Source organism: Oreochromis aureus, linkage group 6, assembly GCF_013358895.1.
Source record: "Oreochromis aureus strain Israel breed Guangdong linkage group 6, ZZ_aureus, whole genome shotgun sequence".
NCBI lineage: Eukaryota > Metazoa > Chordata > Actinopteri > Cichliformes > Cichlidae > Oreochromis > Oreochromis aureus.
This window is the reverse complement of record NC_052947.1, coordinates 26,733,050-26,804,036: the sequence shown is the minus strand read 5'-3', so window position 1 is coordinate 26,804,036 and position 70,987 is coordinate 26,733,050. Positions and strand designations below refer to the sequence as shown.

General features: G+C 38.8%; 5 protein-coding genes and 1 long non-coding RNA gene across 12 annotated transcripts in view; 2 read left to right on the top strand and 4 right to left on the bottom strand.

Annotated features, from left to right (window-relative positions):
* The first annotated feature begins 16,700 nt into the window (after positions 1-16,700).
* Positions 16,701-20,823, top strand: LOC116311003 (GTP-binding protein Rhes-like). Its single transcript, XM_039613233.1, has one exon. It carries the CDS (start codon positions 16,917-16,919, stop codon positions 17,541-17,543), a length of 627 nt encoding a protein of 208 aa, XP_039469167.1. The 5' UTR covers positions 16,701-16,916; the 3' UTR covers positions 17,544-20,823.
* Positions 20,824-20,956: 133 nt separating this feature from the next.
* Positions 20,957-37,579, bottom strand: LOC116310972 (phosphoribosyl pyrophosphate synthase-associated protein 1-like). 4 transcript variants are annotated; one of them, XM_039613232.1, is made up of 13 exons: positions 37,418-37,563; positions 37,102-37,186; positions 36,900-37,012; positions 34,583-34,635; positions 34,421-34,487; positions 32,896-33,068; positions 31,849-31,964; positions 31,666-31,721; positions 26,424-26,569; positions 25,045-25,086; positions 23,334-23,404; positions 22,848-22,994; positions 20,957-21,457 (listed from the first exon to the last, which is right to left on the bottom strand). In XM_039613232.1, exons 3-13 carry the CDS (start codon positions 36,980-36,982, stop codon positions 21,299-21,301), a joined length of 1,113 nt encoding a protein of 370 aa, XP_039469166.1. In that variant the 5' UTR covers positions 36,983-37,012; positions 37,102-37,186; positions 37,418-37,563; the 3' UTR covers positions 20,957-21,298. The 4 variants fall into 4 exon arrangements, with proteins under 4 accessions (XP_039469166.1, XP_031583815.1, XP_031583807.1 ...); XM_031727955.2 differs by lacking the exon at positions 37,102-37,186 and having other exon boundaries at positions 37,418-37,579; XM_031727947.2 differs by having other exon boundaries at positions 36,900-37,186.
* Positions 37,580-37,752: 173 nt separating this feature from the next.
* Positions 37,753-40,533, top strand: LOC120440549. Of its 2 annotated transcripts, none has more exons than XR_005613333.1 (3): positions 37,753-37,870; positions 40,219-40,312; positions 40,427-40,533. It is a non-coding gene; the product is annotated as an uncharacterized LOC120440549 (long non-coding RNA). The 2 variants fall into 2 exon arrangements; XR_005613332.1 differs by having other exon boundaries at positions 37,765-37,892.
* On the bottom strand, positions 40,306-44,881 carry si:dkey-45d16.4 (vicilin-like seed storage protein At2g18540). The gene is made up of 7 exons (XM_031728122.2): positions 44,751-44,881; positions 43,870-43,992; positions 43,534-43,675; positions 43,322-43,430; positions 42,599-42,689; positions 42,144-42,329; positions 40,306-40,459 (listed from the first exon to the last, which is right to left on the bottom strand). The coding sequence occupies exons 1-7, from the start codon at positions 44,785-44,787 to the stop codon at positions 40,332-40,334; spliced, it is 816 nt and encodes a 271-aa protein (XP_031583982.1). The 5' UTR covers positions 44,788-44,881; the 3' UTR covers positions 40,306-40,331.
* Positions 44,882-50,691: 5,810 nt separating this feature from the next.
* Positions 50,692-64,595, bottom strand: LOC116310719 (bMERB domain-containing protein 1-like). 2 transcript variants are annotated; one of them, XM_031727601.2, is made up of 6 exons: positions 64,335-64,595; positions 58,315-58,435; positions 55,562-55,635; positions 54,748-54,862; positions 53,106-53,176; positions 50,692-52,611 (listed from the first exon to the last, which is right to left on the bottom strand). In XM_031727601.2, the coding sequence occupies exons 1-6, from the start codon at positions 64,399-64,401 to the stop codon at positions 52,499-52,501; spliced, it is 561 nt and encodes a 186-aa protein (XP_031583461.1). In that variant the 5' UTR covers positions 64,402-64,595; the 3' UTR covers positions 50,692-52,498. The 2 variants fall into 2 exon arrangements, with proteins under 2 accessions (XP_031583461.1, XP_031583471.1); XM_031727611.2 differs by lacking the exon at positions 64,335-64,595 and adding an exon at positions 60,310-60,335.
* A 1,249-nt stretch (positions 64,596-65,844) lies between these two features.
* LOC116311027 (phosphoinositide 3-kinase regulatory subunit 6) overlaps positions 65,845-70,987 on the bottom strand; it is a 20,878-nt gene continuing 15,735 nt past the window's right edge. For both annotated transcript variants that reach the window (XM_031728025.2, XM_031728032.2), the window contains exons 12-21: positions 70,969-70,987; positions 70,111-70,210; positions 69,766-69,888; positions 68,981-69,088; positions 68,745-68,847; positions 68,588-68,652; positions 68,285-68,375; positions 68,139-68,200; positions 67,727-67,833; positions 65,845-67,527 (exon numbers count right to left, since the gene is read on the bottom strand). The exon at positions 70,969-70,987 is cut by the window's right edge and continues 272 nt beyond it. In XM_031728025.2, the coding sequence (XP_031583885.1) occupies positions 67,371-67,527; positions 67,727-67,833; positions 68,139-68,200; positions 68,285-68,375; positions 68,588-68,652; positions 68,745-68,847; positions 68,981-69,088; positions 69,766-69,888; positions 70,111-70,210; positions 70,969-70,987 (935 nt within the window). In that variant the 3' untranslated portion in view covers positions 65,845-67,370. The remainder of the gene's footprint in view (positions 67,528-67,726; positions 67,834-68,138; positions 68,201-68,284; positions 68,376-68,587; positions 68,653-68,744; positions 68,848-68,980; positions 69,089-69,765; positions 69,889-70,110; positions 70,211-70,968) is intronic.

Genomic DNA, 70,987 nt, shown 5'->3' with positions numbered 1-70,987 from the left:
AAGAACACTTCTCCACAAGTGAAACAGAAAAGTTTGTGAAAGTATAGGAAAACTAGGTCAAGTACACTCACTGGCCACTTAGTTGAACAGGTACACCTGTTCAACTGCTTGTCATAGCACTTATCTAATCAGCCAGTAACATAGCAAAACTCAGCGCATTTAGGCCCATAGGTGTGGTCTATCTACTTAAACATTCAACGGCGGTCTAGCAAAAATTTCTTACTGATGTCAGAGGACACTAGTTAGATTGCTCTGAGCAGATAGAAAGGCAACTCAATCAGCCATTCATTACAACCAAAACATGCAGTCCACCACAGTCCAGTACTTTGTCTTATCACCCTCACTGATGCAGCCGACCACCGCAGAGTCATCAGAAAACTTGGAACATGGCAGGTCTCTGTGTAGTGGCTGAAGTCTGTGGTGTATAGTGTGAATAGGAAAGAAGAGAGGATGGTCCTTTGTGGTGCCTCAGTGTTGCTGATCACCTTATCAGACACACAATGTTGAAGATCCGCATTTTGTGGTCTTCCTGTCAAGTAATCAACAATCCAGGACATGAGAGAGGAATCCACCTGCATTTCAGTCATCTTATCATCCAGGAGGGTCGGCCTGAATGCACTGGAAAATTAAAAAAGAAAAACCATGAGCCTCGCAGTGCTCGCCAGCTGGTCCAGATGGGCGTAGACACAACTGAGCAGGGAGATGATGGCGTCCTCATTTTTGAGGCGACACCGGTAAAAGAATTGAATGGGGTCCAGGGTCTTCATGACATAGTAAGTGTCATGGTGGGCTGTGTGGCAGGCAGGAAAAAGGACCCAAAATGCAGGACTCTCAAAACGGGACTAGAACTCAAAACGCAGCTTTATTGCTGGCAAAACTTTCTCATAAAATAAAACTCACAAAAAGCAAAAACAAGCCTCAGAACAGAGTCGCTGGAAGCCTGGCCATAAGAAACACAAAACATGTTGAGGGCATAACACAACAGAGCACAGGAAAAAAACAGGGCTTATATACACAGGGGAGTAATCAGGGAATGGGAAACAGGAGGGAGACACGGCTGGGAGAGATTAGGGCTAACGAGACAGGGGCAGGTAAAACTGAATACACTGACATAGGACTGGGACTTTCAAAATAAAACAGGAAATAAGAAACAAATCACAACAACGCAAACTTGACACTGAGAGATAGACTGAAAGAATATAACACATGAAACAGAGAAGACAGTGACTTAAACTAGAGGCCAGTACGTCAAGAGAACAAAACCAAAAATAACCCTTAATACAAAATCAAACCAGCACAACTCAAAAATCTGAACAAATCATAATTCAGAAAAACATTAAAACAGAAACAGAAAATGCTGGGTCAAAATGACCCAGAACTGTGACAGTAAGTCAGTGCCACAGGTCTGTGATCCTGGCATCTTTGGTACAGGAACAAGGCCCGGCACTGAGACCCTCTGCAGACTCAGGCTCTTCATGATGAGTTTATGAAGACTCTACAAAGCGTGGGAGCAGAGACCTTCAGGACATGGAGACTCACCCTTATATCCATTATTTTGCTAAAACTTTTTGATAATTCATATTCTGGGGATAACGAATGAACATAAATAAACCTGCGTCGAGTGTATTCAACAGTTGGTGAGATAACAGACTACGGCTCTACTGGCTACTTCATCCCTGACTCATCTGTTCAGACCGAAACCCTGATTTCTACTGGCAGCTACTCAGCAGATTATCATAGTATTTCGTGCGGTAAGTCATGGCCCATGACAGCCGTTCTGTTTGCCAGCAGTGTTTGACAAAAACTACCAAGCTAAATATCAAGAAAACACATGGAGAAGTGGAACATGGGCAAAAAAGAGTAACAAGACAGTTCTGGAGCCAAAGGACTGTTTTTAAAACGGTCAAAAAGGGCACTGGGTTTGGCTTGTGGATGATTTCAGTAAACTTACCAGCTCAATAGAGGTAAGACTTATGAAGAGGCTAATATGAAGAGGTTTTTCACACAGGCCCTGTTAAGCAGTTAGAGATTAATGTCTGCCAAATAAAAAATTAAAGAAAAACCTGCACATTTAACTCTGACAGCATCTGAAAAGTAACCTATAGTCACACAGGCATGTCTGGTGTATCAGCGTCATGTGACGGACTGATCCAACACACCAACAGCCAACACTGCTTTGTTTAGATTGTGCTGTGAAATAAGTGTAAGTAACAAGTTAACATGTTGGAAAAATAAGTACATACAAATAGGACAAATTATCACACTTGATATGAGGTGATATAACGCTGATTCATTTCATCTCTGCTTAAATGGCTGCAGTGCAACATGACTGCCAGCAATGAAGAGAATTAGCTGAGAGGATGTGAGCGAGAAAAGGACCTTGATGTTCTCCTCTCCCACGTCAGTCCAGATAAATAGGCCACTGATAGAATATTCCGACAGGTGGTGCTGAGGCGGTAGGCCGTAATGCTCATTTTAGATGGACATTTTTAGATGCTGCTTGTGTGACGCGGCCATTGTAGACTTTGACTTTCCCCGATCATAAGGATCATAAATTGCAAGCTGAAGTAAAACGTGATGTTTCGAGAATAATTTGTGTTTACACTCCAAGTATTTTTCAGCACTGTTGTCATATCAAAATTTGAAAATACCAAAACGCACAAAAATCTCAAACAGAAATTTTCCCTGCAGATAAACCAGAACATTACAATTAAAAAGCGATGAGCAGTAAATAAACAAAAATGTCATGTAATAACAAAGCATCACTGTGCCCTAGATACTGGCTTTCCAAAATGACACAAATTTAACAAAATAACAGCAATTACTCTAGCGAGGCACTGGATCGTGGCTTCATAATGGGATGTAAAAAATGAAAGTCTCAACATGACAATCATTTTTTAACTTTCTGGGCCAGAGCTCCAGAACTCCGCATGCGTGGTATTAATTTAAAATCTACTGCAGGGAGAAAATATATGGGTCAGTGATAATATTGTTAGCTTGCCAATGCAAAAGCATAGTCATTGATGTCAGTCTGAAATCTAAATTATGAAAGAAGCAGAAAAGTTTTTTGCATACAAAGTTCACAAAAGCTCACAATTTGAGTTCCCTTTGAAATTAATTTACAGCCAACACATTAGTATCTGCAGTTTGTTTTCTAAACATGTTGCTGAATTAAATTTCAGGGCCAGCAGCAAAATACAGTACGTTTATGGTACTGTAGGCTTTAATTGGTGGTACAGAGCATCAGAGAAATAGGAAGAAAAAAAGATGATGGAAAGTCATCGCATGGCTAACAAGAGCATTAAAAAAAGAACAACAATGGGGTTTATGCCTAATTTTACATGTGTAAGTTAACATTCATGTTTCTCAGTTCGATGTTGCATTTATGACCAGACCATGGTTGAATGCTCAGTACAGTTAGCTCTAATTTTTACATTATGCCAGAAAGCAGCAGTAGGATTTGTTTTGAATGAGTGCTACTTTTGGCCGCTCCCTTATTCACAAGAGGATTTTTAGATTTTCAGACTTTACAAGCTCTTTAAATTCTTTGGTTCAAATCAGAGGATTCTACCAATGTCTGAGTTGAATATTTGATATTTGATCCTGTCGGCTGAACCCAGAATGTGATGAATAGCCTCTCAGCAGTGCCTTAGTGATTGGTTAAAAGCTCCGTCAAAGCACAAGGTAGCTCTGCATGTTTGATTTAGCAAACATTTACACCACTTTCTGACAAAACTCCCACAGCATATGGAAATCACACCGGTGATCTTTTTCTTTGGAAGTGAATGTGTAAACCAGCACAATATCAATTTGAATTCATTTTAAGAGAATTATATTAAAGACACGCCATGCATCCACGAAAGGGTTAGGGTTATCTGTCCAACCTCAGGATCTCATAACAGCATGAAGTATTCTCATCCTCATGTTTTCACAGAAATATGAGATCTGGATTTTACAATTACAGAGAAAGAGATTTTCTTCCAATTAGAATGTAAAAAGGTCACAAAGAAGTCAAAATGATTGCTTTTCTTTGTTAAAATGTAATGTACTTCCATACTGTGTGTCTATATATTGTGTCTATACATTGTGTGTATATAGCATTAACACGGTAGATGCTGTTATCTCTCAGCTCCCTGATGTACTGACCTCAGACCAGGGTTAATGACTTGAGCTTGCTATGTGCTGTAATCTGCTAATATTAGCTGCATGTGTCATTTGAACTCTATCCTCTGTTAGTGGAAGCTTTGTCTAATCTGAATGTATCGCCTTGAATCTTAAGTCATTATCCTGCTATTAATAGAGTATCGACCAGTTAAGGGGTAACGCAGCACCAGCAGACCTGGGATCAGTGTAAGACCAGCCTCTCAAAGGAATGGGCATCAGTGCATAAAGTCATAAGTAATTAAAGAAACATGATAAATATCACTCACTGTATTTGTGCATTAAAATGCACGTGCATCGTTAAACCAAGGGGAAAAAAACATTAACCAGAGGTTTTATTTAAGCCTTAATCAATGTTACTGAGAAAGTAAAACATAAGCTACAGTGCCTGCTATACATATATAGAAACTGGCACATCTACATCCACAGTGCTAAGCTAAGCACAAAATACATGCATACATTAGATTATATTGTTCCTTGCAGCATATTGTAATATTAATAGCGGTTGGACCAAATGACTTATGACTTTCACAATGTGTTAGTCCTGGCCAAAGGGTTTTTGTTTTGGGGGTTTTTGTGGATGTGGATGTGCTTCAATGAGCTAACAGCAAAAGTAACGGTCGAGTTAATTTCCCAGCATCTATACCAGTTTATGATGATGAAAGTAATGATTAAATGAAGTTAAAAGTTCAGCTTGACTGTCCATTCTAAATCAGGGAAAACAGCAAAACATACTTGAAAACTGAGGCAAACACAGCAATGGTGAAGCTGCTGGACAAAAATGCTCCTTTTTGCTTACTACTAATCCATTTATATCTTGATTTGACTTTAAAACATATTTAAGTATTCACCAGAATATAATACAAAATGTAAAATGCATTTCAATGCTGTTATAATCACACTGCTTAGGATTCCTCTGTCTTGACTGATATTAAAAGATGCCCTTCCCAGACATAAGAAACATCCAGGAAAGCTGTAGCGATCAGTACTCACACAGGGTTAATTTGCACAAACAGTTAATTCGTGCACACAAGCATTAAGTGTACTGCATCTGCCAACATAATTTATTTGGCTCAAAGGGAAAAAACTGTAAAATGTTAAACTGCTACACACAGTATTTGAGTACTTTGGAGTTGTTTTGTGATGATGATATTTGACAGTATGTGTCAAATATCATCAACCTCATCAAAAACACATATTTTTAAACATTCGCCAAAGAATTATATAAAAACCAAATTCCACAAATGTTGGGATTCTGTAGAAAATGTAAATGAAACCAGAATAAACAGAGAAAATGTCATTTTAAGAAAAGATTAATGGCTCATTTTGAATTTGATGGCAGCAACATGCCTCAAAGGGTGAGAGATAGGGGAAACAAAAGGCTGGAAAAGTAAGTTAAACAAACAAAATACTGGCAACCGCCATTGCTACCCCTCAGCCTTCTAGTAGACACACCTGTGATATCAATTTCAAAGTCTTACGTTGCCTTGTTCTCAAGTTATCGCATTCACAAGATTTTCAGTAAACTTAACCTTTGACCTTGAAGTCGAGGTCACTGAGATTGGAGCTCATCCAAGATTTTTAGTAGGTGCACCTGTGCCATCAATTTGAAGCTCCTGTGTCTTGAATATTTCATCATCTACAGTACATAATATCATTACAAATCTGGAAAAATCTCTATGTGCAAGTGACAAGGCCAAAAGTCAGTATCATTGCAGGTGATCTTTGGGCCCTGAGATGAGCGCTGCATTAAAGTTTGGCGTAATGCTGTCAAGGAATTCATTGCATGGGCTCAGGAACACTTCCAGAAATCACTATCTGTGAACACAGTTCACTGTGCCATCCATAAATACAGGTCAAAGGTATACTATGTGAAGATTAAGTCATAGGTGAACATGACCCAGAAACACTGCTGTCTTCTCTGTCTGGGCCAAAGCTAATTTAAAATGGACTGAGGCAAAATGAGCTAATATTTTTCTACAATTGTTACATTTTCCCATTTTAAACATCTGATATGTTTCCTGTTTATTGTGAATAAAAAACAGGTTTAGGAGATTTGCAAATCATTGTATTAAAAAATTAGAGTAAACAGAATTACATGAATGCAAACCCGTCATTTGCAAAAACCCGAATTGTAAATTGGTACTTAGGTTTTGTGAAACAGATTTGTCAAGTCAAGCATAAGGGTTGGAAACATGCCTTGAAGTAAAGTCACACAACCTAACTCATTTTACCATTTAAACCCTGAAAGCAATGAAAAGAAATAATAGAAAAAATACCAAAATATGCCACCCTTTGAGTCTCATTAGCTGTATGCCTGTGGCCAACAGCTTCTCTCTTCCACATTCAATATGGCCCATTTCATAATAAATATGCATGGGAATTCCCAGTAAGCACAAACCAAAAAAAAGAAAAAAGAAAAGATTGAGGAGCATCTGTTCCACATATTGAATGGTCTGCACTGCTAGTTAGAAACAGTATAAAAGTTTTTAATTACTAAGATTTTTAAAGACTTATGTAATTTTAGTTAGGCTATCTAGTTAAGCTAGAAACACAACCCACTCTTTTTTCTCTGTGAAAATAACAATAACTTCTTCTTGCTTGCACACATAGCTGTTAATTAATAATCAGTGTGTCTTATTGCTTGTTCATCCAGTGATATGGCTAAGAGAGGTAGTGGCATTGTCCTTTTCAGCGACATTAAGTCAAAATTAGGTCAAATATCAATAAAAAAAATAATTTTGAAATGAGTAATTCAGTTCTCTCTTCTGTTCAAGTCTATGAGTCTCAGTGAGTTTGGCCAATAAATATTACTTACAGTTAATATGATTCTTCTCTATCTAAAAACCAGCTCTGTGTGACTTAGCTGTCCTTCTCTGTGTGTCATATGAGCCTGATGGGAGGATCTGGCATTGGCTGCCTCTCCTTCATTAAATCATGAAAGCATGACAGACTTTGAGATTAACAGACAGATTTAAGATTTAATCATCACCAGCAATATAGGCGCCATGACTAAGTTTGCACTTGTAGATGGGAATACAGAACCATTTAAGGATATAAATGCACCCATAAACATACATATACAATATATAACCATATCAGTTTATTAATGCATCAGTAACAAATGAATTAATGCATGGAAATTTTCATAATGCATCTTTTTTTCCTACATTTTCATCACGTGAAATTTTTGGACTCTTGGAATTGTTGTTGTGTTGAATCTGACAGGATGTGGCATTACTGATTACCCAACTGTCACATTGTTGAGCCAAGTGCAAACTGACAAGCCATCTGACAGCTGCTGACTCACATGTGCGCACATGCATGTAGATTCATACACGAAAAAAAAAACTAAAAAAGAGAGAAATAAACTGAAAGCTAGGGCAATTTAAAAACTGTAGAGTTCCACTAATAAAAGGAATTTATTTGGATCAGAAAGTTTTTGTTTTTGTTACACAAAACTGTGGTAAATATGGATCACAATTCACAACGACGGATTTATAAAATGTAAGCATATGTCAAAAACATTCACCATAGACTGCAGGTAGACGATAAGGAAATAGAGATATACCTGGAGTAAGAGAGGTTTGAAGAGTCTTCAAAAGTGAAAAGCTGCAGTTCTTTACTGCTATTCTAAACTACTTCAAATATATAGAGCATAAACTTTGAAATACTGTACCTGTACAACTTTGCAATCCTATAACATTGTCAAAAAAAATAGGAGCCATACTGTCTGCCCAAAAAGGCTCACAGAGGCATATTAATGGACAGATGGTCTCCCTCCCTTTAAAGTGTTTAGTATTTTAGATTTTTGAGCGATGCAAACCCCACTCTAACTATACATTTAGGTGCATAGTGCAACACTGAGTGGAGTAATTTAGACTGCTTGTTGTGTTCTGTTAAACTCCCTAAGAGACTAAAATGTGATGCATTTTAGGTTTGGCCCTAATGCTGCTCAATGAGTATGCATGTGTTGTTCGAAATAAGTCTCATTTCACAACAAAGTATCAGTTCACTATTTTACCCATAATGCTTCCCATAATGAACCGAGCGTTTCTGCTTCACTTATTTTTTTAAGTGTTTATATAGCACTACTATATTTAGTCATTAGTAATTTTTAAAGTCTGGCTCATTCTCCCAAACTTTGCCCTTTTCTCAGGGGTGACTGCCCCTCCCTGATCCTGGTTCTGCTGGAGGTTTCTTCCTGTTAAATGGGTGTTTTTCCTTCCCACTGTCCCCAGCTGCTTGCTCATAGGGGGTCGTGTGATTGTAGTTTTTACTTTACAATATAAAATGCCTTGAGGTAATTGTTGTTACATAAATAAAACAGAACAAATTAAACTAAAATGACTTTTCTATTGTTTTGATATATGCACACGATTTTCTGGAAATACCTAGACTGAACTTCCCATGAACTACCTTTTTCCTCTTTCACTGACGCACAAAAACATTCACACAGCAAGTGTTTGCAGAAGGTATCAGGGTTCTGCTAGTCAGAAACATCCTGGTGCTGAGTCACTGCTATAACAACCAACTGATTATAGAACAGGATACATTAACCCACACTTTTGGAGGTGAGTCATTGACTGAGCTGCCGGCTCAATTGGTTTCACTCGTTTCCTGTGGACTGCATTCAGCATGCCCACATTTATGAGGATGAGAGATAACATGTTGAAATATTTGATTACGGACCGCTATTTGAGCTATTTATATTTTGGAATGAGATATGACACGCTGATCACTTTACTGATCGGTTTACTGAAATTCAGTTAAACCCTTCAGCAGGAAGCTCTTGGTAATAACAAGAACAGATAGTGGTTGCTTTGTAACATGAAAGTGCAGATGGTTGCAGCTCTCCCCTAATCCTCATTTGAAAAAAATAATCAAATGACAATCAACAATCTGGACAAATGACTATAATTAAATAAATAAAGGAATATTTAATCAATATATTAAGTATAATTCATCTTTTTCTGATGTGTTGTGCTGTCATTGCACTGTAATCCATTCATTCCAGTTAAAAATAATTTAACTCAAACAGTTTATTTTCTGCAGAAATATTTACCTGTGGTGCCTTAATGAATACTGTTAATACCATTACGGACACATCAGAAAAGCAACAGTGTCCAATGAAATTATTACTGTGTATAATATGATGGGATAAATAATTCTGGGGTGGTGATCTGTGCAGAGTCAATTTATAAGCTCCAGCCCTTCTTGTAATCATCAACTGGATAATTAGATGAACAGAAATGTGTTTCAGTATCTTAGGTTATCCTGTAACCTAGGTTTAATCCCCACACTTTAAGACACAGAAATCTGCTGTCCTCTCTGTTAGAAAATACAATCCTCTTGGTGGTTTAAATAATAACAAAAATTTTAATAGTAATAGCTCAACTTTAATTTTCTGGATTTTTGATCCTCTGTGGTTCACTATAACCCTCCACATCTATTTATCACCTGAACACATTTTAATAGAGAATCAGTATTCTGAATCAGTAGCTTGGGACAAATGAGATATTAACATCATTTGTATGAAGTATTTTTTTCTCCCCCAGGCACAGAGACTCGCATACAATATCACTACGCGTGCTTCCCACATGCAATAGCCATGTGCATAATTGGTTTGAAGATTTTCTTGTTGATTGAGAGGATGCTGTTGCTGTGAGGTAGTGGATTGTGTTAGTTATTATACTCAATAGATATAGTATGGTAGTATGTATGTATGTTGTTTAGAAGCTGTCATGTTTGCAGACCACTGTGATGCGTGTCTAATAAAACTCTAGTGATTTGTGACAGCCTTCCTAACACTCTTACTGAGGTGCTAATCAAGAAGGAGCTGTTAATTATGCTGTTGCGAGTGGTTCTGCTTGGCTTGGGTAGATTATGCAGGATCACATTTTGTGTAACACTTAGTCTGAGAATCCACAACGAGAATGAACCTAAAGTGAGAAATGTTTTCGTGACCTGGACCAGGATTTTTTGTTTTACCCAGTTTTTCAGATAAAGTTTTATCAGTGAAACGCTAAAAATACACATTTTTCACTGAACATGTCATTTTCCATAGATTCATTGAGGCCGAGTTCCACAAAACACTGAGACAGATGGGAGCTGGAGAGAAAAACTATTTTAGCGCAACGTTATAATGTCCAAAACATACAAGAGAACAAATCAGGCTGAAGAAGTGTGCATAGCTTCAGGAAACAACCCTAATCTGTCCAAGTAAGAGTGTTTTGAAAAGAGGAGGGTAACAGTCAGTGCTTTGAAAAATCACTCCAGACATGATATTGTGCTTCGCTGGCCTAAATCACACTGCAGTTAGAGGGGGAAAAAGGAAACCCAAAAATAGAAAGATCACAATGGCACAGCCTACAAGATGCATGAAAGAGCCACTTTTTCCACAGTGTGTGTGTGTGTATGTCCAAATGTGACTGATACAGGAGTGTTCAAATGAATTGTCCACAGTGGCAGGTTCTGCCAGCATTTTATATTTTATACCATAAACAAACCTCATGAGAAGACACGGGGTGAGCTACATTGCTGGCTTCAACAACCCAATGACATCCAGGGCTGACTGCTGTCATATAACCAGAGTGATTCTCCCACTTAAAAAGTTTTGTGTTGTAGGTGCTTGGCATTTCCTACTGGTTGGTGTAGCAATAAATCTCAACTTATTTGGACTTATACAAAGTGAAGTATGTGGTTATTTGCTGTTGAATTGGATTCTGAAAGGCTTTTCATTAGCTTAACGTCATTATTTTTCTACTGCTTGTAGTACTTTTTTAACCATCGTGTTACTTTCCCCTAAAAGTTTCAAGGGAAGTGGGAAAGCAGCAAAAAGTGGGCGTTGAAAAAAAGAAGACAGGGAGGCAAAATTAAAGGTTTTTAATAATTTTTCTATTACAAATAAATTAAAAGACACGGGCAAGCCGCTATCACCTTTTAATAAGGAAAACAACAAATCACAGGATTTGGTCACTAAACTGAAAAGTAAGTGAAAACCGGTAAGTCACCACTCCACAGAGCAGGACCAAACGGCCACCAAATACAGAGCTCACTAGCGCACACTGGAAAAAGTGCATCTCATGTTTCATGCATCTCACTACATCGAGCAGGAGGCCCTGCTTGACATAGAAAAATATAACTTTTAGCAAGGTAAAATAGTACAAAATGCTCAAAAATATAACCAAACAGTAAAAAGAGCAAATACAATTCATTATTTTAACCCCTATTGTCATTCTGAGTTCCCTTTCTGTCTTGGTTCCAGAGAACAATATAAAACATTTAAATAGATTGTTTTATATCCAGATTTAAACAATTCCTTAAAAACTATAATTTTTTTGATTTATCCAACAGACAGTTAAATTTTCCATATCTCCCCAATACTCCTTAGCTCCCTGGCATCTTAGGTTAAACCTTGGGTGTCATCTTTGTTTCCTTTCTTCAATTTGACTTAAAGATCAAATCAGCTGTTAAAGCCAGTGTCTTTCAGTTAAGACTTTAAAGTTAAAACATTTCTTTCTATTAGCAACCTTGAGAAGGTCATTCAGGCTTTTATTACATCCAGACTGGATTATTACTATTATGTATATTAATAATTTGTATTATTTAACTGATATTTATCTGATATTTTACTTGCTGTGCAGCACTTTGGTCAGCATCTGTTGTTTTTAAATGTGACCCTTAAAATCATCCCATTCATCCCTTAAAATAAAAAAATCAGTAGACAGATACTGGGGCTAATGCCAAAGGACACGGATAAGTATGATAAAATGAAGTGGATAATAATCTGTCCTGATGTGTTTGCCATGAATGAGACACAAGTGGAACTTAGTGATAACCATTATCAATGCATGTCTATCTGTACACTGACAAAGATGCAATGACCCTAATAGTAGTTGGCAAGCCATACATGATTTGACTGTTGACGTACAGTATCCTGGGAGACATCCTGTCAGTCCTTGAATGAGAAGGATAGCCTGCTACAATATTTGAGCACAAACAACAAGCCTGATTGTCAAATATAATTTAAAAACGATTTCATCAGCTAGTTGGGCTTAAACTTTACCTCAAAAAGGTGATTCTGTTCATCTGGACGTAGCGTTGAGTGGGAGAAATGTTTCCTCACTCGTCCAAGAGGAACAGTGACAAATTTTTGAGATTTCCTTACCTGGATGATGATGAGCACACATCAAGACGATTATAACTTTACTTTCATAATAAAGCTTCTTTCCTCAGAAAAAACAAGAAAAAAGATAGGTGATTACTTTCTATTTAAGGAAGTCATGAAATAAATGACAAGGGCAGCAAAGCCAGCTGTGCAGCCATAAAGTTAAAACATGACCATAAAGTTGGTATCATTTCTACCATTAACATTTACTACTTGCTATTTGCTCATCTACTGTACATGCACGAATCAATTTGCTTCAACAAGGTGCGACTCTGACAGACTGCACAGCACAGTAGAATATGGACAAGCACCATATCAGCACAGTGTTACAGCTGCAGAGGAAAGATTTTATGGTGACAGCAGAAAGCTGTCATGACAAGTACCTGCAATCATGGAAAATACCAAACAGCCAAAGTACAGGAAACCTTCTGCATTAATATCATGATCATCAGCATGCATAAACTGTGCTATTTAAACCTTTAACCAGTTTCACAGTTCTGTTTATGATGGATGGCATATGACTAAGCACAAAATTACCACAGTAAGCTATTTAGTAAGTTAATATAATGTAATGTCTATTGATAAATGGTCGACGATGCAAACTTCAAATCTTGTCAGGTGCATTTTATCAGCATTTTACCACATTGCCAGTTCCAAAAGGTAACTCCTGGGGTTATCAGATCAACATAAAAGGCACTTTATTATTTTACAGTGACAACCAAAGAGGATAAGCATTAAATTGGTCTGGTGCATGCCATCTGGGAGTTTGATGGTCTGGCTTGTTTGGAGCCGACTGAAGTCCATACGAGCCATATTATTTTTTAAAGATGATCCACTTTTAAACATTTATATCTTCTTTATTTCCTCAGTAGGAAAAAAAAAATTGGCCTTAGGGCCAAGTAGCACAGCAACAGAAGGGATGACACAAAGTATTGAAAGAACAGACTTTTCCAACAACATCTCTTTATATAAGAACATATAGAGGCGAATAATGCATGAGTAGCAGCCAAGGTCAACTGTGACATAGGGCAACATTTATATTTGGCATCTGTCAGATTACAAGACTGTCATCTCATGTCATCATCTTGACAAGACAGCAGTGCAGTGCACGCATTTCCAACAGGAGTGCAGACAATCAGGCCAGAGGGGCCAAGACACAGGCCACTTTCTATCAATACACACAGCCGGGGCCCATGCTTCTCAGTAATACACAAGGGGATCATAGCCTCAAGGAGCCCTGTTTCAGATAAAGATGTAAAACTAATCATAATTGACTTTGGCTAAAAGACAGTTCGGGGACTGATATCTGAACAAAAAGTACCCGAGAGAGGTTTTATTTTTGTTCTTTTTAATAACACTAATATGAAATTTTTTCCTGTTTAAAAAAGCTCTAATTAACTACATTGGAATTAAAAGAAGAGCAGTTTCTTTAAAAAAAAAAAAAAAAAAAGTAATTGGACTAAGTGTGTGTTTGTCCCAGTTCACTTCAGTTATTCATCCGAGTATTGGTTTAAGCTCCACCTACAGTTAGGTCTTAGTAAGTTTTGGACAGTTACGTTTTTGCTCCAGTACATCAGGATGGTGATGAACATCGTTAACCGTGTAATTACTTTCATGAGGCTGTTTCTTGATTACAGACTTTGACAATGGCTCTCAGAAAATTGGGGACTGTGTATAAAATGGCTAATTCCAAAGCAGTTAATCCAGTACCGGTTAAACTAATTAAATTAAAGTTAAATTTACATCTTTATTGATCCACCATTTTGGTGTGCAAAGGTAAAAATGCAAAAAATATGTCACTTTAAAAAAAACTGATAGACCTGTGTAAGAGGTGCTCCAGTTGATGTCCTTCAGTTCCAGAATATTTTCACAATTACTTTCACCTTGAACAATAGCTGTCCTCACTGTCGACAAAGAGAGAAACAGGTGTACTACTTTTGAATATCTGAATCATTTTTCTGCATCTTTTCTTAATTTTCTTTTAGTTCCACAGGGAAAAAACAAACAAACTGTAACTCCAATAAATTCTGTGTGCCACTGCATCATTACTGGGGCAAGGTTGTGCATGCACACAAAAGGAAATACGCTGAAGTAAATTGGCACATTCATTACAATAGTGTCACGACACAGGTCATGGAAACAAAGAAACCTGTTGAGCTGCCACTGAAAACAGCATGTAAACTAAAAATCAAAGCGTTCAGACGACAGGAGGATAAAACAAAAGTGCTATTTCTGCATCAAACAGCATCAACGCTGCATTGGACTGAACAGCCACGGAATCATTATGTTGTTCTATGGTATACAACAGCGCTAACACACATCAGAGCTGAATTCGTTTCAGTCCGACAGGCAACGCCATCTGGTCATTATCATCTCCACGGGGCAACGTGACTGTAAATAGAAAAATGCCTGGGATGTGAGACATAATGGCACATGAAGTACACAAAAAAAACATCCAGAGGCAACAGATGGGAAGGCCACTTTTCGTTTACTTCGTTAACTATTAATGGGCAGGGCTTCACATTGTGTGAGGTCCACTTTTAATTTACATATTTCCACTGCATTTTTTAATGCATAAGGCTTGTAACAAGAAGCCACAGTAACAAAGCAATAACACGTACAGTAAAGCTGTGCTTAATGACAGTGCTTAATTAAGTTTTTTGCTTTCTTTATTGGTATATTTCTCTTGAGTTGCCTCATGTACGTCAGCTGGTATTTCCCAGATTACACCTCTAGATTGGGGTAGTTTAAATATATTTTTATTATATGCTCCAACTACATGCTGTTGCTCAGTTTAATATTGCACAGTGAATTATATTTTATGCAGTGATCATGTTATGGATGTATTTTAGCACACAGTGCACACTGTACACAGTATCTAATAACTACAGCTAACTACAATATGTAATAACTACAGCAATAAAATGAAATACTACACAAAGTAACGGACAAGAGCCTGAAGAAGACCACTGTTTAAGTTTATGCAAATAATACCTGCTATGCTGACAATCTTGCAATTTCAGAAACTGTCAACACACCGAAATGTATTCTTAAATTCACAAGACCATAAGATTTCAATGTGTACAAAGCAACCTGAGCCTTACAACAGCATACAGTTTATCTTGTGATTTGACTGAACTACCTTTGACTCCTCTGAAAGTGATCAAATCAAGCTGTGAAATTGCTTTTCTACAAATTTAAATTCCCGAGCACTGACTTCCTCGCATTGTTTTAGTCCACAGCTGAATTCCCACAGCGCTTTGCTCTGTTGCTCAGCTCAGACAGAGCAGTCCCCAGATGAAAGCATACGAGTGCATATTAAAAATATGAGCAGCTGGGACAGGTTGCAGTGTTCTCTAGAGCTTGCCGTGTTTCCACGCTGCTGCGTAACCTAACAAACCAGGTAGGCTGTGAGACGATGTCAATCTCCTGGAGGGGAATTTAGGAGGCTCACAAGTCTGATTCACTCCCAAGGAACAAACTGAAAGCAGGCAGGATTAATTCTTAGACAGCTAGAGGCATACTTGCTAGTAATAGCCCACACTAATGAATAATAAAAGCTGAGGAGCTTAAGTCACATTTCTTTTGTTTGCTTGATTTTTGTTTATTATCTCAACTTCCTCTTGCTCAACCTCAACTTGCTCAACAAAAGATAACCTTACCTGGAAGCTGACCTTCAATTCCTGTGTTCATTTTTAGTAAAGATGATCTTATGTTTGGTTTCGCAACAAATTCATGGTGCATTTTGTATGCACCATGAATTCATCACCTGAGATGGCTGTTTATCATTCTGCGAATCTTATATCATTTATTGCAAATGAGTTACTGATAGCAATTTATGGTGAATAAGACGTCAGAGCTTTTATCAGCAGAAATTATGTTCATATATTGGATGACCATGTCTAATCAAGATGAACTCTATGATGAATAAATACAGCAGATAAGATAAAAAAGTACTGCCCATCCTGTTGCAAGCAAAGAAAATGTCAAAATGCTGCTTAATGAAATAAACTACCTGATTATTTGTGTGCATTTCTTTCCTTATACTATCAAACCTGAGGTACTATTTCCTTCCTCTGAAGTACTCTGCGACTCTTTGGAATAATAATCAGGGCTCTACTCAGACAATATTTTCTATGCTATGCTTGTCATGTATCCACTCTCAGATACCACCTCCTTTCTCTGCCTGAAGTGGCCCTTTACACTGATTTACATACTCTGCAATCATTGGTTGTCAAGATGTTGTACTTCAACAGGCTGCCTTGAGCTGATTGGCTGCAATTGCAGGGGTGGGCCATTGAGCTCTCTCACCAAAACAGGCATAAAAGGCAGTGTGTGTAGGTTTAGGGCACAGTGAAGCACCCAATAAGCAGCTTCGACAGGGAGCTTAAAAACTGTCAGGTGAAAAAAACAAAAAGGAAAGAAGCTCGGGAACAAGAATTTCCAAACTGCACATGGAGAGATTTCCTTGAAAAAATATTTAGGCTAAAGGTTAGTGACAGATTTAAAATTTGCAAGTCTATAAAATAAGACACTTTTTGGGACATTTTCTTTTCTCAATTGGGCCAAGAAAGAAAAATAAGACATGTCTCTGGAGGTGAAGGAGAAGACACACGTGCGCCTAGTGTTTCTGGGAGCAGCAGGCGTGGGGAAGACGGCCCTTATCAGACGCTTTCTCCAAGACACATTTGAGCCCAAACATCGGCGTACTGTGGAGGAGCTGCATAGTAAAGAATATGACATTGGCGGGGTCAAGGTCACCGTGGAAATCCTGGACACCAGCGGTAGCTACTCCTTCCCCGCCATGCGCAAGCTCTCAATCCAAAGCAGTGATGCCTTCGCACTGGTGTACGCTGTGGATGACCCAGAATCACTGGAGGCTGTCAAGAGCCTCCGAGATGAGATTCTTGAGATCAAAGAGGACAAGTACACACCAATCGTGGTGGTGGGAAACAAGGTGGACAGAGAAGAGGAGCGTCAAGTGTCCAACGAGGATGTGCTATCAACTGTAGAGATGGACTGGAACAACAGTTATGTGGAAACTTCAGCAAAGGAAAATTCCAATGTCGTTGAAGTGTTCAAGGAGCTCCTGCAACAGGCAAACCTTCCCAGCCGCCTCAGCCCCGCACTACGTCGACGCAGGGAGACCTTTCCAAAAGACACCAATTTTCGGCCACCCATGAACAAGACCAACAGCTGTATTTTGTCATAGTGAGTGTCACAGGAGGGGAGATGGTGTTTTGCTTCACAAAAAGCCAGGGTGGATGAGAATATGGAAGGTATGTTGTGAAACTCAGTGCTGCTGGACAGAGAGAATGAGAGAGAAACCTGGACATCATAAGAGCTGCCTGGCAAAAAAAGCACTTCAGGAAGAAGAAAATAAGTACAGACCGAACCTAAACAGACTGCTACCTTATGAATATCTGTGAACCTAAAATTAAATGGAGAGAATTAATTAGATGTGTACTTGATGTAACGTTGTTGCTGCTTATTTGGTGACATGCTGCTGGTGTTCAGATCACTGTAAAGCGATTGAATTTCAATGTAAAAAGTTCCTCATGTTAAGCTATCTGGACTGTTGCTATCCTTTGTTTACTAAGGGGAAGTATGTGTATATATGTATCAGGTGTGGCCTCTGCAAAAGTTGTATATCTCATGTAATTTTTTTTAACTTAGTGATTCACCTGTAGCACATGATACTGTTTGCATTTTTTTAATTGGGATTTTCTACTAAGCATAACATTACCCTTGTATTTTTAAAAAAAACCTGTGGTCAAATGGAAATATAAATGCACTTATCATTTTGATGTGGCCATTCAAAATGCTTGTTTTTATAAATTTCTTTTTTTTTTATCATCACATGTATGCATATATTTTTTAGCTGTTTATTTAACAAATGTATGTGGAATAGTGTCTTTAATGTGTAATAAAAGCGAAAAGCAAAACTTGTGAAAATGTTGCTGTTTCTGTAAATAAACATATCTAGGTACATAATTAAAGACATGAAAAACAGATAAGCATTGATATGTATGTGAAGATGTACAACATCAATTTTATTCCGCCCATGCAATTCAGAGGGGCTGGACCCTTTACCAGCTGTCATAGGGCGAATGATAGGAATACACCCTGGACAAATCACCAGCCTGTCACAAGGCTAACACAGAGAGACAGACAACCATTCACGGCTACAGCCAATTTCAAAATGCTCATGCACATCTTTGGACTGTAGGAGGAAGATGGGAGAGAACCCAAACAAGCAAAGGGAGAACATGCAAACACTACACTGAAATGTCCCAGCAGGCCAGTGGATTTAAACCCAGGGCTTTCCTTCTGTGATGCAACAGTGTTAACCACAGCACCGGAATTATTAATTACACTAAAGGATGTCAGGATCTTACAAATTAATAAGGTAGTAATAAGGTAACAAAATAACCCAAAAGACAATAGAAACTGTGCTGATAAAAAATAGTGTATACATAAAGTTGGAAGCCAAAAAGAAGACTTAATTGTCACAAGATTAATACAGCAAAAATTATTTTCTAGAACATTGGTTTTGGAGTCTTATAGCCCTCTTATAACACAAAAAGCTAAACTGAAAAGTATAATTACATAATATCAGATGGTTAAATATGATGCAGTAAAACTTAGAAGCATCTCTTTGTTAGTGCCATGCATACATTATAGGACTGTAAAGACTGTTTGTTTTGGGTGAGGCCCCAGCATGCTCCATCTACCATTGCCTTTGCATGGGCAGTCATAAAATTACAAAATGAAGTATTCACTGTTCACTCTTCTTGTTACTCATTTTCTTGTGACAAGTGATTTAAACAAAACAAAAAATGAGAACATCCGGTAAAAGCAATTGTTATTAGAGCAATTTGTGCTCTAAATTTATTGACTGCGCAAGCCTGCCAGTATTTTCTGACCTCTGTTGCCATCTGCTGGTGAAAAACACACATTACATTAACTCAATGTGGGTATGCTATATTTACTGTGGTACCAGCAAACAAGGTTATATACAGGTTAAATACAACCTTTATAAACAGACATATTTAAGGCAGGCCTACTGAGGAAAAGGATTTTAAGTATGACACCAAAACACCTGCAGACCAATCTATTAATAAAATAAATGACTTTTACATCTCCTCGAACTACGCGTTAAGATGAAAGCAACTTTAGCATGGGTTAGTAAGGTCAGCACTACTGACGGACTCCACCCCTGAGGCAATGGTAGACAAAGTTAGGCAAAACAAATGAAACCTCTCATTAGCATCACAACATTTGAATACTGAACAGTTGTGCAGTACTAGCGTGTAGCTGGCTGACAACACAGATCATTATGCAGTTCCTGAAATAGCTGTGCATGGTTCCCCTACATGCAACTGGGAGACAGTTGTAGTTCTGGTCCGAACACCCACCCCCCCCCAATCAGATTAGACTGAACAAAGTTTCCTGTTTTAATTTGAGGAAGTGGCCTGGTAAACGTTTGTGGGCAGTTCCTCTTTCAGTCCACATTTAAACATTCTTCCGCACTCTGCTCTTGCTCATTTGCGAAGGAAGAGAGGCCTAACAGCTTCACAGTCACGCAGGTGTGTGCTTTTGTCATCTTGTTACATGGAGTTGTACTTTAATTTACAACAAGGAATAGCTTAAGGTCTTTAAAATACATGTACATATTTTATTATCCCACTGAGAATGCTTTTATTAATGCTAAACGATCATATTTACTGGGATGGTGACTATTTATACAGGTCTGACTTTTTTTTTCCAATAACACGTCTCTGCCCCTAGACTTGGTCAAAGCTCCTCAGCAGATTGAAGTGACTCTGAGGCGTTTAGAACAAGTTCAGGGTCTTGGACAGAAACACAAAGATTACGAAATGTCTGCGTGGTGCCCGCATGTGAAAATGTAGTTATTTAAATGTTTTGTCTCTTTGTAGAAAAACAAAACCTGCCACATGTCTATATTTACTCATTTGTGAGTCATGTTTCGATGAGTAATACACTTATAGATTTGCCTTTTTTGAATAATGTTGAAAAAAGTCACCTGAAAACTACATTCAATTTTAATTAACACAAAGCAGCATCCACTATTAAAGTTTCTGCTTTAAACTTGAAATTCTGATCATCTAGTTTACTTTACATTGCTTGCAAAAGATTTCTATTCTCAGAATTTATTTTAAAAAAGAAAATCTCAACGGCCTGGCTCCAAAACCACAAATCATTTTTCCCCTTCCTTATCTGGACTGCATTTCATTTCCTCCTAAGTATTGTGCGTTATCACATATGACAACTGTTAAAGTATTAATCATGAAGTATTGTAAACCAACTGCAGGTGGTTACTTCATGCTTTTCCATGCTTCACATAAACAGCCGCCTGAACAGTGACTGAAACTGCTACCGAGAGTTTCAGTTCAGGTGTGAAGCCGCTTTACTGTAGTTTTCTGGCAGTTCCACAAAAATCTTCACACATCTATGGTAAAATACAAATGAATGTATATGAAAATGCTAGATGTGGTGTAGAGCTTTACTTCCCCACCCAGTTATTCAGCTTAGCATTTATCATTCTGAATCAAGATGGTATCAAAAAAATAAATTAATAGATAAAAAATAAACATAAAAAAGCCCCATGAAGAACAGCTTTATTTGCCACGCGCTACAGTGTAATGAGAGGGTCCACGTGATACATCATTTGTGACATTTAAGTTGTCAGACTGTATGAAGGACACATTAGTGAAGTGAAACCATTGAGTAGTGTATACAGTTCTTCTGTGTAACAGATAAGAGAAATAAAGCAAAGTCTGAGTTTCATATGTAACATACAATACACAGAGTCAGTTATTCTCTAAGGATTAACAGGAAAACAAACTGTAACAGCTTAAAAGCCGAGCTTAAAGTAAACTAGATTCTTGGTCCTCAGTGTATGTGCTTATTAATGATGTAGCCTAAATGTACATGTGTGTTGCCTCAGTCATCCATAGCAATGTTGCGGAACAGATAGGCCATGGATTCTCCGTTGTGGATGCGTCTGATCGCCTCAGCCAAGATCATACTGACGTCCACGGTTTTGATTTTTGGACACTGAAGCTTCTGGACCTCATGGGGAACAGTGTTGGTCACCACCACCTGGAAGCACAATGTACCCTTTGGTCTCAAAGTATTTTACACAGGTTTAGCCTTTCTTTGAAGCACAATCTTAAATTTTCTATTATTTAACAACACCGGAAGTTAAGGACAAATAAAGCTTTACTTAGTAGTGCATTTTCTATTTTGCGTGTGTCAAATGTTGTTACATCTTGTAATTTTACTCATGTTAATAAAATGGTATTTTTCATTCATTACGTCTGTTATTACTAAAAGCAATTATTTCACCCAAACTCTCGAACTTTGTTCTTTCTTAAGCTAGAACACAAAACAACACCCAAGCATGAAAGCATAAAAAGCTGAACAAATAAAGTTTTAATATACACAAAACATTATGATTGTTAATTTCCCTTATGGAAATTATGGGAAGGAATACATCTCATTAGATATATAGTAGATGTACATCACCACACACTTTATTAGCTGCAACCTGCTAGTACTGGGTTTGATTCCTACTTCCTTCAGAAGTGCCTTAGTTCTTTGTAGTATAGATTTAACAAGGTTCTAGAAACATTCCTCAGATTTTGGCTCATATTGATATGATGACATCTCACAGTTGCTGCAGATTTGTCAGCTGCACATCTATGATGAGAAGCTCCCATTCCACATCCCAAAAGTGCTGTATTGAATCAAGATTTGGTGACTATGGAGGCCATTTGAGAGCATGAACTCACTGTGACATTCTAGAAACCAGTTTGGGATAATTAGATCCATTTGTAACATGCCGCATTAACTTGCTGGAAGCAGCTCTAAGCGTGCCAAGCAATTATTCCCCACACCATAACATCACCACTATCCGCTTTGAAACGATGCAGAATGGAGCCACGCTTTCATGTTTACACTGAATTCTGACCCTAACACCCCAATGTTGCAGCAGAAACCCAGGCTTAAATCAGTTTGGCCATTTTCCTTTGACATGACTCAGGCATTCTCTCCCCGAGAAGAGGAATATGTCAATAGATGAGCAATTTCTGAAAAACAGATGAGCAAATCTGGCACCACCAACCATTCTATCACTTAAAATCATTAAATCACCCGTTTGATGCCCAGTTTGAAATTCAGCAGGTCATCTTGACAAAGTTTACATGCCTAAATGCACTGAGACATGTCCATGTGCTTGGCTGATTAGACAGCATTATTAATGAAAATGTGTACCTAATTAAGTGGCCACTGCATGCATATCTAGGATGAGACTGCTTCGAAGGTTTGGTTGTGAAATTTTTTACCCATAAATTTTACTTTTACAGAAAGACTACAGCAGATCTCTAATGCTGATGCGTTTCCATGGACTGCTAAAAGTTAATGTCAGTAACGGGTAATTATAATCAATTAATTATAATTGCATTTATAATCTAAGTGCATATTATTTTACCTCATCAATAGCAGATTCTTCTATTAGTCTCGGAGCCTCTGCTGACAGCAAGCCATGTGTAGCCATGACGTAGATCTTGTACGCTCCCCTCTCCTTAAGAATTTCTGCTGCTGCAACAAAGTCTTCCACATCATCTATAATGTCATCCTAAGAAAATGCCCACACATACACACAAAAACTGAATTTCAACATTTACATTTTGGTGTTAACAAAAAGAAGCCTTTTCCGTCCCTGTAGCTTATGCAGTGGCATTACTAACCATATTTGAAATCTTTTATTGGAAAGAGGATTATTTATTGTTAATTTATTGAAAATTAGCAATAAATTCTGAACACGGAAAAGATATGATCACACTGCACTTTTTTATAAACCTCCCACTAAAGCTGTTTCCAACCAATACATATATGTATGAGATGCCATTATTCAGTTAAAATAGTGGATTTCTAAACTGTTTTAAGATAATCACATAAAACTTAGAGCTCTTACAACAATGATGGCAATTCGGCCTCCTACATCGCCAACAACACTGATAGGGGGCTTCTCCTTTGCCATCATCACTAAAAGACACAACAATATTAGCATTACTCTCAGGAAAAAAAGGACAGGTCTTTTCTTTTAACCCAAATCAGATGAAGCTTATTGGAATGAGGTAAAGTTAAGGAACATTTGGTGAGAAGGGATTTGGTTAAAACCTGCAAACACCATGCAAGACAGCTTTAACCCAATAAGCTTCAAGCTACCACAGTACCATTTAAACTGTTAAGATTTTGGCAAAATATATAATTCCACAGTTTTCACATTTGTCCTTCCAACTAAATCCAAACCAAGACGTACAGCTGCTTTCGGTACAGTGGTAGATATGAGTGCAGAACTGGGTTTCCCTTAGAAAACACAGACCAGAATCGATTCTTATTTGTAATCCAAAACACTATTTACGACCATAAGAATATAAAAAGGTTCATCTTGGAGATTCACTAAGGGTCATTGAAATTCAAGTTGCTCAACCCAAACATATAACATTAAAATGTACCTGAAGGGATTTCAAGCAAAAATCGATTCAGGTCTAAAACTCAACGCGTCTTATTTGTTGCGTTTCCCACGTAGAAGTCCCAATAATGCCAAAAATCAGATGAACAAAGGCTACTGTGCAAAATATACATTTTAAAATAGTTATTTCTGGATTGAGAAGGAAGTCATGAAACTAAAGTCTCAATACTATTTAGCCGTTTTGGACAGAAGAAATCACGCAGAATCTGACACCTAAAACTGAAAAACAGAAACTTCAAACAAGATGATGCAATCACAGTGCAAAACACAACTATCAAAGGGTGGTGTTAAGCCACCATGTTAAGCAATTAATAAACAAGAGTTTTGAGTTAACACTAAAATGCTAATATGCCTAGAGCAGGGGTAGGCAACTCCAGGCCTCGAGTCCTGGTGTCCTGCAGGTTTTAAATGTGTCCTTGGTCAAATACATGTTAGCAATTTGAATCAGCTGTATCAACATGTATTGAAGTTCTCCAGAGGCCTGGTAATGAACTAATCATTTGATCCGGGTGTGTTGACCCAGGGTTAGATCTAAAACCTGCAGGACACCGGCACTCGAGGCCTGGAGTTGCCTATCCCTGGCCTAGAGGCTTTTCTTCAGCCCATAATTTAATACTTTATTCATAATATCATTCATTTAAGAGTTTCTCACTCGGGTAACAATTATTAGTTTTATAAAATCATTATTTTAACAGATGATGTAAAACTGAAGGCTTCCAGCAATTACCATGAACACTCATCAGACACTGTGGCTCAAAGATGAATATCAAGACAGTGCATTTCACTCAGTGTATGTGAAATTCAGTGTAAATACCTTTGTGGGTCACAAAAGTACTCTACTTAATCACAGTATTTAATGTTGACATGGTATGGGGTATAACCCTTCTTTTTCTGCACTAACTGGTTTTATTAACGTCAATTTGAAATGTAGTCACAGTGCTAGTGTGACATGCCGTATTCATTTTTCAGAACAGTGTGTGATAGGAAAAAAGTAGTGATTCAATCCTAAAAAGAGGAAACCTCATTCAGGTTTTGCAAGTGACCAGTGCCACTTAGAAGTGGAAGCCTTCAGCAACTCACTGTCACTCCATGCAGGGAAGCATAAACAATCAATAGGAGGCAAGAATGGATTCAGGCAATATGATCATACTTGGGAGCTCTATCCCAGGGAATGGGACCTGTCTGCTGCTTGCTGTGGAAAAGAATAGGATGGTACAAAACATTATGGCACGATTAGACAAATAATTCAATACCTCCCAAAAATTATTCTAAAAACCCAGAGCAGCCGGGCTTAGAGCTAAAGGGCCTTTGTGAACCATGGACTGACATTTTATGTAATCAATGCAAAGTGAAATTGGGGGTGATGACATAAGAAGAGTCAGATTCAGCCCTTGCTGGAGAGAGCAAAAAGATATTGCTGACATATTTCCAAGTTGAGGCGGGAGAACAGGGAAGATGGTTTAGCTGAAAGGAGAGGACATAGGATGGAATGAGATGAGGGAAATAAATCTGGCGCTGAAATGAAGGAAGGGACGGTGGCAGGAAGCGCCTGCAATATTTCACAGGTGGTTATAACAATGTCTGAGGCAGAGCTGGCCTGCAAGCTTTTGGGAAAACTGCACATGTTGCTGTTTGTTACTGTGCCATCAGCATTACTCTTATCTTAAAATGTGTTAACATTTTTAAAACTCCTGCAGTGCCTACAGCACCGTGCCAGTTTATGGAGGTCTATCTGTCAAGCTTAGCACAAATGAATGAAATGGTTTTGATCTGAATTATGATCAGATGTAGTTGTCTGTTCATAGTGAATACAAAGAAGAGGCTTTCTGTTTATTTTATTTAAAAGGGAGAACGCATATCAATTACCCTGACTTGGATCAATCATGCAAATGTGTCAGAGTTAACCAAATAGGGCTAATCTCTCCTGGCTCTGTGACAGGTCAGTGATCTGTCTAAGGTGTACCCCATCTGTCCCTCTTTGGTAGCTGGGATAGGCTCCAGCCCCCTGAACTTGATAAGCAGGAGAGGATGGATGGATGGATGCTAATCTATATTTATGGTCCCGAAGTTTGAATAAACATTATACTCTTACTGAAAATGTCATGTTTGACAACACATTGTTTTAAACCTGGCATATACCAATGAGTTAGTGGTCAAAATAAATAATATGCAATGGGAGAGCCTCTCAGTCAGGACTCTGCCAGTGCTGTTTTACAGGGCAGCTCTCATGACTATTATGCACACTAAGGTAAGAATTGAGGAAGTCAAACATTAAAAGAACACTGCTGGTGTCTTGGCAAAGAATCAAAACAGGAACAGGGAGCTTGTGGAATCTTTCTAACAATCAACATGAAAATAAAAAAGAATTTTTCTAAAGACAGCCAGTAACAAAAAACAGAGTTAGTCATAAAACAGTGTACTTTCCCAGTAAAATTATAATATCTGTGAATGACCATCAAGGCTTCAAGAAAAAAGAAAAAAGAAAAACAACAACAACAGATACAGATCAGTTTGCACCGTTTATCTTACATGGTAGCTCCAGGCCAGTGTGTCCTGTGATAGCTCGAGACAGAGGGGGAGAATGTCGACCATCAGCCATATCGGACTCTGAGTGGTGGGCCTCCCCGTGTATCACTGCCAGCCCAAGTCGCAGCCTCTCAGCATAGGACTGAGCTCTAGGACAGACAAACATGCAGACACACAATGTCAAAGAAACTGACAAAAACAACACATAAAAAATACACAGAGAAAAGAGAGCAGAAAGAAGTTTGCAAAGGACAGAGATTATACCAACAAAGAAAAAGTGGTATACTGAAAACACAAAAGCACAATAAGGAGGCCATACAAGCCGTTAGGCATTTTTTTGTTTCTTAATTTAGTCTCTAGCTTGTCCACACTTTCACTTTCAGCCCAGTTTAGCCTACAAAGCACTGCACATCCTACAACCAGCCTATAGCTGGAACCAACTACCCATTGAGGTCAGGTTGTCTCCAACCTTAGTCATTTTTAAAAATAAGTTAAAACAGCTTTATTCACAATTGCTTTTCCTAAGTTATTCCTTCTTAATTATTATTATTATTATTATGATTATTATTTTGTTCCTTTTATTCTCATTGCTGTTATTACTATAGGTATTATTTCTGCCCCTCCCCCCTTCTTTTACACTTTGGTTTTAATTTTATTTTAACCCTAGATGGGTTCCTCAATCTGGATTAAAGTTACTATAAGAACTTCCTCGAGCACCAGTATCGTTAACATGTATATAGCATTTATAGTGTTGGGAATTATTTTTATAACACTCAGATCCTTACAAGTTGTATATGTGTAGTAGCTGATCACAAAATGAACATCGACATCAAGTCTTTGTTATGTGTATGTTATCATTTGCAAATAAAATTTTCAAAACAATTTTAAGAGCAGTGGCTGGTATATAAGTAAAAAAAAGTAAAAAAGAGATTTAACCTCAGTCAAGCTAAATTACAAACACCACCAAGTGCGGTACACTTTCTTACTCTTAAATCCCCCAAATTATTATCTAAAATATACAGAACACTTTCTAAAATAGATGAATCAATATCCTTCCTATTGCAAAGTGGGAAGCAGATTTATCAGTAAGCTTAGACCAAAACTTCTGGTCTCAGGTATGCTTAAAAACCTTTAAATTGATTAAAATCCCAGTCTGCAATTAATACAATACAAAATACTACATAGAGTGCACTATACAGGTCATCGGATGTTCAAGATGGGCTTTACATCTTCCAACAACTGCTCACACTGTCAAGGCAATACACCAGACAATTACATCCACGCCCTTTGGTTCTGTCCACCAGTGCAGAAGTTTTGGCGTGAGCTATGTGAAGACTTATCAAAGTGTCTGAAATGTAACATTCCAGCCTCCCTTTAGTATGCTTGCTGAGCAACTTGGATGAGGTCACTGCAGAAATAAACACAGCCCACATTGTTTTTACAGCCCTATGCATTGCCAAGAAAACGGTCCTCCTTAACTGGAAAAATAAAAATAATCTTAATTCTAATCAATATAAAAACCATCTAATAGATCACATTAGTCTTGATACAGCCTCTGCCACCACATTTGATCAATCCCTTTGGGCTCCTTTGATCGGCTTCATCACCTAGTGGGGTGGGGGTCATGGTTTGGTCCTGCCTTCGCTATTGTGGTTGATGTAGAGGTTGGGATGGGCTTAGGGCGCCAGGAGAACCCCTAGAGGCGTTATCCCTGGAGGGCACAACCCGGGGTTGTGGTCATAACCTGGTGAGTGGCTCTGGTCGCTCTTAGAGGGTGTTCTCCTCGTGGCTGCGTGCAGCGGGGCTGGGGATGGTCTGTACTGGCGGACGTGGGTTACTGGCCTGGTAGCCTGGCTGCCCCTGAGTGGATCCGGGGCAGGCGGGGGCTTGGGGTTGGGGTGCTTCGTCTCCGTGATGGGGCTCTGGCTGGGCCTTGGGGCTTCAGTCCTCGTCGGTGTGTCGCCGAGGTTGTGGGCGGGTGGGTGCACGGGGGCTCAGCCCTGGCGCAGGGGCCTCTGGTGCATCGACCTAACTGGGGACTCTTCAACTGGCAGGGAGGTTGTTCCATCCTTGCAGAAGTCCACTCTGCAGGTGGGGAGAGACACAGGAGAGGTGGAGAATAAACCTAACCTGGGTGTCTGTTGTCTTGTGTAGTCTGGAGATGATTGAATGTTGGGGTGGGTATAGTTTCCTCTGCGGTGGGGTGGGGTGGGCTTCCCCAGGTCCTGTGGGGCTTAGCGGTGCTGCTGCCGTAGGCCCCGATCGGGATGGGCCTGGGCTCCCTTGCCTCGGTGGGTACCAGAGGACGGGGGTGCCTACTGGGGTCAGCCGGGGAGCTGGCCCTAAGGAGGGCATCTTGCCCTCCTTCTTTCCTCCTCCCATCCCGGCTGCCTCCCTCTTCCCGCTCCACCACACCCACCCACACAGGTAGGGCCTTGGGGTGCGGGTGTGTCACCAGGGTGCAGGGAGGCATTCCCCCCCTCTGTCCCCTTCTGGCCACCTGTGCCTCAATTTTATTTCACAACTTAGACATCCACATTATTCACACTCTCATAACACACACACACACACACACACACACACACACACACACACACACACACACACACACACATATATATATATAGGGCCTTGAGGGTGACCACGTTAACGGCGTCCAGAGGACGGTCTGTGTATTCAACCCTACCTCTGGCGCGGTGCCCACCTCTCAATTTTAAATCCATGTAGACATTGAGGGTTCTCGGGAGGGCCGTGCTAACACCTGCTGCTCTCTGGCAGCAGCACCATGCCCTCCCTTGTTTTAAATGCACTTTAGAACAACACGCAGCAACACTACACATGAGCGGGAGGAGGGAGGTATGGGGTCTTCACACACCCCGTTCTCTACTAGCCATCGGGGCGGGGGCTGGGAGGAGGTGTTGGCTGTCCGATTGGCCTCCCTGCTGCTGCTGCGGAGCCTGGGGCGGTCTGCTTGCCTCCACCCCGGGGAAAGGGTCACATCTCTTGGGTCTGGGTGCCGCTTCCCCTCTGGGGGCAAGGTACCTGGACCCGGGCATAGAGTATGTTTGGGAGTATGATTGTGTGTACATGTCTATGTATGTCTATCCCTACGTTGGGTGAGTGCTGAGTGTTTGTATATGTGTGCATGAGGGTGGGAAAGCATGTTTATGTCTGTGTGTGCCTGTTTGTCTGTGTCTATATGTCAGGTCGGGTCTTAGACTCCACCTCCTGGGTACTCCCAGGCCCTCCAAGTGTGGAGGCCTATCTCCCCTCACCACACTCCCTGCTGGTAACTGATGCCCTCAGGGGTTGGTGCATTGGTGGTTCTTGGTGTCCGGGGCTGGGCGCTCAGGTATGCACCAGCTCACTCCCGTGGCTACTTGGCGGGGCCCGGTGCCTGTCGCTCGGTCAGGCCTCTTCCGGGGCAAAGGGGCCCTCGGGCCTCGGCCTCGGGGCCTGCAACTCGGTTCACTCTGGCACAGCTGGCTGCCGGCAGAGCCGGCGGGCACGCCGGTGCAGCCCCTCTGGCTTCTGCTCCGTGGCTACTGGGTGACCCCTCGTCTGGGGATCCCCTCAGCCCTTCCCAGGAAGGTGGCACGGATGCCCCTCCTTGGGCTCTCGCACTCTGGGGCCTCTGGATGTCTGGAGCCTGGATCTCCTCCATGCCTGCTTCATGCCCTGGGGACGGGGCTATGGGCCTCCACACCCTCTAGCAGACCGTTACATGGGAAACCTTTTGTATACAAGCGCGTTGATCCACACAGGTGTGCACACGGGTGTTCACTGTTCGTAGACATAAACTACACCTTTCTTAGCTGCTACTTCAAAGCACATTGTGCGCTGTCTGTCCTGCGTGCTGCACAACAACTTTCAATATTTAGTATTTACTGCTGTTCACACTCAGCTAGATTAACGTGATGGTGTTGTGTTTAGTATGTTGCTTTGTTTTTGTTTTTTTGCTTGTCTTTTCTTCTTTCTCTCTCAACAGGTGATCCAGGAGATTTTTGATTTTTTCTTTCTCTTTGTCTTTGTAAGTGCCCTTTCTCACTGTCCCTTTTCCCTTCTGTTTTTCTTTTCCTTCCTCTCTTTCTTTCTCCCTTTCCTATCCCCCCGTCATGTCTGTCCCATCTGTAACAACTGAAAATAAAATAAATAATAACAACAAAGTTTGATCAAATGGACCAATACGGCAATGCCATGATGATCCATTTGGCAAAATAAATCCATTTGGTATCCTTGTTGGTCTTCAGACAACAATTCTGATGGCTTAAGAACCAAATGGGACAGACAAAAAAAAAAAAAAAAAAAAAAAGATCAGTGGCACATGGGGGTTACTGGAATGTGCTGTTATGCATGTCTTTAAACAAGTAACTGTGATGCTAACAGAGCCTGTAAGTGATTGCTTTGTCTTACACAATTAATATGTCGTGTGCAAAGAAGAACCATGAATATATGTTTTTATATTACTTTCTTAAATTAGCATAAATGCCTGTGTGTTCATACATGAGCGAAGCAAACAAATGGTGCAGGCCCATAATGTTAATAGCTCTGAAACCTATTATTGCTATGATTGCTAAACCTATGATTAGTGATGATTTTTTTTCTTAAAAAACAGGATGTCATGTTCTGTGAATGTAACTAACAGCAAACATGATTCCATAAAGCTACTACACAACAAGCATCTGATTCAATCTGTGACAATGGAAAAAAAACTGTGGAACGTGTAGCTTGCTCTGAAGAGAATTGTGCACAGTGCATGTAGCAAACACCTGAAATGTTAAGAAGATCATATAAGGACCAAAAAGTTTCAATAGGTTATTAGTTATGTAAGCTGCTTACTGGACTAGCTTTCACAGTATATTAACAGAATGACCCACACACCAGGCAGGTCCCATAGGGACTTTAGTATCCATGTGACTTTGAGCACAAGACTCAAAACTCAAGTATGAGGAAGAACCTCATGCTTGAAAACATCCTACAGTTTATAAAAACCTGGCTGCACCATTAATTCAGTCTTTATGTTTTGAATACTAAGGTGTGTGTAGTTTTTATCTGACTTTTTTCTAGCCCACAAAAGGTAACACTTTAAACTTTATTTCAGCTTAATTTGAAAATACCCCTTAAACATCAAACTGCATATACATCATTCAGTATAGTGAAGGCAAAAAAGTCAAGAGAAACAGTACTAAAGTATTTCAGAATAGCAACTTTAAAGATATCGGCATTGTCAGACTTGCCAAATTACCTCTTAGCAGCCGAGGGGGACTTTGCAACAATGACAGCATTCCTGTAGTTTGGGATCTGAAAAGAAAAAAAAAAAAATACTCTTGACCTCTAACCATTAATACATAACAGTAAAACACTATTTGTGTGTATGTTTGATGAGGAGGCACGTCTTGTTGAGCCTACAGTACAAAAGCAACCTAACCTCCTCCTGAATGTACTGGATGAGGAAAGGGGAAGCTCTCAGGTTGTCAACGGGGAAGTTAAAAAAGCCTTGGATTTCTTTCTGGTGAAGATCCATAGTGATGATATGAGTTAGCCCTGCAGTACAAACACATGACATATGTTTATGTGTGTGAGACTATATAGTTTCAGAAATCCCTGTAGCATGAAATTAAAGCTCTTCAAGATTGGTGACAGAAAAATTTTTTATTTGATTTGTTTAAAAGTTGATAGATTTGGCAAATTATTAAATCATTGGTTTTAAGGCCAGTGAACTAAGACAACTGAAATAAGCAAATGGAATTAACGATAAAAAGGATGGACATTTTGCAAAACAATACGTTTGGGTATTTACATGTACAGTTTCAACATCTCCAAGCCTGTACATGGTGCACAAATTTTGAAACATTTGTACATTTCACAACTTCTAGTGGCTGACTCATAATCACACATGAAGATTTTCTACCAACTTGCAGGTATTTGTTTGCCATTTGGCACTTTGGAAGAAGCATAAACAGTATGACTGAGCAAGACCTGGAACATACTGAAAAACTAGACAATGAATAACATTCTGGCAAAAGACCACAATACTACAATAACAGTAACTGCTATAGGTTACTAAAAAACAAACATGCATGGAAAAAGGCAACAAATCTTGTCTTCAAGCCTAGTAAGCAGGCAAGACACACACTTACTCCTGCTCCTTACACTCCTACCCCTCGTTCTCAAGTTATCAAATTCAAAAACGTGGGTGTCCACACCAACCGCCCAGCCAGCAGGATGACGACAATCCCCCGCCAGCCTTTTACGGCTGGGGGGTAAAAACTGAGTCAGACTGAAAGAAAAAAATTTAACTTGGGTCTGATGAAGCATCACTACTAAACAATTTTCACAATTCAAGCTACAGTCCTAATGTACCTCCCCTTCTACTTTTAGTGTCATTGACTGTTCACTTTAATCTGCACTTTCTTTTACTGGGTATAAAAAAACAAAACAATGATGACAACGAAAATGAGAACAGTGTATATACCAGCTTTTGCTAACATGGATGCTAGCAGCTTGCAGACAATGGAGCCTCTCTTCCTCATCTTGCACTGCTTGCTGTAAGGAAAGTAGGGAATGACCCCGATGATGTTCTTGGCACAGGACGTCTTTAGGGCATAAGCCATAACCAGCAGCTCCATGACAGCTGTGTTGACATCTCTGAACAACACAACATCAAAAGAAAGAAAGAAATAAGAGACCATATCAGGTGCCACGGATTGCAAGGTACAGGTATGGAATACTGAATCTAGGGACAAAAAAAAAAAAAAATATATATATATATATATATATATATATATATATATATATATATATATATATATATATACACACACACACACACACACACACACACACACACATACAGAACGATGCTTTATAATTATGAGGTGAAAGAAACTGTTTGGTCTGCCATTAAACATTTGCTTGCAAACATCATCTCAACAGCCAGTGCAAACAGCACTGTATCTGAACAAAGGTTAACTTTAAAAAAAAACAAAAAAACATTTGCATCACTTACGAATAACCTGCACCATCGAAACAGGTTTTTCCTGTGAACCCCGAGACAAGAACAGCTTTAAAAGTCAGCTAACGTAAATGACAAGTTTGACCCAGGAAAAACATTATATAGACCTATAGTAACTACAAATCAAAACTGTGCTGTGATGATGACTGTCAGGAAAGTTATTTACTTTATTATTGGACCAGTTTGACTACTATTTTTTTTTTTTTTTTTTTTTTTAAATGGCAAGACACAACATGTAGATAGGAAGGTGAGTTATCTGCTCCCTCTGTGCACACTCAATAGGAGAAGCTCTAGAAGCCGACAACCTCGATGATCTCTGGTTGTTTTTCAGAGCCAGAGCCACAAACAAAGTGGAAAACTCACCTCACATGACACGAAAAGAAAAACTTAACTGAGTCACAGCACAAAAATAGATATGCTTCGACTCCTGTTAGAAGTACTAGTAACTATCTCAGATCATATCTAGATTTTAAAAAGCTGGCCATGTTATTGTGTCACATAAAGACACGTGCTCGTAACATAAAGCTTTGAAAGACACTGATTTCACTTTAGAACATTAAATAAACAGATTTAAGAGTTGTGTCTGATCAGAACTTTATTATTTTATCAAAGTATAAAGTTGTCTTAGCTGACGTGTTTGCAGTTAATTGCTCATTTACATATCAAACAGAAAGCGATACATTTGCATTCATTTGGGGTCATCTTTTTCAGTTCCACCTAATCCAGCCAACCGTTCACTCTCACTTCTTGTAAAACATATACATTCATTGGCCACTTTATTAGGAATGCTAGCTGGTCAAAACAACCAGCTAACTTTTCAAGCCAGGTGGCCAATCTATGCTTTTTTTTGTTTGTTTGTTCTTTTGTTTTTTTCTAACTCAATATTGGTGTCGCTGGATGATACATTTAATAAAACCAAATACTACCTTTAAATGATGAATTTTTTTTTTTTTTTTTTTTGGCTAAAGACATCCTTCTCTCTCACCTGGGAATGGTCTGAATGATAAAGATGTCTTGTCCACGGACAGATTCTTTCACATCCACTCTAGTCTCTGAATAAAAAGTACAGTTTTTATGTATTCATGAGTTACTGTGGCAACAGGAAACTATAGTTCATTAATATTTGACATTGAATGCTTGGCCTCACCTGAATTTGACTCTTGATAAACCACTGACTTGCCCAACTCCACCCCCAAACGCCTGGGGAAAAAAAAATAAAGAGTTAAAAAAACATACCTTGGAGTATTGCACTAACTGAAGCGTGTAAATATTACTTTTGTACTAAGACACTATTTTCTGCCCAGCAGCTTAGTAGAACTAGAAGAATTAAAGTTTAAAATTATTACATTCATATGTGAAAACAAACCTGATAATTTTTGGCTATCAACATCGTCAAAATCCATTTGTACAGGTGAAATGATCAGTTTCTTAAATGATTTTAAGAAATACAAATAATTAACAAATAATTTTGGTCACTGATAACTGACCTTTTATATTTTCTGATATAAATTTGGAAGTTTGAGCTTACTGGTGAGACAAAATAAGACATTTCTTTACTTGCTTTATCCCCCTGGATCACATCATAGAAATTGTACTTTGTTTCTTTACTGTTAGTCTCAAAGGTAAACACCTCACTTTGGGCCCTGATAAGTTGTGGTTCTTACAAAAAATATAAATCTTAACTAGAAGTTATTTAGGTCAAAACGCAACAGCCACAGACACCACAAACTTCACAAATACAGCAGAGTCTAATTGAGCACATAATGATGTTATTAATATAAAAAATACATATATCCCATATATGAGCATTACAACAAATGAACTTGCCTGCTGTTTAAAGCACACTACAGAGTAGTAAGGTCTTTGCTTATTATCAGTGGGATACTCTGTCAGTAAAACAAGCAGAGAACCCATCGGTCTGTACTCTGCATTGCTGCCTCACCCTGTTTGCATTCATAAATCTCAGACTTGTTACAATCTTTGAGATAGCTCTTTTTTTTTTGTTATGACAGTACCATAAAGTAGCCCAATAAAAACAGGAGTTGGACATATGGGACATGCTCCTTAAGTTTTTTTTTCTTTTAGCCGTTCATAGAAAGATCTATTTGTCTAATCAGGGAAGGTTACAAGCGTGTTGTTTTCCTTTCATCACATCCAGTGAAGAATAAAAATAAGGACGCTTTTGTTCGGGCCGTAGTCATACCCAGCCTCTGAGTGCACCTCAGCATAAATATTCAGTACAGTATTCATTAATATTTTTCTCTCCGTTTTCTCCGTCATTTTTTAAAACCTTTGCTCCCCAAGAAAACACAGCACGAAAATGCAAGCATAATCTGGCTAAAAAAATTTCCTGCAACTTTGCCAAGTACTGAAAACTAAGAAACCTTGATTCTTTCCCCTCCCTACTGGGTGGGAAGTGCAACTTCCATCTGGCCATCTGACAAGGCTACAGGTGCAAAAAAACAACAACAAAACAAAGGATGCTGTCAAATTACAGTAAGAGAACCACTTGTTTTTAACCAAAAGAAACACTGCCTCATGTACATGCTCTATGAATCAAGGCCAATTAAATAACTTTGTAACAATGATTACCACTGACAAGTCTGACAGGTTTACCTGGTTTATCTCCCATTGCAGAAAAAAAACCCAGATTTGTGATTACCTAATAAAAAAATTCTTCAGTGTACAGTGCTGTCCTTAATGTTTTGTCACTATGTAATAGCACATCAAAATAAAATGATTTTCAGGAAAAGTGTCAGTTTTGGTTATGTTGACCATTAAAGTACATAAATTGGAGTATACATAAATCAGGTTTTAGAACCAATAAGCCAATTAAATAGTTAGACCATAATTTAATGACATCTGCAATCAGTTATCAAAAAGTAAGAGAGGCAGTTTAGTTGAAGTAAACATCAATACTTGAACATATAACTAATATGTAGGCACTTACAGCAGATTTACTGTTACATCTTCAGGTACAATGAGGTGATGCATATCCACTAATTGGATTTTCTTAAAATGTTCAGAGAACAGTCTTTTTTTTTTTATCTCCGTTTCTAATGCTTTTGATCTTTGGTTCAGTATTTGCCATAAAACTTGTTGTAGTGTGTTAAAAGGATGTTTTGAAAATGCATTACGTAATGCATGAATGTAGGCCATGGACACTGGGTCACACTACGCTGAGCAGTTACACCATCATCTTGTGGCGAGAGTAGTGTGATTGTCATGCCTTGGTCCACAGTTTTCACACTAGTGATTGTTTTTGTCGCACTGAATTAAAAACAACGTAAAGTCACCCGCGTGCAGCTGTAACGTGGTGTTTTGACAGAAACTTGACTGGCTAGCAAGGCCATGTCAACATCACACACATGGAGCAACATGGCTATGTACTCATCGTTATTAAATCGTTAAATATGTTGCAATGACACGAACACATTAAGTCAACAGTTATTCATTTCACTTACTCTGTTATCTTCTGGGCCAGCTCGGTGCATGCGGCGGAGGAGTTGGCAGAAAAAACACGGTAGCCACCTCTGGCAATGTTCATTTTCGTGTAACCATAGGACAGCTTTGGGGACTGAGAATGAGAGACCAAAGACCTGTGACCCCCAAAGCGTCTAACTGGCATGTTGGTTTGGACTCACTGTGGGCTCTGGCTTTGTTTACCTTAAGTGCCCAATTTAGCTGAAAACCGACTACTATACTTGAATCTAGTTCGAGCACGTTTTAGATTTCAGCCATGCAGACGATTCTTAAATTACATACAATAAACATACAATTAACACTAAAACTCTATAACCAAAAACACTGTATATACGCTACACCAACAAAGAGCACATGCTCCACGTGTAATGCGGACGCAACACTAGCGTTAGCGAATCAACGACCACCCACAATTCGCCAACCGCCACACAAACCCCCGCTCTACCACAGTCCACAGCAGATGGAAAGCTGAGCTCTCCGTTTTCATGCGGTCACTTACGCTGTGACGCATTCAGAGCGAACGCGCTGCTTTTCGAAAGTATAAAGGGAACTGAAAGATGCCAAAAGCAGCCTTAGGTACAGCTACAACCCGCTGCTGCAAACACGTCGCCCGGATAATTAAAATGTGGCTGCGGTAAAACTTTCTGTATCAAAGCCGTCGCAGTAAGAGAAAACGCCACGTGCACACGCTCATTGGATGTTGGGAAAGTCGCGACTGACAGCTGAAGAGCCAATCAGAAATAAGATGGAAACAGTAGGCGCGCGTGATTAAATTTCTAACCAATCAGAAACCGGGATTCGTATTACCTAAAACTAAAGCGCAACGGAGTAAAAAAGAAATGTGGTGGGACCTGCGAGGATTGGTTTACCCCTCTGTCCATGCACTGTTTATAGGGGCTGCAATGGAAAGAAGGATTCTTGCTTTAAATCGTATGAGGCAACGCTGGAGCGAGTGAGTAATCGCTCGGTCTAAGGTGCAGTATCAGCAGATTAAAATAACTTTAAAAAGAAAGAAACAAAAAACGCTATCTGTATCAAATCATTTACAAGATACAGAGTTTTTAAGTTAATTTTACATCTCTACTGAAAAACCTGTCATATTTACTACATTTTTTAGCCTCTTTAATATATATTTTTATTAATCCCCATATTTTAGTGCAGGTGTGCAGGTGTACAGACAAGTTACTGTCTTAGACAAGATAATTTCCCCATGGAATAAGTTTGTGTGTGTTTGTGCATAGGTTATTGCCTCCTGACAAGGTCTGCATTTGAGCTGCATTTTGATAAGCAAAACAAACGAACAAATTCTGGAAAATGAGAAGTAATAAAAAGAAAAATAAAGAGAAACATGTTACCTAAAAGTGACCACCCTCATTGCTATAGTAGTGTGACTGATATATCTTTATAAAGTAAATAAAATGTCTGTCAAGCTTATACAACAAATCTAGTCAAGAGTCTGCAAATTTGCTAGTAAACAACCCTGCATATAATGGGAAAGTAACTTGCTCCATGTGAGTTCACACAAAAAGGTCCTTTTTGCAAGACCTAAGACCTTCCACCTCCCGAGTTTAAATATTTAAGAGATTAATGGACGATAACGATGAATCACTTCATAACAGCACTATGACATGCAGTATATTTGATTCTAAAACATACTGTGCTTGAATAAGAGGGGGTAAATGTAAACAATGTTGATTATAAACTGCCACACAAACACGCTTTACCATTTGTTTTATTTGAGGAATAGACATCATTACCTTTTTTAGGTTAAAACAATTTGTTTATCTGCCTTATATTTTATAGAACACATTGTGGAGACCCACTGTAAGGAAAAATAACATTTCAAGTTTGTTTTCTATATAATTTCACAGTAGTGCTATCTGTAAACTAAAGTGATCATAAAAAAACCAATCTGTACATCAGCAGAAAATGTTTTTTAAAAAGTGCTGCATCGTGAACATATATACTGTAATTTCTATAGATGACCGATCCCTACGAGAGATTAGCAACTTAAATGGCTAAATTAAACTACTTACAAAAGGGTGCTCACTTTTCATTAATTAGTTCTTTAATATTTTATTACAATGTAATTTTATTAAGAACAAAAAAACCCCTATTCTTACAATCTGAAGAATAAGGTGACTTATTCTTCTTGGCTTGTTATAGTCTGAATTTTTGCATTAAAAAAGTGCTTACCATTCAAAATACAGCAATTTTCTCGGTAAAATATAGTTTTACTTCTATGTTTAAAATGCCTTCAGTTAGAAAATGTCTAAATAAGGCATGTGTAAAGTAATTATCTGGGTAAATGCTACAGAGCTAAGAAACATTTAGGTCCCCATAACTCCAATTTCCTAAATATACAGGCTCTATTATGTATTAATTATGTTTGCTTTTTTCATTCTAGCAGTGCAAACAATTGTACATTCTCTGAAAAGAGCTTATAATGTTGTTGGTGTCATTCTAGGAAAAGGCTAGGTTTATTGACTTTATATAACAGAACATAAACAATGATCCTGACTGCCAGTTCTGGCTCAGTTGGTCACCACACCTAAGATGCCACACCACACCTATTTATGCTTTTCATTACTTAATTTCAGCTACTGCAGTGCTATAAAAACCTAATTCAGACTGTCAGGAGAAATAAAACTCAGCTAGTCTCTTAACATCTATAGCAATTAGTATGGATCAGTTTGTGCCGACTGATTGTTATAGATGCTGTCATTACCTGTATGTCAATTCTGCAGCTACATTTAGTCTCCAAACTTTGCACAGTTTTTGTGCCTTATATTTCATTTCTAATGAATGAAACTGTCTTTTTGTCCCATTAATTTAAAATCTCCTCGAAGTGATAAAACATTTTTTAAAATTTGGAAAAAAAAATTGAAATCTCTTATGTGCAAAAATATTCAGAGCCTTTGCACACCTGGATTTCTGAACTTTATTCCAATATTTCTAAAGGATCTCGATTTGTTTTCAGTAAATTGGAAGTGTCCAAAATGCATTTTAAATGCATAATTAAATTCATATTTAAGTTTCTTTATGAACCCTATTACATGATACTACCAGCACTATGCTTTACTATGTATGGGGAAACAGGCCAGGTGGTTTTATCAATTTTGTCCCGTAAAAATAAGTTATTGAGTGTACTTTGATGAGGAAAAGCCAATTTTACCAGTTTAAGACTATAAAACAAAAGAAAGGTGCACAACATATGAGATGTCTGAACACTTTTTCAAGCAATTCCACATATTTCTCTAGGTAACCAGTATCTGACGCTCATAATCTTTTCATTTCTAGTTTCACTGCGTTCCTTCCTCTTTTTAGTGGATAACTTTGCCCTCCCCTCTCCCAACCCCTGCAAACTTACTAAAAGAAATGCATCAAAATGCAGGTGATAAAGTTTTAATTTGTCAGCCTTTCAGCACCTTCTCTTTTAAAAGGTCCAAGATGACCTGCCTCTCTTGGCTCTCAAGCTCAAATCTCCGCTCTCTCTCTTTTCTCTCAGCTCCCAGACGTTCTCTCTCCAGAGCGATCTTACCTGAAAACGTGAAGTGAAAATGGATGTCAGCACAACGGCAGCTCGACAATCTTCATAAAATTATTTTCAGATCAGTTTTAGAGAGTTTTGTTTTCATTTGAGTAGTATTCATGCACGCCTACATTTTAAATAACTTAATAACCTAAACATGATGCTTGAGTTCTGCGGAAGTTCAGAATGAGCATCAGTCTGGGAAAAAAAGCTGATTTAGGGGACTTTGAATCTGGCATGGCAGACAGGGTGATCTCTGTACCTCAGGAAATCCCCTGGGATTTTGCCACACAGCCACTGTTTACAGAGAATGGTCCAAAAAACACAAAATATCCAGTGAAAGCAGTTTTCTGTGGAAGAAAATACCTCCCTGATGCCAGTTATTTAATATTAATTCAAGTAATTCAGGTAACATGTCAAGTAATTCAAATAACCACTCATTACAAGCAAGGTATGCAGAAGAGCATATCTGAATGCACAACACATTGAGCCTTAAAGCAGATGGGCTACAGAAGCAGAAGACCACACTGGATGCTACTCTTTTGGCTACAGAATCTGAGGCTACAGTTTGGGTCACAAAAACTTACCAAACTTGACAAAACTTTAAAGAAGATTGGAAAAATGTTGCCTGATCAGTTAAGTGTTGATTTCTGCTCCAACATAGCGATGGTAGAACCAGAATTTGGCGTAAAAAACATAAAAGCATGGATCCATTCTGCTTTGTATCAGTGCTTCAAGATAGTCATGTTAATAGTGTGGGGGCATGTTTTCTCATGTTTTCTTGGAACACATTAGTAGGATCTAGCATCATTTAAATGTCACAGGCTACTTGTGTCTTATTAGTGACATGGTGAACAGAAGATTTGCATCATATAGGGTCAGCCGACAAATCTGCAGCAACTGTGTCATGCTCAGATCCTCAAAGACCCCACACACCCCCAACACGGACTGTTCACACTTCTGCCCTCCAGACGAGGGTTTAGAAGTGTGAAATGCAGAACGTCCTGACTCAACAACTCCTTCTTCCCCACTGCTATCAGACTCCTGAACAGCTGACCTACTTCAACTGCAATTTGCACATCAGGACACTTTGCACACTAAGTTCATTTTGCACATTAAGCTCCTTTGTACATCCATCTACATTTACATCTGCATACCTCACTTGTCTTCACTTACTTATTTTTGTACTTATTCATTTATCTTTCATTATTTTTATCCTTATTTATCTTGTTCCTTCAACCTAACTTGGCATTTGTGTATGGACAACAAAGGAAGAATTTCATTGCACAAAGAAACACTTTGAATCTTGAATGCTTTCATCTCAACATAGACCAATACCTATGATGAATGTTTCCAGCACCTTGCTTAATGTAATCCACATATAATTAAAGCAGTTCTAAAGGCACAAGGGCATTCAACCCAGTACTTGCAAGGTGTACCTAATTAAGTGCCCACTGAGTACTCTCATGCCTGGGCTACTGGAAATAAGAAATGGGAACAATTAAAGCACAGGTGGAACTAATGAGGGGGAGTCAGGCAAAAATTAAATAAATAAATAACACTGAACTATAAAGGTTAACTAAACATGAAGACATAGACAGGGGAATAGAGAAAACAGCAACAGAGATAACTAAAAGCATGAAGCCAATAACGAAACCAGCAGATATTACAAGGACCATGGCAAAAATCGTACTTCTCTGAATCTCCAGTTCCTCTCGGCGCAAGGCGAGCTCTTCTTCTCGAAGCCGCTGCTCCGCCTCTGAGCGTTTCTCCAAGAAGCTGAGAATCTCAGAGTAGGTTTGGCAGCAGCACTGGCAGGGCCGCTTGGCTGTGGGCGCTGCTGACAGCTCTGTCATTTCCTCACGCTCTTCTTCTTGTTCTGTAATTATGTTAAAATTCAGGCTACTGTTCCTAAAGCTACCACAGCAGAAATAGAAAGAGTTTATCTCTTTTTTTTTAAGGGTCTTTACTTTGAATCACGATTTTAACTGAAAAATCATGGTGATTTAATGAACAATAACCACGATACTGTGTAAACTAAACTGCCTTTCCCAGCTGTTATGACACTAAGAGTTTAAACATTAAACAGCGTCTGTGACACCAGTGTGGATTACACATCCTTTGTGTCTGTGTTTTGAATCTGTTCACCTGTAGTGGTTGTTTGCGGGATTGTGATGTTGGGTTTGTCCTGTTCTGGTAGACTTAGTTCTTCTGCAACTCGATTTCTCCGCTCATCATCCTAAGAAATATAAGGGAGAGATCATTTCAACAACAAAGAATATACATTTTATTCAATGTCTTTGCTTACTTTATGATTGCGAGTATGGTGCTTTGGAAAAAAATGCTGCAACAAATGATTTGAGCTTGATTGTGCTACATGTAGTGATTTTTAGCTGTTTCCTTATTTCCTGGATGTTTGATTTGAGAGATTTTTATGCCAGATGCCCTTCCTTTGTGTAATTGTGGGTATAAGCTAAACTATGAGCAGCAAATTAGGCAGATTGTTACAGAGAATGTTAAAATGTTTTCTTTCTTAGTATTCCCATTAATCTGGTGAGCCATATTTCCAAAAGATAAATCTATAACTGTATAGAAAAAAAGTGAAATACTATAACTTACACGATTTATCTACCCCTCTAAAGCAACCCTCTGAGGTCTATGTTGTCCAAAACAATATATATATATATTCTCATTTTCTTCCACAGAAGAAAGTGCCTTTCTCAAAAATACAGGGTTGCAGTAGGGTTGGTATTACAGTTATCATCTATGATGACTTAGACCTTATTAAATAAGGCATTGTTTTACACTAGCATTGTAGTATACATTCACATGCTCTTCTCTCTCTGTTGACACAATAATAAGGCTACTCACCTGGTACTTTGTGCCATCATTGCTGACTAGGAGCCCCTTCTCAGCCTCCAGCTCTAAAACCTCATGGAGCAGATCCTCCTTCTGGGCATACAATCTTTCTGTTCCAAACCTGAATAAAGGAAAAGCACACACACGTGCTCATACTGTACATCATGCATACAGTGCAAAGATTTCTTTTATTCCTGTTTTGGAATTTTGTTGACTGAACCAACCTGCGTAGGCTGGGAAAGTCTTGTTTCTTGTAGTAGTCCAGCAGCAGCATGGTTCTCTCCCTACATCTCCTGGCATCCACCTCAAAGTTTTCCTCTTGGAGGGCAGCAGTGATAATCTCGCCCACGCGTGCCCAAATCCGTCCTGACAGCAATCAGTTCACACATATCTTAATGTATACAGGAGGTTTGTAATAACGACACGATTAACAACTTGAAGAAAATAAACTAATACAACTTTTTTTTTCCAGAAAACTTTGTTGACACCATAAACATTTATCTTGCAGGAAATGCAGCTGTCTGCATTCAAGCACAAGTCATTAAAAAAAAAAGACAAACCTGGCTCTTTGGAGGCAAAGGGATTCTGTGCAATAACCTCTCGCAGAAGGATGATGTCATGGCGTGCTGAAAACCGCACCTGCCGCTTTCGTGGGGTTGTGGAAGGGCAGGCGAGGGAAAAACCTTAAGTTGGAAATAGAATAGGATAACTTTTCCAAAATAGTAGAAAAGAACATGCTGTAATATAGCAAGGTGAATCGGTGATCTGACATTCTTTATACACAGTGGGCTTAGTTTAGAGTCCCCTTGACCTCTGACCTACTTGAAAATCAAACATAAATTTGACTCTGTGGCATTATAATTATCTTAATTTGCACAACACCTATAAAATCTAGAGCAATCTTGAAAATCAAAGAAAAAAAATGCACTTCCTGACATAGACTTCCTGCGAAATATTAAACCGAATGTGTTTTGATTAAAATAGAATTAAAATCTATTTGTTTTTTTGTTTGTTTGGATTATTTTCCTTAATTGTTTAATTGTGCAATTGCATGTCACTGCTTGTTAATGGAAAAGACAACAAACCACGATGGAGAACAAACTGGGCCTTTGTATTGGTGAAGAGAGGTTAAATGGCAAAGGCAGTGTGCCAGTTGCAGAGCTGCGATTTGACAGATGACAGCAACTCTGTGACTACACTGTTTCACACTGTGTACAAGCTGACAGCAGCCTGCAGCTACGACAGATTAATCAGAGAAGCGAGACAACCTGTAAAGCACTGATAGCGCCACTGTGGCTACAGCAAATTTAATGCCGAACCAAATGCGTAAGAGGAGGAGGAGCATCTCTGCACGAATCGAGAGCAGCAGCAAATGCTGTTTAGGAGATGTTATTTAAGTGGCTGAAAGGCGCGTTAGACGTGGAGGTGGAATGAATCTCACCGTTGTTGATCGGCACTTCCACCACTACCCGTTCCATGTTTCTGTTTGGTGCATCCGGGAACCGCCTGACGTGCACGGTACACGTCCACTCACCAGTACCGGTTCCCTACTGACGTGTAACTCAACTTGGCAGAGAATCGCAATGTGGTACCGCTCTTCTTCTTTAGTTGCGCTTACTCTGTTTGACCACAAGATGAAGCCAGAGGACAGCAGGTCGAATGCTGAAGTACGCGTATAGATGACTTCTGCTACTGATTTATCAGAACGTAGTGACAGCATATGGCTCCAGAGAGTGCCAAGCACTCAGAATAGATGATATTTATCAGCCATGAGATATTGACAAGTGGGTATTAATCATAGCCGGCCGAAGGTTGTATTGGCTGCCTCTATTATTAATAACAGACTAATTCTAATTCATGCAAAAATGCTTGTGCAACAATCTCAGATTTTTTGTTACAATATAAAATAAATAATAATAAAAATAGTGTAGGCAGCAATAATTCATGTCTGCTGAAGGCAAGGTCATAATAACTCAAAAGATGCTTGTAGTGCTATTAGTGACTGTCATTACAATGCATTGTCCATCAAACTGTTTGTACTGTATTAACAGTTACAAATTGTCAAATGAAGCTTATATAACATTTGTTACATATAGTGAATCAAGTTTCAAGTCAATTTTATATATGGTCCAAAATCACAAATCAAATTTCAAGTTTGAGGCAAACTTGTTCCTTCCCCCTATACTGATTTGCTCCTGCGTCTCTATTTCTGCTTATCTTCACACTTTCCGCTTCTTTTATATCCTTATGTTATCCTTAACATTTTAGAGTAACTCCTAGTTCCCAAAGTCATTATTTAAATGGAGGAACCCATTTCAATAGGAATGTTTAATGCTAACACGAAACAAAATCTTTCTAAACATGTAACAATAGCACCCAAGACAATTAACAGACCTACTTTATTAAATACATGTAAAACTATAAAATTGTACGATCGTAGGTGGAAGACATGATAAGCGCTGCGGGGAATCTATTAAAAACTAACACCATGTGTCACACGTTAAAGGCACAGCAATCTACGCTTCACCCCAACTGGGCAACGATATATAAAAGAAAATCCTCAATGCCCATCACCGCGGTACATGCAAATTGTGCATATAGCAATTTACAGTTGATCACACAGTAGTGCATTACATACAGGAATAAACAGCTATATGTAATATACTCCACACACATTAGCAATGCTCTAACAAACTATAAATACATGACATTTTGTACAGTAATGTATTGTTAATTATAAAAACAGTATGCAAATACTGATGCCTTAGAGAGAAAAATATTGCAAACCATCCATCTATCCATCCAGCCACCTCCTCCAGCTCATCCAGAGGGACACCGAGATGTTCCCAAGCGAGCTGAGAGATATAATTTCTCCTGCAAGTCCTGGGTCTGCCCGAGGGCCTCCTCCTGGAAGGAATACCTCACCTAGGAGGTGTCCAGCAGCCATTCTAGTCAGATGTCTTAACCACCTCAGCTGGCTCCTTTCAATGTGGAGGAGCAGTAGTTCAGCCACTCTTCAACAAAACTAATTTCTGCCACCTGTTTTTGTGACCTCACTATTTCAATCAATATATGTGAGGGTAAGAACGTAGACTGACGGGTAAATTGACAGCTTTGCTTTTATTCTCAGATCTCTCTTTACCACAACAGATCGGTAAGGCATCCACATCACTGCAAATGCCTCCCATGTCAATTTCACTCTCCCCTCACTTGTGAAAAAGACACTGAGATACTTGAATTCCTCCACTTGGGGCAGTAACTCGTCCCTGACTCGGGGTGGGCACTCCACCTTTTTCTGACTGAGAACCATGGTCTCAGATTTGGAAGTACTAATTCTCATTCCTGCTGCTTCACCACTCCAGTGCGAGATGGAGGTCACCACCCAATGACACCAACAGAGCCACATCATCTGCAAAAAGCAAAGATGAGATCCTGAGGCCACCAAAGTGGAGCCCCTCCATCAATTGGCTATGCCCAGGTATTCTATCCATAAAAACTATGAACAGAGTCAGTGACAGGGCAGCCCTGGTGGAGTCCAACACCCTCCAGAAACAAATCTAACTTACTGCCGGCAGTATGAACCAAACTCTCACTAAAGATAAACAGGGACTGATTGGCCCATAACGACTGGCCAGACACCCCCCACAGGATAACTAGAGGGACCAGGTTGAATGCCTTCTCCAAGTCGACAAAGCACATGTAGACTGGTTGGGCACCCTCAAATGTCCTCAAGAGCAGCGGTCCCCAACCTCTGGGCCATGGACTGGTACTGGTCCGTGAGTCGTTTAGTACCGGACCGCAAGAGTTGAGGCTCGGGTGTGAAATTTATGGTTTTCAGGGTTGTTATTGGGTTTTTTTGTTTTTTGTTTTTATCATTAACTCGGTTTACCTGGGTCTTTTCCCATGTGTTATGAATAAATCTTCCTTTTTTCGGTACCGGCACTGGTTTTATTTCATTATATTTATCCGCGACACCTTAAAGGCCGGTCCATGAAAATATTTTCGGACATAAACCGGGGACCGCTGCTCAAGAGGATAAAGAGCTGGTTGTTCCTCCTGGATCAGAGGTTGACTAACAGATAGGCTCTCCTCTCCAGTACCCTGGGATAGACTTTCCCAGGGATGCTGAGGAGTGTGATCCGCCTATAGTTGGAGCACACCCTGCAGTCCTCCTTCTTAAACAGGGAACCACCGCTTCAGTCAGTTTTACAAACCAGTTGTTTTTAATATTTTTATGATGGACACAAAGACTCATGAAAAGCTCTGCATTGATCATTAACGAAAAGGTTTTGTGGTGTTTATTTTGGTTGTTTTGTGCAGACTGCTCATGTGTTGTGCATGTGTGATGTGGTTTCCAGTCTTTGTGTGACCAAGAAGAGGTTTAGACAGCAATAGGCCACCATAACAGACTCTCGCAGCGATTAATCACATCAGGCCAGCGTTGACCTTCAGTGTGGCTGTTAAAGTGTTGAATACAGTCATATACAAGTAACCTTGCTGTAAAAGGACTGAAGTATATGCAAGAACAGGCAGTCATATTTTGCAATAGAAAGCTCTTTATGGAGATTACAGTAAGAACCCTAAAATAAAACTACTGTATAATAACAATGCTATAAATGCTACATGCTGTAAAGCTTTTATTCTCTGTAAAATATTTTACAGTAAGAAACTATAGGGCTGTAAATAACACTATATATAAATATAAATATAGGCCATTTAACAAACATTTGAAATATTTTTAGTATACCTAACATGCAAATAGAAAAAAACATGAATGAAAAACTAAGGAGTAAATGTAGGTAAAGAAACTGCACTGTTTCAGTTAAGCTTTGTTGCCGTATTTAGCATACCCTTTCCAAAAATCACAGGTAGACCTAAAGGTGCTAACACACTCACGCTCTGTCATTGCTACTTGTGTAAGCAAAACCACACTAGCATGGCATTGCTGCTGACATAATGTCAGGCAAGTAAACAGGGACTCAGACCTGGCAACCCGCTGCATTGCAATCATTTGATTATTTGGTTGAGGGAGTGCTTTGCAACCACATTAGGAGGTGTGGGGGACGGAAACAGAGGGAGTGTGTAGGGAGGGCTTAGGGGAATGAGTCAGAGTTGCTTTTTATAAACGACAGGAAATCAGTTTCCCATATTAGTTACTTTAGGAGAGAGTTAATTAAACATGGCAGCCTTCCAAGTAAAGGCGCTAACACTGCAAATGCTGTCATTACCTCTGACTTATCGGGCCATTCTCTGACTGAAGGGAGATAACAGGTAATATGACCTGGAAACAATACATTAGTAGCTGGAAACAATACGCAATCTAACAGACACTGACTAACAGAGAAAAATGAAAAATGTTATCACCAGCTGCACACAACCTGTGTTTCTACAGTACAAATCATCACCATGGTTATGCACATAAAAGAATATGAAACAGTCAGGCTGTAGCAGCCTGTGTGCCAGCAGCTGGCATCCTTGGTGCTCAGATGTCAGTGGACTGTTAATTAGCCAGGACACACAGTGCTGGTCATGCTGGGATCAAAGAACTTTTCCAGTAAGTGTTTCAGGGAAAAGTGACCACCACAAGAACAACACGAGGAGTTTTTCCTTTTAGCACCAATCTGACATCTTTCTAAAATGCCTCCTCTCAACTTTTCTTGCTCCATTTAATGACCATACTTCTGCCTTCTGCCTTTCACCCATTTTCCCATTTTGAAATGGTATTATTGTGTATGTGTATGTGTGTGTGTGTGTGTGTGTGTGTGTGTGTGTGTGTGTGTGTGTGTGTGTGTGTGTGTGTGTGTGTGAGTGTGAGTGTTTTGTTCAGTTTTAGCTATTTGTGTCTTTAAGCACTTTGTAACAAACAAGCCTCATAAAATTATGGAAAACATGGTGCTTCTGTAGAAATGAGACAGACACATCCTACTTTTCTCATCTGCTGTCTAAGTAAGAAATAAATGTAAACCAGTATAAGTGGTATTTGTAATTGTTTGCAGAGGTTTCTGTGTGTGTGTGTGTGTGTGTGTGTGTGTGTGTGTGTGTGTGTGTGTGTGTGTGTGTGTGTGTGTGTGTGTGTGTGTGTGTGTGAACAAGAGACAGTGAGAGAGGAAGAGAGAGAAATTGTGGTATCCATGGCAGCAAGTGGGTTTCATTTCCTATTTGCCCTTTTTATTCAGTGCTACTCATCTGCGTCCTTGCAAAGTCACATGCATACACTGAACACTTCAGTCACTGTCAGGCTGCATGAAACCATAATATTCAAGGGCTGAATGTACACATTTAGATTCAGCAGGTGTTCTCTTTAAGGACAATTCAGCAGATGTTTTTCTGTCGTACGTCTTCTTACAATTACACCCAGTTATGGAGTGTCCTTGGGCCTGTCTCTCAACGCTCTGTATTTCTTCTTTCACTTTGCATCTTGGCAGATGGCTGCCCTTCTCTGAACCTGATTCTTCCACATTTTTCTTCCTATTAAAAGGGAGTTCTTCTTTTCCACTGTTCACAAGTGCTTGCTCATAGGGAACCGTCAGGTTTCTGGAGTTTTCACTCTTTATTGTAGGGCCTTTACCTTATTAAGCCAATTGAGGTTATGAACTGGCGCTTAAAAATTCAAATTGATTTGAATTGCACAACCAATTGGTTTCTATCACCTCTGCTGAGGCTTATAATTTAGTTTGGAAAACTTAAAGTCCAGTGCTCGCCATCTTCTGTTCCTCTGAATCCAGCAAAGTTTGTTATCTAGCACGCCCTAATAAATGAAATGAATATGCTATTATAGTTTAGTATTGTTGCTGAGACTGAGCAATGACAGCTCCTATATAGTGCTCATTATGCCGAGGCTCAGAAGCAAGAATATCTATATCACTGCACACAAACATTCAATCATTCTCTGTAATTCTCCCATGTACAAACAGACATGCCATCTCTTCATACACACAGTAATCTGTGCCCAAGGCCTATGTGATTATGACATTTGAATGGCAGGCCTGCCCTTTTCAGGTGGTGTGCGCTGAGAGCTGCCCTTGTGAGAAGTCACAGTGCTCCCACTATAGATGACTAACACCGAAGATGAGACCCCTCTCTAACTCTGTGCCCTCCCACTGCCTTTCTCCCTTCTTCTTCAGCTCCTCTGCTTTCAGCCACTTCAACCTTGCTTCTTAGATCATTTTCTCTCTGTGACTCCCTTTCCTGTGACACTCTGCCTGACTCAAGAAGTGATGTGGCCCCGTCCAAGAATTCTTCACAGAAAATTCTTGGGTCCCCAGTCTGGGCATGTAGCATTCATTTTCAGTTGGTGGGCTGCTTTTATGTCTGAATGTGAAAATTGAAATAGAATAAACATGACACATGCTCAAAGTCTCAACACAGAAGAAACGAAGGTCTTTGTAGAGCAGAAAGCTTTATTTATCACTGTGCAGCTCAGTCATAGGAATAAAAGGCAATATCTGCATGAAAAGAAAGGCGGTATGATGATTTCTTTCCATGTGAATTTGTAAATTGGCCAACCTTTACTAACTAAAAGCTTTTGTTCTAGGAAATAGTTCACATCATCATTTCACTTCATATCTTGGAGAAAGAGAAAATGAAGTCTTCATCAGAGTATACTGTCTTCTCATATAAAACTTGCACAAACCCATATTACGGCTAAGTTTACTTGCTACATCATATTTTAATCTGGCTGTTAGAGGCAGTATTTCAATATTACCGGCATACATTGAATCCTTTCTGGACTTTCATGACACCATCAGACGTGGTTGCTGAGTGACACATGACCCCGAGGCTCTGTGACAGTGCTGAGACTGATCAAAAGACCCAATCACTCAAGTGAAGAGCCAGCTGTATCCATTTCAAAGTCTAGAAAAAAACTGAAAGCTTGCTGAAGAGACATATCATTTAAACCAATTAGATAGATTTAAGGGTCTCAAACAGAATCTACTTTAGAGACATGTATCTTCAGCATGTCTACATTTCAGCTGAGTAAAACAATCTCGTGTTTACTTAATCTCTGTTTTGTAGATGATCCGAAAGAGTGCGGGAGAGTTTCAGATGCTTTGGTAATCCAGAATATTGAATAATGGAAGTGGCAATAGTAATATTATTTTGTTCCTGCCTTTCATGATAGCAATTGCCTTCGGATGTGTTACACCTTTGAAGTCTCATCTCTCTGATCCGTCCAGCTTTCCTCACTTTTCCATTCTAAAGATGTGCATTAAACAAGGTTTCCATGGCGACAACTCCTCTTTGCAACACAAAGAGATGCAAGATAGCTTAATTGGTCACTACATCCATGAACTCCATGTCTTGTATATATGACTCATTGTGCACTAAAGACCTTTATCTACAAGACCCCACGTCCTGAGAATACAGTGCCATATGTACAGCTTTGTGTCTTGATATTGAACATCACTGCTGTCATCGATGTCAACTTGTTAGATGTCACTGTAAATCTGTTGAAAACTTAACAGATTTTTTTTTAAGGGCTAGGTTTAGTCATTTTTGCCAAAATCTAAAACACCAATATGCGCTTTCCTTTTACCCAAACCTGTCTTGCATAAAAGCCACCCTCCTTGAGCCTGGTTAGCTTACCAATCATTTAAGAATAGAATAGAATAGAATAGAGAGAGAGAGATGACTAACTCTTCCTTCACAAACCACCACTTTCAAAAGGTCATACCTATTTGGATTTAGAGTCAGATCACAGGCAACTTCATCCTGACAGAGCTCCAGATTAATGCCAGATTCATTATTGTAGTGTTCATAATGCAAATAACATTATAGCGGTGTCTAGAATCCTGCTGACTCATGCACACATATTGAGGAGATGACAATAATCATAGTTCAGTGAAGCATCCTGATATAAACCTGTGGGCAATAGTAGTTTTTTTTTACTCTAAGAGAACGTGCTTACTTACAATGACCAGGGTTATCAGGTCATTCTGTCCTTCAAACCCTATGTGAAAATGACAAATAGATACAAATACACTGGGTTGATCTGCAAAACCAAGACACAGCTAATAAATTAATAATAAAATAAATATAGATGAAGTTGCTTCCTGAATTCCTGGGATGGATAGCTCACTACACTGTCATTGCTCGACCCATGCTTTAAAGTCCTTCTTGGAGCTAAAAGTGGAAAAACGAAGTCCTGTGGAAGAGCACTGCAGAGGAGCACTGTAATTTGGCTTTAGTCTACATGATGGAGCACGTAAAGCCACAGCACTCTTTCAGGAGGGTGAGTCCTGTCTTGGTGAAGGGCGAAGACGTCTGCTGAGCCCTGGCTGGTGCCCTTCTGGTTGGCACACCTGTAACACGGTACAATGAACTGGGTTGTATTTATGTATTGCAAAAGACATCTACATGTGTGTGCACACATGCATACACAGCAAGATCACTCAATGTATACTGTACACTGTATAAACAAGTTCTGATCATTAATGCCTTTATGGCAAAGACCATAAGTACATGACCTGATGCATGCTCAATCATCCAACTAAGGAAATTCCCCAGAAATTGATTCTGTTCATCTGGAAGTAGCGAAACCCAAGTGACAGCAGAATGCAGGTTTCCTCAAGACTGAAGAAGTCATTTGGATGAGTGATGAAACATTTCTCCCACTGAAAAACGCTGCATCCAGATGAACAGAATCAATTTTTGGGGAACATAAATACATACATTTTTCAGTCAGGTCTAAAGCACAGTCTCAGCAGACCCATTTTCCATTTTATCAGTCGTATTTATATAGTTATGAGTGGATACTTTCACAAAAGACAATATTTCAGCTTTCATGACTGAATACCTGTCTTCTTCAGATTTCTTGGCAATTTGGACTTCAGAAAATCTGCCATTTCTTTATCTTCCTCTTTCTCCCTGTAAAAATGAATACATATGGAATACTACAATTACAAAGTAAAACACTAAAAAATGACAAAGCTGTTATGACCTAAATTTCCCCCTGTTCCAGAAATATTAAAAAAAAATCTTTTCCACAGGTATTCTTTCATTATCTGAAGCATCCTTAAAAATCAAGAAGGCTGGTTTTTACTTAAGCAGAGAGATGAAACATCCTCCCCAGACACCCACTAGATAAGCGAGCTAATGCACCTCTGGCAGTTAAGATTTCCTGGCAAAGGTTTCTATATGCTTAGTGCATATTAGTGAATGTCGCAGTCTCATTTTGTGTTATTTGAATACAGCCCCCGATGCAAATAAGTGTATATAACTTGGATACTTGCAGTGTTTACTGTATATGGATATATGTCATATTTTAAAGTGATATCTAATGAATTATATTCAGTTGAAAATATATTAATGTGTCTCAAAGATAAAAACTCTTGGGTAAAGACCGCAGAGAGATTTCTCCTGTGATAAACAGTCCTGATTTTATAAAAGTAAAGTAAAATAACAGAAGAGAGAGCTTTATATTTATGAGCATGGACAACATGGCCTTGGGCGCTGTCACATGCATCCTCTCCTCTCTGCACCCATTAACACACTGCCGTTCTCCTTCTTCGTGGCTCTCACCTTCCAAGCAGCCCTGCAGCTATTTCACAGCATGCCGTCAGCTGCCAGCAGAAAGCGCTGCTCAGACAAACTAACAGTGTTTCATACACTCTGAGATCAAACCTAGAAAACATGCTTATTATTCTACACGTGGTTGTCCACTCGCAGGCAACGTTAGATTTCAAGCTATGCAAATTAAATGTGAAATGTTTGAACCTGTGAGGATGAATACGCTACTCTGGTAGCAAATTCATCCTCACAGCAAAGCATCTGGGTCAACATTTTAAGATGCATTTATTTTCTATTGCTGCAAAATGGAAAAACTGGAAGTTGATTGCAGTAGATCTCAAAAACAACATGAACAGTTTAGGTGCATTTGTCCTTAAAGCACCTACTACACATTTGACCTATGGTAAGCCTGCTTTAAACTGATAAGCAATGATGATGCACCATGTCTCATTAAACCTATTTCTTTTTTCTTTTTTTTTTAATCAGCAGGAGCTCCCCTTGCAGAGCTCATTGATGCACCCTGACACATCTTTAATTGAAATGGCTCTCTGCTGCGCGCTCTGTGGGACCCTCTCTCACAGCAACGCGCCCGAGGAAACATTCCATTTTTTTCATGGGGAGCAAAAGAACTCCTTTGTGGAGACATGCATATTTTGGGTGCTGAACTGAGAGAAAAATTTATCAGCATTAGTGACTACTGAGGAGGTGCGAATCTGTGGCTTATCAGTCATTATAAAGATTTTAAGGAGGGATGAAAGATGAAAAAAACCATATCAAGCTTTTTTCCCTACATGTACCTCAATGAGACTGCAAGAGTAATGTATGTGCACTGCATATGCATTTTTAATGATTCACTCAGATTTCATGTGTGGAGGTGACCAAAGAACTCCAGTGTAGACTATCTGTAAACCATTGAGATGAAAGCACACCTGAGACGTTCAAATTCAACATCATCCACGAGGAAATCTCTGGTCTCTACCAGCTTTTGGATCTGCTGCAGCAGATCTTCCTCCTTCTGCCGGTCATCACTGGACTTGTCATTATCTGGAATAGCACAAAAGAAGACGACATCAGGACTATGTCTCACATTAGCTACTTTCAGTAATATGTTATTGTTTGTGCACACAGATGAATGAACAGCTAGCTATAATAACGCGCATGCAAAAATTTAGACTGATCCTTCAGTTGACTTCAATCATTTATAGTTAAGAGTTAAGATGAAACCTATGGAAAAAGCCAGGATGTGGTTAGCTCAGCTCAGTATAAAGACCAGAAGCAAAGGAAACACTTTATCAAGCTCTTTAAAACAATGCACCTAACATTAGTTGAGTTCTTGATCAACCATCAGTGGCTAAGTTATTTATTGTAAATTGTTTGCTTCATCTGTTAATAAAAAACAGCACTGCAGAGCAGGTTTGGAGAGTTGGATAAGATGTCCAAAATTATTTTTGCATCTCTGTTGTTTACTTCCATTTGTTTATGCTAAGCCATAATCAAACTTTTAGATAAGGCATGAATATTAGAAATTGCCTGTCCAGCTGTTTCCCCTTGCTCTTTATGCTAACATAGCTAAGCACTTGCTGGCTCCAGCTCCAAATGTGTGGGAGTGGAATTGATCTACTCATCCAGTTCTTGGCAACAGAGTGAATAAACCTATTCCCCAATATGTCATAAAGATTTTGTTTGTTTGTTTGTTTGTTTTGGTCCAATAGCAGCAATCATGAACACCCAAAGGACTTCTACCTGGTATGGACACTAATTTGTGAAGCTCCTTCTTCAGACGAGTAATCTCTTTGCACAGCTGAATGTCATCCATCCTGTTCAGGCATGGTGGCGTAAAAGAAACACAAGCACACATAAACAGAAAAAGGAGCACTTATGTAAGCACTGCAGATGATGAAAATCAGAGCACATTATACGTTACATGTTCCAACATTACTTTGCAATTAATTTAAGTAACATATTTTGTTTTTTACTAAAGGCTTTTTCTTGTTTTTTCATATACATATTGCTTCATCCATATATATTATTAAACAGAATTCATGGTCAGTAGTTTGCCAGGGTATAATGGTTAGGGTTATATTATTTAAAGACAAACCCACTTAAAGAGCTTATTAGACAAATACAGTTCTCATGTAGCCTGGGATAAAGACTGGTGACTCAGAGAATTGATTAATTCAGTCAGAGAAAGGCTTACTAATGGGACCTTACATCATCATTTAGCAGCAAACAGGTATTTGAAACTGATAGTGTCTCTGGAGTAAAAGCAAGCACTCAGTGCAAAATCCTCCAGGCTCTCCAGAGTTTGTGCATAAACCTTCATCCTGCCCCTGAATGTTCATGATGTTCAGCAAGGCCATTACCATCATTACCATCAGCAAGAAGGAGGCATTGTCTGTACTTACCATCTCACTGGCAAATGAGATAATGACCTCATCAAGAAATATGGACTTCTTAAGCAACCATTTTCTGTCATGGTAAAAAATAAAAAGAACTGTGCCTGCTGAACAAAAACCAAAAAACATCTTCACCATACATGAAATACTATTGAATCCCTGGTTGCCATGTCAATAAAATGACAAAGAGAAATATAATGCGGTCGTCATTATCGTCTGGCCTCAACTGCTATGAGACGCTGTGGATGACCCTTAAAAGTAGATTTATGGGGATGGACGACCGTATTCAGGAGTAAACTTTTGCTTCACTCCTGAATAGGAAAAAAAAAGAAATTCAGACAGAGAAAGCTTGTTATTGATCTTATATTTAACAAAGGAGGTGACACAATCTTTTCTGAGCAGAAATCCCTGGAGCAGGTCTCAGCCAGATAGCCCTTCTCTGTTTCAATGACCCTTCACAGAATCAGTGTGAGCGGATCATTACTGATAGTGAAGAGGGATGGAAGCTCCTCCGTGCCTTGCTTGTCAAGCAAGAGGCCATCGCATGAACTCTATATCCTATGAACTGACTTTTATTAAGAACCACACACACACAGGCTCAGAAGAGGACACACACACACTCACACATATTACACACATTCATCATTGTCAATAGAAAAAGAGACTCAACGCCACACTGGTCTACCTGTCATGTCAGATCCCATCCTTACATGAGCATCTGATAAAATGGCCAATGGCCAAGAGATGGCGATTTGGAATAGAAACTTAACTTCCAAAAAAAATTAAAAAATCCTGGTATTTGTTTGCATGAAGACCCCTGAAAAAAGCTGCTTCCATTGCTACTCTAGTCTCCATTTCCTCCTTATCCACTCTTTCGGTCTTTCAGTCTCCCATTTTTCCATTTGCTTGACTCTTGCTTGGTACTCCACACACGTCACTCCTCGCATTCCCCCTGCCATCTGAGCAGGGCAACTGCCTATCTTCCAGAGGAGTATATGAATAAATATCCATGCATTAGCTGGCTTTGTGAAAGCTGTAGTGGAGCCATTGAAATTTTAATGGGGGCCAGTTTGGGGTGTGGTTGAAGGGAATTACAGACAAAAATTAGGTTTTATTTCTGAAACGTGTCTGAAATGATTACACTGCTCTTAATAGGGAAAGCATCACTGCACGTTTTATAGGTTGTTTTGTTTAATTACTGCACAACTCTGAATCCTTTATCTTATTCAGATTTACTACAGAATCTATAAGTTGCCCTCCAGGACTGATGGAGACAACCATAAGATCGATCTCAAATAAGATCGAGGTGCATTTGAAGCATCTAAACTAAAAATGTACACAATGATCCAAGTTTCAAAACTGACTTCTACAAATCTAATTTAAAATATTAGTACATTCTTGTAACTAAATTCGTGTCACTCCATCAATCAGTCAATTTTTTTAGCGACTTTTGAAGGATAAGTTTGGTTTTAAAATGTTTATGCATCAGCAAAAATAGGCCAAAGATTAGATATGCATGTTAATGTAATTTTAGCTAGTAACAAAGTGTCAACATCACGCTTAAAGGTAAGCCTAACCACATCTCAGGCAGACAAATTTCAAAGCTGTGCAGCTTCTGAAATGTGAGCTGAGCCCAAGATGGATATTTACACTCATGCACCACTCTGCAACCTTCTTGTTCTTAGTTTCTGCCTTGCAGAATACAGAAAGTGCACATTCTTGAATTAGTGATTGCTCTGGGTGTAAATTGTGGCACGATGTACAAAACATAAAAGACATTAATTACTTTACATGGTTTTTATAGGCTTAAATGATCATAATACACACTGTAATGATCTTTTAGATGTAGATTTAAAAAAAGACCCTACTACTAAAAGACTACTAAGGTCCAATTTTTCATTTACTAGTGGTAAATATTTAACAACAACACAGTTGTATCTAAATTTTTCATGCATTAATTTTACCTTCTGTTGTGCAAATTTAAGCAAATAATATTGACCAAATAAGTCATCTGCCAGTTTAACTAAAATCTAACAAGCAATGAATTTTCACACCCACAGCAAACAGATCTACTGCTAAACAGTGTTTTTAAGTCCTCACATGTATCTGAGCTCTGACTCTCTCCTAACCAGGACATCCCTGATCCTCTCAATCTTAAAGAGCTCCCCCTCGATGTCATCAACGGTGATGGTGGAGTCTGCCATGGACACCACGTCGTCCTCTGAAAGAGAGACAGCGAGAGACTTAGTGTTTCTGAATGTTGGACAAAAGACCACACACTGGAAGAAAATGCAACATGCCTAACAATGCATTTAGATTATCGACTCTTTTAAAAAATACCACACACAGATTGATGCGTGTGCACACTTTTGAAGATGATCTGCTGTGGCATTTCAGAACAATAACTGCATATGAATTTGCATTTTAAACTGTATAAACAGCTGCAGCAGAAATTGCTGCGAGATGAGCAGAAGAGCAGAGTGTCACAGCCAAATTACTATGTGTCAGCAGCTGGCACAACTTGCATGGCTGTCGCCCACACACACACATAACTGTGCATACACACAAACACTCATGATGGGTTAGGCCAGGAAGTAAGGCAGTAAAGCTGTCAACCCCTTCCACTGCAGTTTTGTTTACACTGCCATGTTGCGCTGTACAAAGACTTCATTAAGTCTCTAACTGCCTGTCCCTATGCATAAAGAGAAAAAATATACATTCTATTCCATGTTGTTACATTTAAAGTTTTTTATTAATTCTACATATTGTTTTTAATTTTGCAGTTGCCTGTTTTTATCATTTGCACATGTGCTGTTCATAAATAAAATGTACAGTCTGCAGGTATGTGACTATGTGATATTCTTGTTTTGCATACACTAGAATACACGCACAGCATTTAATACTTCTGTGTGTGCTGTGCTTAAAAGACATTTAATAATTAACTACTGGCCACAAAATAACTTACAATGAACGAATTTGTGGTATGTGCACATCGATATTTGTGTTTAAGCAGTTAAACAGTCATTTCTAACACAGAGATCCTTGATGAGTTCCAACAAAAGCCTAATGGCTGATAAATAAACAAGAAGAAAAACAATTTTAACATAAACCATTGACACACTCCGGGGCCTGATCAACCCTGGCAGGGCCTCCTTGGATGAGGGTGTCTAGTGATAATGGCCGAAACACCCGATGAATCCAAGGTCCACTACTGATGATGTGTCCCAAATTTTAACAATTTATATCAGATCTCTAATCCCTAAACCTAACCAGGGAAAATGGCAGATTAGCCTGGGTAAAAGAACGAAAGTTGAGGCACACAACGATGTGTGCCGCTGGTTAAGTTCCTGGGCTGCTTTTCCTCATAACAGCCATCCCTCAGGATTTTCTCCATTAAAAGCAATGTATTGTCCGGGATTGTAACATCTAGTCCTTTACTGAATCAATTAAGAAAGAACAGCTGGGAGGAAAAACCCTTGAACTGTGTTAAGGGTGTTTATTTTGCATAGTTTGCCCACCAGAGGGCATTCTGCAACTTCTTTGTTTGCCACACTTGTGGAAATTAAACATAACAACCAGCTCGTCTGAGTAAAGTCGCTTAAAGAGGAACTTGTTGTGACAATAAAACAAGAAAATTTTTTAAATTGCACTGTTATAATATCTTAGCAAGGAGTCATAACTAACATAATAAATGTTGGATTTCTTGTGTCTGAAAGAAAAAAGTAATTGGCCGACATATCAGCTTGTTAAATCACCAAATATCAGTACAGGTATCGGTCTAAATAATGCGACATCTGTCAGGCTCCAGATTCATCATAAGAAATCAGTTAAAATGTTAAAACATTAACCCACAATAAAAATTTGCAAAACTTGCTGAAAATAGACACAATCTGTCCCAAAGCATCCAGAAGACCTCAAAGTATTTCATAGAGAGCAGCTGCTGTACACTGTGAGCAGCAGAAGCAGCTTCACTGATCTCAACCAATAAACAGCTGCTAAATCAAACATTAAACTGCAACAAATTTCTATCAAAACATTTACTTTAGCCATGTAGATCAGAAAACAGGCAAAAACCTAATACAAATCTAAGCTGACCTTTTTAAAAGTAGATGGCTGAAGACCGACCATGACAGCTACTGTGACTTTATAACTGAAACAGGTCACCTCTTGTCTTGAGTTGTTCCTTTTACCAGTGTAGCGGTGCTGGACACCTGTCACTTCGCTGCAGAGAGCAGCCTTACATAATGGGCTGAGAGGAACACAGCCAGGGAGATACCACTTCTGACAGTCTGTCCCTGTTTCCTCCTGAGGTCATTAAAGTCTTTCTATATACACACCATTACTTAGTGGAGCTCTAGTATGGAATCTCTATTCAAGCCTCAATTAGCCCTGGGGGGGAGCCGAGCTGTCTAGGTTCAAAGTGCAGTGAAAACACTTATTCTGCACTAGCCTGACAAAAAAGCAGAATAGAAATTCAAACTCCAGGGTGACTTCAGGGTAAAAGCATTAACCATACTTCATGATAACTGCAGGTTTACATGGACTCACATTGCTATGAAAGATTAGCTTGGGGTTTTTTTGCTGCACAAGAGACATCCGTGTGACATCAGTGTAGCATCAACACGACCCTGACGCTTTAGAACAGAGAGCACTGACTGACGTGAACATAAACTGTTACTGGGGATATTTACTTGAAAGACATCAACGTCACATGCATTTCTAATATCTTAATTACACAAGGAACCCCCCCTCCCAAAAAAGAGATTTTTATAAAAAAGTGTATAACCTTAATCTTAAAATATTATTTCTAGCTGACAATAGAAATTGGAAGCTTTCCATGAGCAAAAAAATAAGAGATGGTGATAACTGGTTCCCCATGCCTCTGGTCTTTTGTTCATTATTTCTCAGCAATTTGGTTCTACTGTCTTACTTTAAAACTGTAAAAACTAGAAATGGGTGTCATCAGATTTCAAAAAAAACAAAAACATGTTGACCTTTGAGCCAGTGTGCTTTCTCACTTTATTTCCAAGTATAGAGAATAAGAACTACTCTAATGACTGTCTATGGAGCTGGAGCCAGGAGGCAATTAGCTCAGCTTATCGCAAACACTTGAAGTGCAGGGAAATCAGTGTTTAACTGAAGCAATCTGTTTCAGTCTCTTTACCTGCTGTGCCAACTCTTCTTGTTATCAAAATTACAGACATGAAATGTCTCCAGTAAAAAGGTGACATTGGATTGTAAAAAAAATGGAGTAGACTTGTGTTAAGTGTTTAACCTTTTTTTTTTCATCTTTTTGACATGGGAACACATTTAGTCACAGCAGTGTGCGCACTTCCCAAACATTTAGCACTGCTACTTGTCTTTAGTGGAACTGACACAAGGCCATTAGCTTTAAGTTAGAAAGCTTCATTGTGGCATGATCGGAGGACTTCACACTTAGTTTGGGGGTTTAGGTTTCAGTTAGGTGTAGGTAAGTGTTCAGTTTTGGTTCTTAGATGTGATATGTAAGGTTATTATGGCATAGAGGGAAGTGAAAGAAAAACAAAACAATTGCTAACAAGAGACAGCACAGTATTTAAGCTGGCCACCTGGGTTTTACATAATGCAAAATGCAGTGTTCAAATTTCACTACTCTGCTGAACTTTCAGAAATCTACACTCCTACCTTAAGAGCTTCCGAGTCTCTCAGTCATTTTAAAACACTGTTTAAAACCTAGTTATTCTCACTCGCTTTCAGTTGTAGTTGAACAGGGTACTCAGACTTGTTTTAGCTCAGTCTTATTTACTTTATTTGATCATTTTTAGTGTATATTTAGTGTTGATGTAGTGATGTATGAATAGTATGTACAGCACTTTGGTCAGCTGACATTATTTTAAAAATAAAGACTGACTTGACACAAAAAGACATCGCAGCCACTTTGAAGATAAATATTACAGACAATTCACTACATGTATGGCTACTCAAAAACTCGCCGAAGTTTCTTTTTAAACGCGATTATGGATTTTCCTATCTGGGTTAAACACTATAATGTGTCCTGATGTCGTGAAAAACTCTTGGCTTGCTTTTGTAGTATTCTTTGGGTCATTATCCATTTGCACTGTGAAGTGTTGTCCAATTACTTTAGCAGCATTTGGCCGAATCTGAGCAGAGAGTATAGCCCTGTACACTTCAGAAATCATCCCGTTACTTCTGTCAGGAGTCACGTCATCAAAAAACACTCGTGACCTGGTCCCACTGGCAATCATACAAGCCCATACCATAACACTGCCTCTACCATGTTTGATAGATGATGTGGTATACTTTGGATGTTTTTCTGCTTCTGCATACTTTTCTCTTTGCATCATTATAGTGCAAAAAATGACTTCTTTTCAGAACTGTGCAGTGTCTTTTACATTTTTTCCCGACAAAGCCTAATTTGGTCTTCCTGTTCTTATATATAAGCAGTGGTGTGCACCTTGTTGTAAACCCTCTGTATTTCCATTCGTGATTGTGGGCCTAAACAATGGTACGTCCACCTCTTGACTTGGTTAAATGTTGTGAAGTTTTTTTTCTTAACCATGGAAATACTTCTGTCACTATGAATAGGGATTTTCCCATCTGTTTTTAACACTGTATTGTATCCTGGGGTCAGATCTATTATTACATGGGTCGTTAACAACATAAAGTCAAATGCACTGTGAATTATATCATTAGACACAATATGCTCTGCTGCAAAGGCTCTCTAAGACAAGTAATTCTGCCACTGAGCAGTTATGACTCATCACTAGACTTCCTTTACACCTTCTCTCTGTTCTCTCACTGTTAGTGTTTCTCATCTGCCTTTGCTTCGCCTCACTCTGTATCTCTCTTACTCTGCCCTGCCCTTCTTTTCATCCAAACCCCTAAAGATGTGAATTAAATTATGAGCTCAGTTTTACTCTTTTCTTTGACTCCAACTTTCTCTCTTACACTGCCCTGATACGTTCTATGCCTAATGAGGCAAACCATCATACTGACAGACAGATCAGCCTGATTAGAGACCCCAAGGCAAACACGGAGGAGAGAGAGGTGGGAAAATCATTTAGTGTACAGGAAAAACATAGAGGGCTTAACAGAGAATCTGCATTAAAAAAACCCCAAAAAACATTACAATTTAAAAAACAGAAATGCTGCTAATTAATAGTTAAAGTCACTTTCCTTAAAAATAAATTTTCACTTGCCTTTTTTCATTCATTATTTGAATACTAGACTGTTATTCAGACAAATCACGGCACATGTAGGCATGACAGGCTGGTGGGCATTTTGCTGAGAAAATGTAATCTGTCTAATAGAATTAATGTCATAAAGAGGCGTAAATGAGTTATCCTTTTAGTTACTAATAGATGATGCCAGCGTCCTGCCAAGACCCACATGTGGGCTATTATTCCTTATTTGAATAGCTGGTCTCTAAGTAACCTCCCCTTACTTTTAATCAAGCAAGAAAACAAACAGGCACACACACACACACACACACACACACACACTGCCACTCAATAGACACCTGTGGATTCTTGACATTTTCTGAGCTGCAGCTTGTTCTGCTACTGCATAAATACATTGATCTGATCTATCAGTGTTGAAAACGCTCCCAATTAATTGTTAGTGCCTATTATTGTGTGTTTTACAAATTTCCCCATATATTTAGATTACATAGTTGTATAAACACAAGAAATAAACTTTACATAATGCATGTTTGTCAAACGAGGATCATATGTACTAATAAACGCAAAACGATATAAATATATTCAAAGACAGTGCTGTTTGTCGGAGGCCTACTACTGTTGTTTTTTAATATGCTCGGCACATTAAAATTATTAAGCTTATTTACTTTATACCAACATATAATCTAAATATGTTTTTTCCCTTTTTTGTGTGTGTACAAAGCTAATGAGGTCACTACAAGTTCACCAAACAGTTAAGACAGGAGACACTATTTGTAGCAATGCAATGCTAATGAGGACATTTCACACTAAAACCAGAATCCACAGAATTTAGTAATACTGCAGCGAACTAAAAACACATACACATACTTAAGACGTCATTTAAACGTGACTGACATTATCGAAAAGTAATTATAAACCAGCAATTGTTTACTAGATAACCTGCTTTGTGGGTGTCTCTGCTCCATTCAGTGCGCTCCAGTGAACCGTACTGATGCTTCTTATCCATCGGTCCAACAGCTGCTCCTCTATTCTCTGTGTGCTTCCAATCGCAGAGGCTGGGGAACAGCAAAGACAGCTACAGGGGAGGGTCTCGCAGTTGCTGTGCTTCATTAAGTCATCGCCAGTCAGTCAACAACCTGCTGAGACAGAGACAGCGCGATGCTCCAGTGATCCCCACCCGCTCCGACAGGTGACGGTGTGCGCGTGTGTCCGTGCGTGCATGTGCGCGTTTGCAGCCTGCTAGTGTTAATACCTGGTCAACGCAAACGCGGATTTGATAGCAAATAAATAGCGGCATCTGGTGGCACATGGATTCAATTACAGTTGGAGCCACAATTTGTCTGCCTCTGCACACCATTGCAGTGGGTTTATCATTGAAATAATCAATATGTGATTGAAGTCCAGACTTTTAGATTAAATTAAATGTTTTAGGAATTACAACAGTTTCCATAAATTGTTCTACATTATCAGAGGCTCAGAATTAATTGGACAAGTAAACATACTTTCAAGTGCATGGATCATTTTTATTTCTTTATTTATTTCCTGGGGGTAAAAATCAGTGGGAATCAATGACTGTTTCCCCCCTTTGGATTCTCTGCAGCATCCACCTTCAGTTGATGCTTGTTTGTGGCTCACTCTGCGTTCAGTTTTGTCTTCAGTAAAGTGTCCTGTGTTTGGCTGACATCAGGTGACTGACTTCACAACTGAAGAATATCTCATTTCACTGAATGAGAAACTCCACTGGCAAGTATACAAGCCCATAACCAAACAGAGAGTATGTTATGCTTATGTCTTCTGCTAAATTCTTATTTGGTCTTCCTGTTCTTGAGTATGATAAGTGGTTTTGACCTTGTTGTGAACCCTGTTGTGTATTTCCATGAAGGCATTCATTCATGAACGAAGGCGTCTCTTGACTGCAATGATGATGATGATACACCTACCTTCTCCTCGTCTTGACTTTTTTTTTAGATGTTATGAAGTCTTTTTTCTTAACCATGGAAATAATTCATCATTTCAGCTGCCTTTTGTGGTCTTTCTGGCTGTTTGGTGTTGCTGAGCTGGCCATTGCATTTATTTTTTCAAGTCGTGGGTGTGACCCCTCCTAAAATCTCTTTATTTAATTTTTTTTTTTTTCAGCTTTAGTGACGACACTCTTCGCTTTCCCAAAGGTTCTCTTTGGACCTGATATTTAAAATTACAGTCAAAAGCATTTTTTGAATGACTGCTTCACAATAAAGCAAGGGAAGACATCTCAGGTGGCCATGAAACTGCTTGTCGATTAGTTTTGAACCTCTGAAAATAGGGGTCTGTGTATATTAACTGTTTCTAAACAGTTAATGCAAAGTTTTTGTATAATCCCTTGAATTAAATCTGGAAGGCTTTGAACAACAATCTATGCACATAACACTGTAAATCCCCCGTGGTTGTTATAAGAATCCAAGACTCCAAGTTAAAAAAAACTAAATTTATTTTACACAATCGCAGTTATTTACACAATTACATTTGGAACCATACTTAATATATGATATATAAGAAAATAATGTGCAAAATATATCATGATTTTCAAACTTGTGATTTTACCCTGCAATGCTATTTGACACACATACACACATTTGATTTTTTTTTTTTGCCACATACCTAGTAACGCATCATTTCCATTTCCTGAGGTTGAGACCTTTGCCCCCCAGACTCATACCTATAGCCACACAACCTTTTTGCATCAACAACTGAAGCAATGATTGTGTCAGATCTCAAACATCCATACATCTAGAACTCATAGCACATCATATGACGACTGTATGTCACACAGATGTTTCTACAATTATGACATATACAGTAATTACAATTATATAGTAACATGTTGTACACCTCACACAAAGTTTTTCCTAAAATAAATTGACCAAAAATTATGCCGTTTTAGTGCAACTTATCTACTTCATCTAACACAGTGCAGTACATAGATTGGGCTTAGGGGTAATTTTCACACTTCAGTAGACTGGAGGCATTTACTGGCCACTGTTTAGCTGTTTGTCACGTACATTACAAGGCAGGCAAACTGTAATCTGTCACTTCTGTTTGGTAGACAGTAGCTGTGCGTGCTGTTTTTTTTTTCTGTAGTAATTTCTGACATTGCACATTGTTTTAGTTTTTACAGTGTGAGTCTAGAATTCTAAAAAGTTCCCAAACACTAAACCAAAAACTACGGTAACCAGTAGCACCCTATTAACAGCTTACATTATGTAACACGTATATGTATAAACAGGTTTTTGTGTCAGGACAAAAGCAAGAGGGAGCAACAGCTGTCATCGTACCAGCTTTTCAATTATTTGAATATTTCAGTAGGTGACAGGTCATGTTTGTCAGCATTCTTGTGTGTATACTGTGTGTGTTTGTGTATGTGTGTGTCAAAGAGGCAGTAAACGGTAGTGTCTATGAAGTAGAGCAACTGTTACAAAATCAAATCTGCTCCACTAAGTGATAGCTTTTTGAAGCAAAATTTCCAGATTGCCGAGTTTTTATTATGCCACATGATTGTTGATCCAACTACTCATCAGCTACGCGCTTTTGCTTGTTGCTGATCTCTCCACTGTCAGAGACAACATCATACTCTGGAATATTCCAGCTGGCATATATCCACCGCCTGCCTTAAAGTGTGCACAGCAGGATATTCAAAAGGAATGAACAGCGTCAGGTTTAATCATAACCTGCAGTAAAAAAACGTTTTCCTGTGACTATAAAAGCAGCCTACAGGTTATTTCATTAACTGCAAAAGTTGACACTAGTACTGCCAGTCAGTGTGCCAGTCAGTGTGCCAGTCATTTCAGACTGACGGAGTGAAACTCTAGTTTCGGAAGCAGCTCATCATGACTCAGAGGTGATTTCTATTCATTTCTTGGATTAGATGTTTAAAACAGAGAAAGGTCATTCCCACTGCCAAAACTGCCAAAAGTGTCTCTGTGGGGTCACTTCATCACATCAGTTGATGATGCCAGCAAATGTATTAATTGGCAGAGGAAGTCCTTTGTTCATGTACTTGCTCAGTCCAGCATCTTTATCCTCTTCCAACTTGTATTTGGACCTCATTGTTTTCTGGACGCAGTATCCTGGATCCACACAGGGCGAGACCTCGATGCTACAACAAAAACATGTTTAACATGGAGATCAGTTTGGACTGCGTGAAAACGAATTAGTTCCTTAACCAACTGCAGCTCTCTTTTACCAACTAGTACTGTTGCAGTTGTTAGCAATGTAGCATCACACGTTTTTTTTCCTTTACCGATGAGACACCAAGCAAAAAAACAAAAAAAGCCACTGAAACTACACTCTTTTACCTCTGCACATTTCTGTAGGTCCTGGAATCATCCCTGTCCAGTGTAACAGTGAAAGAACGTCTCTCCAAAGTGCGAATTTTAATGTTGCTGGTTCGAAACTTTGGCTCCTGCAAAATAATGCACATTGTTAAAAAATATTTGCATATATGTATATATATATGTATATATGTATATATGTATATATATATATATATGTATATATATATATATATATATATATATATATATATATATATATATATATATATATATATATATATATATATATATATATATATATATATATATATATATATATATATATATATATATATATATATATATATATATATATATATATATATATATATATATATATATATATATATATGTATGTACATATGAACATGCTTGTGGTATCTGGTCAACTCACCACAGTGTTGTTTTTCGTCTTTACGGAGGTTTCGTTTAACATCAGTGTCAGACAGTTTAGATCTACGTAAAGGATAAGAAAACACAGAACTTAAAAAAGTATTGAAAAAAATATTGAAAGCATGACTCATTGAGAAAATTCTGCACCTTCTGCTTCATTGGAAGGAATGGCATTGATCCGAGCACCTGTCATCCTGACCGAAATCCCTTCATCGATGTCACGGCCACTTAATGTCACCTGCATTCATACAAAACCACGAACACAGACACAAACAAGCAAGAATGAGTCGTTATGCACTCACACAAATGCATCAACACAAACTACACAATCAGGAGAGTCAAATTTTTCAGCACATCTTCTGGTAACTGTTAAGAAGTTTGGCTAAACTAGCACTAATAGCAATCCAAGAAGGAAACAGGGAAGTCCCCCCCCAAAAAAATGAAATTTACCTTTCTGTAATTCATTGAGACCATAGCTCCGCATAACTCCCCCGAGCTCTTCCTGTGTTTATCTCCTTGTTGGTTAGAGGAATGTGGTTAAACTTGACTGTGCACAGTTACAGTAAAGCATAAAATACTGGGAAAAACACTTCTAAGAACAATTTACCTCTAACTGATGCAGCGATATGCCTGAATTCAGGAAACTCCATGTCCAGATGGGTAAGAAACACTTCCTCCACTGGCTCCTTCGTCATGTTGGTGAATGAGATCTAATGGAAATGACACAAATTTGTTTATATTTGAAAAGACACTGTCGATGCTCACATGCATTGTGTTGAATTAGTTTTGTTTTCACAGAAGAAAAGAAGAAAAAAAGACCACAAAGAAAATATGTAATGTTACCTTAACAAAGTAGATAGCGAAGTAGACCGGCTGCTGACCAGTACGGACATAATAGGAAATTATATCAGAGATGAAGGGCTCTTTTTGCCTCTCGTTGCTTGCTTGTTGCTAGAGAAAACAAAAGACCTGTAAAATTAACTTGACTGCACAATGTTGTAACTGCACAGTCATTTTGATTTTACATCAACTGTATCTGAAATAGATGTCACTAAATAGTCCACGAAAGGCAGGAAATGCAACAGCGCTTGTTATTTTTGGTACCATGCTAAAGCTACTGTTCTTTAAGTTGACAGTTTCAGAGTTTGTGTTTCAGTTTGAATTCTTTTTCAACTCTTATGCACCATATGAACCCAAAGCTATGGCATATAAAACTTTATTTTACAAATAAAATTTAATCTAAGTACGAGGAAAAGAAAGAAGGAAATCGCTTTGCCAGAGTATACTGAGAAGTAGATGCCAAACTCACATCAAACAATGAACTGTAACAGTAGTTTACATGCATATATATCACTGTTCATTTTCCAGTTTCAGAGTACTTCTATTTCCTGTTTGAGTTTACAGAGCAGTGTCAAGAAATCTTTGATATAAGCTTACTTTACTTGTGGTTTCAGTGAAATCAACATATTTGTTTTCCTCACAGTATGTTATGCAATGCAATTTCCTGTGCTTTACCTCAAGCACTCCAACACACACACTGCCACTGTCTACAGTAATTCTCCACTCTCATTTAGTTATACATTTTTAGTATCTAACAAAACCCTGCTTTTAAATATGTTTTTTCGTACCATTTTAGCCAGGTTGGGAATCATTCTACCCAAGCTCTTGATGTTGCAGTTGTACCATGGGTCAACGTTGCTCAAATAGGAACCAAGAGTGCAGGAATCCCCCTTGGATTGTTGGTGGTTTTCCTACAAACAAGGAACATGGAAGTGAAACCATAAATACCTTAAATGTGGCTCATTACATCAAAGCACCGATCCACTACTGCAGAGATAAAACTAAACTTTGTGAATATAAAGTTTCACATACTGATCTTCTGGTTAAACAGAAGCCATTCAGTTTTGTTATCTTTTGAGGTTTGTTATTTACCAAATAATCAGTGGTGTGCTGAAAAGAGGAAGTTCCCTTACTTTGACCGGGGAGATGGGACTACTGGGACTGCAAACAGGGATGTAGTAAAACTGGAGGTCGACTTTCATTGTGAGAAAAAGCCTTCGTGCTTCCCTTTTTCTGCAGAAGCAAACCAGAGATTCATGAGGAGTTTAAAGTGTGTTAAGAATGATTGAATTTTAACATTTAGCCAGATACCTACAATAGAAAAAGTACTTGTGATTCATAGACCAGTAATAAAGTAAACTAAGTAACTGTGAACACAAATTGTAATTCAAGATTTGATGTAAAGATTTTCCTCCTACTGTAGCTTCCTATTTCTGTTATGACATAATGTACCTGCACAACTGTCAGACAGTTAAAATATGTTCCCTAAAATAGAAAGAGTGGTCATTGTTATACTGCAACAAACACATTTAACATTACACAGAAATACAGTTTGCTTATATCCTCTATTTGAACAATCTGAGCTTCTCATGCTAACTTTAGTTTTTCTTTGTAAAAAGACATTCCAGGTACTGCATACTTATCTAGTGAGAAAAAACCCGCAAACAAACACTGACCAGCAAAGTCATGAGAAAGAAAACCTATGTAGCTACATGTAGATCTAAACCACAAGAGATAGTTCCCAGCTGCATCTGTTTAGACACTGCTAAATTTGCTCGGTTGGTTTGACGCCTGTCTCAAAAGCGACTACAGTATAGCGTAATAAAGTAGTAGAAATCATAAATGAGGTGTCACAGTTTGCAGTAGCAAACAAATAAAAGCTATATATTTGGCCACATAAGAACCTAGAATACTAAAAGTGCCAAAGCAAAATTGGTCAATGCATCGTCATCAAAAACTGTATTCATTATGTGATGTGAGTAGTCCCTCACCTGAAGAAGTAATAGGCTT

Bases quoted from the DNA above. Each gene is read 5' to 3' on its own strand.
- LOC116311003 (XM_039613233.1), top strand. From the start codon at position 16,917: ATGTCTCTGGAGGTGAAGGAGAAGACACACGTGCGCCTAGTGTTTCTG.
- si:dkey-45d16.4 (XM_031728122.2), bottom strand. From the start codon at position 44,787: ATGGAACGGGTAGTGGTGGAAGTGCCGATCAACAACG. The intron at 43,993-44,750 runs GTGAGATTCATT...TTCCAACTTAAG, and splicing joins GGAAGTGCCGATCAACAACG to GTTTTTCCCTCGCCTGCCCT. The intron at 43,431-43,533 runs GTTGGTTCAGTC...TCCTTTATTCAG, and splicing joins GACTTTCCCAGCCTACGCAG to GTTTGGAACAGAAAGATTGT.
- LOC116310719 (XM_031727601.2), bottom strand. From the start codon at position 64,401: ATGGATAAGAAGCATCAGTACGGTTCACTGGAGCGCACTGAATGGAGC. The intron at 53,177-54,747 runs GTGTGCTTTCAT...TCATTTTTACAG, and splicing joins GTTGAATTTGAACGTCTCAG to GGAGAAAGAGGAAGATAAAG. The intron at 52,612-53,105 runs GTATTCAGTCAT...ACCGTGTTACAG, and splicing joins AAGAAATCTGAAGAAGACAG to GTGTGCCAACCAGAAGGGCA.
- LOC116310972 (XM_031727947.2), bottom strand. From the start codon at position 37,063: ATGCCAGTTAGACGCTTTGGGGGTCACAGGTCTTTGGTCTCTCATTCT. The intron at 31,965-32,895 runs GTATATACACTG...TTTGTACTGCAG, and splicing joins ATCCATGTTAGCAAAAGCTG to GGCTAACTCATATCATCACT. The intron at 21,458-22,847 runs GTAAAATAATAT...TTGTGCTTCCAG, and splicing joins AAGAATCTGCTATTGATGAG to GTGGTGGTGACCAACACTGT.